This window comes from Galendromus occidentalis, unplaced genomic scaffold, assembly GCF_000255335.2.
Source record: "Galendromus occidentalis unplaced genomic scaffold, Mocc_1.1 scf7180000077475, whole genome shotgun sequence".
Classification (NCBI taxonomy): Eukaryota; Metazoa; Arthropoda; class Arachnida; order Mesostigmata; family Phytoseiidae; genus Galendromus; species Galendromus occidentalis.
The window spans coordinates 722,880-792,844 of record NW_003805463.1 but is presented as its reverse complement, the minus strand read 5'-3'; the positions used below and the strand labels follow the sequence as shown (position 1 = coordinate 792,844).

Sequence of the window (69,965 nt, the reverse complement as noted above, 5' to 3'; positions counted from 1 at the left end):
GAATGATGAGCACTCCGTCATGTGAAATGAGCTGATCCAGTGACCAATCGCGAGAAACTCAAGCAGGACACCTGGAAAGAGTAGCTCCAGTAATTGATGCCCATACATATTATATGCTTATATGGATTGTCGATTCAACCAGGCGGTACGATCCGAAAATCCGCGAGATCCGCAAGGGACACTCGTCCTTTTTGGAACGGGACGATGTGGATAAGAAATGCTCGCAAGGTAGCGGACTCATCGAAGGACCTCCCAGGAAATGATCTGCGGCAGGGAAGCGATTCTCGAAACGACTAAAAGCTCGAGAACTGAGATGTGCTGATGGTATAATTTCTCTCGGGAGGCGGCGGAAGAAAAGCGCCGAAATCTAGCTCTTTGTTCTCGACGGAGTGCGCCGCATGCTGCTCCGATCAAAAGTGACGTCATTTCTCCAGCTGGCGTTTCAGCGGAGATCCCCTGCTTCGGAATTGCAAGATCGAATCGAACTCGTTCTATGCGCGACAGCGGTGGCGATGACGACAGCGGTCGAGGCAGCAGCGATTTCCAACTCAACAGTTTGCTCCCATTGCGCCGAGGGCGTTCCCCGTTGATGAAGCTGAAATTGGCTCGGAACGATTAAAAATACCCGAACGACTAGACTCACAGCCACATGACGGCCGATCCGATCGCTGGGGCTCCGGAATCCGATTGTTCCCGACGTCTCCTCGAGCATCTTTGTATCGAAATCACATGAAATGTACGCCGGAGTATCGATTCAACGGAAAGGAAGGAGGTCGGCGCGACGGCGCTTCGTCGCGACGACGGGACGATATCCCTGGTCCTCTCTTCCTTTGGAAATGAAGGACGAGAGCCGCGAGTGCAGAGGCTGGACGAATCATGAAGAGATCGGCTTCTCCGAATGGACAGAATTCCCCGGAAGTCGATCGTGTGTAGCGGCGAACTGGCTAGACGGACCTCGCAGAATGTTGTTCCGGCATTTCGTTGACTTGTCTGCGGCGTGGTCGGCCGACTTCACTTGCGGGAACATCCCGTGCAGCTTTATGATTCCTTGTAAAGCTCGTCCGACGCTTCAGCCTGTCGGAAGGCATGCCGTCGTTGCAGCTCTTGCCGTATGTCAGAGCTTATTTCGGTGCGTGGTGCCAGCTCTCCGTCCTCCGAGCGCTGTCGACATCCCTCGCCCGTCCTTCCCTACACGAAGTCTTCTCGAACGCTCTCGTGGAGTTCTCTGCAAGTCCCATTTGTTGCTCTATATAATAGCTATCCTATTGCACGCTATCCGTCCGCTCACTCACTCCGAGCTAGACGCGAGCGTGGTTTGGTCGCTCCCCCTTTTTGCACTCATTCACCGAGTTGCGCGTTCGCTAACTCACGCCCGGTGGCAGCCAGCTGCTCGGCCATCCTGCATCGTCGTCCACTTCTCCGTCTTCGCTTCTGCTGCCGCCGCCGTCTTTTACATCAGCAGCCCCCGGATCTTTCTTTCCACTCTTACTGAGCTCTCTAGCTCTGCAAACGAAGCGGCAGCAGCAGCAACTACAAGTGCAAGTATTCCCGGAATGCGGGCGACCCCGTCGAGCCCTCTTCGCCCCGGCTTGCCACCCTTTTCTTCCTGTTTCTTACCACTCGCCCCCGCCTGCGACGCTGCCGACCAGGCCCCACACTCGCATGCAGCCCTCCTACGACGGCACCTCTTGTCACACTTCGACTTGGCTCCTCCACTTCCGATGAGTCGGCTGGGCGAATCACTACCCGCCCGCTGGTCCGATCCGCTCGGATCCTTCTCCACTCGTGTCCTTCCTGCTATCAGCAACAATTAGTCTTAGGCAACGTTGTTGCTGTTGCTGCTACTGCTGCTCCTCTCCTTCCCCAAAGCGGGGGAGACACCATAATCGGCAACAGTTGAAACCCTTCCACCCACGACTTCGGAAAGCGTCGGATCATGAATCTTGGTTGAAGGTAAAAACGAACACCCGTCACGGAGAGCAACCTGTCTCCAGGGTCACATTCCTGTCAACATTCCGCATTATCCATCTTTTGACTGCCGGGGGTCCGATGGCAAGAGCATCGCGAACGCGACTCCTCCCCCGGAAAACTCCGAGAATGGAAGCTCCGTATCTGGAATCTGGAAAATGATTCAAGCATCCTTGGGTCAGAACAGGGAACCAGGAAATCGTCGAGAAAGCCCGTCAGGCTGCCATGCGAGAGATGAGTACCTACGCCGTCTTGGCGGCATGCGTTTTTCCCGGGAAACCCTCCTTACGTATAATATGTATACCTATGTAGCTGTCTTCGCCCCCTCTGGAAACCCTTCGCTCGTCTTGCTGAGTTCGTACACAGGGACTCTGCTCGCCGCTAATGGCGCCTTTCCCGCGCTCGTCGACGTCTTCACGCCATCCTTTGAGGTGGTCGTCTTCCTTCCAGTCGTCTATTGTACGTACACATACACATACATAGAGGCGAGGGAGCACGAACGCACGGCAAAGCTGCGGACGGTCGATTTCGGGTTGAGCTTGAGAAATGGAGAGCACTCGCCTCAGTGACATGGGTCGTGTAGACCATGCGGCACGCTTTGTGATACGTGTTTATGTACGGTATTCTCAGACTCGACAGAGCGCGGAACAGAATTGGTCAGGAACCGCTTGAGGTAAGTGGCGATCAGGAGGAATGAAATTTCTCCGAGACAAAAACGCGAATGCGCTCGAATGGTATTAAAGTCACCGGATGAATCTCCACCCCTGAGATTCCCGCCGTGGATTCGTTCCATTGTCCAAATGAGCCTGATTTCCTGATAGGGAGAAAAAATAGGGGCCGATCGGATCGATGGTCAGACAAGCGGGAACACTCGGGGTGTCTACGGCGATTGTGTATATCGGCTGGCAATGCTCAATTTTTTCCTTTTGACTACACAGTCAAGAAGAAGAGGGAGCGGAAGAAGCGGGAGGAAGCCGAGCAGCGGCCTATGGAGTGTTCTTTCCCATGGTCCTCTCGTAGTTTCCTCTATTGGCGCGCCCACCCATCCGCTCGTCTTGGAGCGGCACTCGCCTCGGGCCAGCCTCGAACGGCCGCTTTTCCCGGCCTTGGTTGTGTCTTCAATACCAACTTTGCTCCCCACAGCTGTCCCGATCGCCGCTGTCCCCCTGCGGTGTTCCGATGCCGCTTCGTGTATCATTGCTTGCCGAGAAAAACACTGGATGCAATCATAAAAGTGTTTGATACTACACCTTCTTCTTCAATGCTGCTGCTGCTGCCGCACCTTCTCCGCCGCTTCTCCTACGATGCCAGCAACGACTTCGCTGTGTTAGCGGCGGCTACTGCGGCGCTTGCGGTCGTCATTTCGTCGTCGCTCGATGCCTGAAGCTCAATAGTGTACGCGGGCTAGGCCATAAAGGTGCTTTTACCTAGTATACGGTGAGAAGGCAAGAGGCGATTCCTCTGTGTTCGCTCTCTCCCGCTCGCTTCCTCGACTTCTCGTCTTCGATAAGAATGCCTGCTTTCCTGACGATGCGGCGGCGGCGGCGGGCATCGTCGTGGGTAAGATGCCCAAGGCGTCACTGATAGACGGACGAACGAACGAACACTGCGACTATTGCAGCTGCCGTACAACACCTGGTCTTAAAAACGCGTACCTTAGGGAAACGAAAAAAAAACGAAACGCGCCAAGGTATTCGATAGATGTTTCGAATAACTGACATACTCCATGGACGCGGTGGCTTGCTTCTGGGCTCGCACATTGTCGTCCTTAAGGTGGGCGAGAGCACCCGATTTCCTTTAAAGACTGAAGGCTGCGTTCGCCTCCCGCAACAATGGTATCGACGACAACCGATACGGAATATCAATGGAGGGAGCGCCGCGGGACGGGATCTGCCATTCACCCAATGAGACCATGGATCTCATTTGGCACCGATCCCCGTTCTTCGATTTCGTCACCGGTAGTCCTTCCACTGTCTTTGAATATTTCAAAATGTCTGAGCTCCATTGAGTCGGAGCCCTCCTCGGTCACAACAGAATGCAGCGGAACGATCATTGGAGAATAATGGCTTTCCCCAGGATTCTGAAACTACTGAAGGTCTGAGGCGCACAAGAACATCATACACGCCGCGGCGAACGGAGGAGAGTCCCAGCCCGAGCTCCGTTGAGCCGTAGTTGGAAAAATCGAATGCTCCAGAGGTCGAGACGCAATAGCGAAGGAACGGTATGGGGATCGAGCGAGCAACTGGCTTCGGAACGGCCTCGTCGAGCGAGCAAAGAATGAACGGGCTTACTCGCCACGCTCACTATGAGACTTATCTAAAAAGGCAAAAATTGAAAAGGAATGCGAATGAAAAGAAAGTTTTCAGACTCGACCATTGCCAATGCCCTGGCTCATGCTTCTCATTCGATGGTCAGGGATCCGCCCCGGAGCCGCGCTGCCACAGAAACGGCTGCGGAGAGATTGAGGAAAGAAGGAAACGTTGGGGACAGAATTCGATGACATGATCAAGTTTTTTGTAGGACTGACGTGACTTGAGGACCGCCGCTCGTGTGTGTGTGTGTGTCGTGTTCCTCTTTCTGTTCGGTCCGTTCTCTCACTGTCTATCAGTCTCTAATAATATTGTTATCGGTTCAAGCATGGCTGGGGGCCAAATTGAGGGCGTGGGAGGTGTAGGGAAAGAAGAGGTCGGGCGCTCGGTGGGCCACTCGCTCGCTCGCTCGGAGGGGGCAAGCGAGCAGTCAAGCGACCGGTCGCTTGATGTTGAACTGCCGCTTGTGAACTCCCTGTTTCACCCTCCAGGGAACGGACAGCGCCGCCGACGACGACGACGACCAACAACGATGAAACTTTCTCTCGTACAGATAACGAATACAGTGTTCACGCGGAGCCGATCGTCGTTGGCATAGCGCTTCCGGCTAAAATTCTATCCGAGTCTCGTTGACCATAGAAGATCAACGTGGGCGAGTTTCCTCCGCGATCCGCTCGCGAGATCCACGGCATCCTCAATCATGATTGCATCAGGAATTATGTGAGGCAAGAAATCCCTTCTCCCCTTCAAGATTCCGCCCATCCGGGTTAACTGATCTGGGCGCAGTCGCCCAAACGACGGGCTCCCGAGGGCCTTAGGTGGGGAACTTCCGGAGAGGTACCCGTAGCTCTCGATCTCTGCAATGGAGTACCTCCTGAATGATTGTTGTCGCGTTCTCTATGCAAGGTGCTCGTCGCAGTACAATGACGAGAGCAACTAATAGTTTATGCAGTGTTTCTCCTCGCCGCCTCGCCACGACCCCCTGCTGCCGCGATGGGGGCAGTCGGTGCGAACACTAAACGTTATCTCGCAGCTCCAGCAGCCGTCTCGTGCCCTCCTCAGCGGTGGCGGCGTTGATGCCGCCTGCCCCGTGTCCTGCCGCCTCCCCGTTCAGTTTTGAACCCTACGGCTCTCTTCGGTCGTCGCGCAGTTCGTCTGTTCGTTTCTTTCCTAGGCTAATCGTCTAGCATGCTCCAGCTCATAGCTCGGAAGCTCGTAGGACATGAGAAACGAAGGCAGCAAAAAAAATTTTTTTCGTTCCCCTCCGCATTAGATTCCTCGCTCCTCGGACCTACGATATGTAAACTACTGCTATACTACCTACCACTATACTCGAAGGGTCGTCCGCACGGGACAGGGCCATTGCCGCGGAACGGAACGAGCGAGCCAACTGCCTGACGGGTCTCATCGGAAAATGGGAGATTCCATGTACTTGGCATGTTGCACGAAGACACCTCGCTGTGACAGAATTACCAAGCGCTCCACTTGCGAACATAACGAGCATCGCACGAGTCGTGAAAATCCCGGAGATCTTCAGCTGAGAAACACCGAAACCGAGGTTGCGAGAAAATCGGCGCTCATGAGGAGTGGGGCGGCAAAGGCGGTGATACGCCAAGTAGAGAGGCGTGCCCCTGGAGCTCGCCCGACCGCGGGTGAAGTCCACGAGAATTTCAATGAGTGACGGGCCTGAGCTTGAACTCCAACGGCGACCCAGGCGAGGAAAAATCTCTTGAAGAATCGATGACGAGCAAGATATAGAGAGCGCGAGGCAAGATCAGGTGACGGCTGGTACTCGACGGCTCCTTCGGCGCCAACAGAGGAGAATCACCATGAGGTGAGAAGTAGCTCAGAGGCAGCAGAAGGGGAACTCGTTGAGGATAGACCAGTGAGAGGAAGGGAGAATTCGGGGGAGGGGACTCGAGGGCAGCCTGCCGTGCTTGTACCCCTCGTACCTCGGCAGGTAAGTGAGGCGGCTAGCACGCTACCACAAGCGCTCGCTTTTTCACTCGGTCGCTCACTCACTCACTCGCTCGCTCGCTGGCTCGGCCGGGATGCCCCAGCGACGAGCAGCGCTGAGGGGAGAACACATGAACGAGAAACAAAGATCGATTCTGACATTTTCCAATAATGATTTTTTCCAAGGAGCGCTAGCTCTCGTTTTTAGCCCCGTGGATTTTCTTCTCTTATTTGTCCCGTCCCTCCCTCCACGCGCCCCTGAATGCCCCTCCAGACTCTCGACGGCCCCTCAGCGGACCGGCGATATCGTCAATTTTTACCGAAGCGCCACTGCTGCCAAGAAATGAGTCTGCGAAGTACATTTCGGGAGTTTTCCTCCGGAGATCTGGATCATTTCTCGGAAAGCATTGGAACGAGGAGGACAGGGTGTCGCTATCGAAAACTTCATTTTTTCTCATCATCCAGGAACCCTCAAACAAGAGAATACCCGAAGCTCGGACCCGCAACAGCCTATCCGTGAATTCTTGACGGTCTCATTCTTTTCGGTACCTCGATTCGCCTCGTTCGTGCGCGGGCGTGCGAGCAATGCAACCCGAGCGCAGTCCATTACAGCACGCGTGGCATAACTGGCGTCGACGGAAGTTCTCCGATCGGACGTGCTCAGCGGTCTCCCATCTTCCACGCGCAGTAGCCACGCGCATTCCCGCAACCGCAGTCAGTGAGAGCAGCTGCCTGGCAGTCGAACACTTTGTCGGTCAGTCAGTCAGTCGGTCGAGCAGACAGATCGGCAGCCATCTCGCGCTCGCAGACGGTAATTGAAGAGGAAGCATCACGTTTCGGTCCTCGTACATCCTCCCTCTCCGTCTTTTTCAGTTTTATATTCGTATGTATATGTACGTTCGTATGTTTGTATGTGCGTCTGTCTGTTCACCCATCCTATGGCTGTATGCCCGACTCCGCGTTGAAGTACCGGGCGGAGGCGGTGCAAGCACCATGAGCCATCTCAGGAGAGGAGTTGAACCCTTTTTTCCTGTTCGTACCTGGCCTCTCCGCCCCCTCCCCGCACATAGCCACTCTCGGCTGGCCGAGCGACGGGAGGCCATCATAAAGTTTGATGCCGGCTCCTTCTTCTCCTCTCACACAGTCAGCCAGCTAAAAGCTGAAGGAGACCTCTAGCCGGACGGAACGAAGAAGATATTCGACAGCGCGATCCACGCATTGCCGGAGCGGTCGAACGAGCGCCCGAACCAATCGCCCGCTCCCGATGCTCTCCCGTATCCCATGTCTACTTTTCTATATTCTGGCGCTCTTTCATCGGTTCCGCCTGCGACGGACGCTAGCTGGTACCAGTCCGGGGTCCGAGAAGAGCTCAGCTTCAGGAGAAACCGTGGCAAGGAAGTTACACGAACTCTTCTGCGCGAGAGGATCTCTCTGACCGTGAGTCGTCCGAGATCTCGTTCTATGTACCTCTCTCGCGTTCTCTCTGTGATCATAAAGATAGCTGGCTCGCTCGCTCGCTCACCAGCCAGCCGCAAACTCGATTAGGCAAAGCTTCCTCATGTCCGAGTAAGCAGCCAGACGGGTGGGGGAGCGGCAGGAAAGTCGCTACTGCCGCACTTTCTACTACAGGTCTTTTGCCAGTTACACTCGCACGCACACATCGACGGTCGGTCGGAAGAGCGAACGAATCGTCAGACAAACAGACCGGCGGCAGAAGGGTAGCTCAGACCGACCGACGGACACCGATGCTACAGCAGAAACTCTCCCGCGTCGTCGTGAATCAAGTCAAGGGCTATGAATGGGGGACTGAATCCGAGAGGCGGCAATGTGGGCAGGGGAGCGGTGTGAGGGCGTTCCCCGTCGCAAGTCAAACTTTCCTCTGTTAGGCATTCATGCGAGTTACCTTTGGCTCGACGGTCCGACCGAAAATCAGGCCAAGAGCGAACTGGAGCGGATCCCACGATTGATGAACTGGTGACCCTGTGGTCTCGGAGCCGCATCTTGCCGAATCGTCCGAACTCCGAGAAGGGGGAGAGGGGCCGAACGGAGAGTCAAATACTCATCCAGCTCGATGTGCTTGAGATTATTTTCTGATCATAGTCGCCGGAAACAGATCCGTATTGAGGAAAACAAGTGTAGGGGGGGCTTGCTCCCAAGACAGCGGACGGGATTTGATCCATCCTCGTCCAATATGTACTGCATCGACATAAGCTCGAACAAAAGCAATTAACATGACGGATGGACTTCGCCGTCATCAACCCACATCCGCTGCCCAACGTTCCTTTGGAGGCTTCGAATTATGCTGTTCGGGGAGAGCCCCGTCGTCATGGTCATCATCGGGCAGCAGCAGCAGCTGGAGAGGAAAGAAGAGAACCCCTCCGCGCACGTTATGAAATGAGCTTCCAACGCGCCTCGCTCAATTTGTCGTCTTATCGAGGGAGTGATTGAGACTCGGATTCAAGAGCGCCTCCGACGGAATCTCAAGAAGATCAATCGCTCGTAGTTCATCCCCTCAAAGGGCTCCCCCTACCCGGCGCTCGAGGAGGTGAGTTCGATAGGTCAGAATCCGTCCGAAACTGAGGAAATCGGCAGAGGGAAATCTTGGAATCGTCAGTCGCCTCTTCTATTCCACAGTCGATTTCCGTGGAATGACATCGTTCTGGCAGGAAGCCAATAGAGATCCCGTACGGCGGCGCCGCGATCGGAAGGTCCTGAAGCCCACTCCGCGGGGACGGCATACGTACACTCGACAACGTCTCTTTCCGCCTGTCTTTGTTTCCTCGTCTACTGGGTTTACGTTCCGGATATGGTCAACGAAAACCCCTTGCATGAGAACGAAATCCTCATCAGACGTGCAGCACATGTCCATCCGTCAATCTATGTCCGACTGGGGACGATACCTTCTTCCCATATAATTGCATCATGAACAAGCATTTGGGAAGGTTTTAACACATGAAGTGTGTGATGGTGGAGTTAGAAAAGGAATGTCTCTCTACGCGCCCGCCTGTGTCATCCTAAGCAGCAGTAAGGGAAAAAGAGGCATTTTTCGGAGAATTCAACTTTCCGTAAATAGTCAAAACGGGAGGAAATTCTTGTAGGAGATGAATCGAAATTCAGTTCAGGGAGCTGACGTCCTCGGACCAGGAAACAAGGAAACGATGGATCGGATCTCCGGTGGTACCGCGGACTTCCTCCCGTAGACACGTGCATATGAGGAAAGAAAACAGGAAGCTCAAATTCCGGCGGACAATTCCTTGAAAGCTCGGCTTGCGGGGCGAATCCATGAGATCTACGCTCCACAGGAAAGCGAGCAGGAACGTGAGCATGAAAGCTATTGCGGTGCAGGCACATATAGAAGAGGAAAAAGGAAAAAAAAAAACCTACCCTCTCTTCGACGACGATCCTAAATCCCAAGAGAGTCCTGGGAAGACAGACTTTTCGTAAAATACGAATATTTCTACTCGCCGATCGGTACGATAAAATCAGCTACGCGAAAGTTTCCAGATACGTGCTCGACGATTCCGGAATTGAGAAAACCTCGGGATAATTTCACGACATCACGACTGAGAGATCGCTCTCTCTCAATGCCTCGGGGCGTCTTGCAAGGTCATCCTCCGGGAACTTTTACTGGGACGGGAACTCGTCCCATTCGCGCACCGGACGCAGCTAACTGGCAATAGTCGCATTGTGTATGTATATTGAGAAGCTCACTCGGATCTGCCAGCCGAATCTCCCCTGCCCGAAGAACCGAGTAATAATTGAAGAACGTTCCCCTCAGGCCCGTAATCCGGAGCATCATTCTTTCGGTCACAGGCGCATCTATATCGACAATGCCGGTACGCCGGAGAATAAACCTGATGATGGACCCTGATAGTACAGCTGTTAGCGGTGACAATTGTTGAGTGAGAGAACAGCGTGTTTGTTGCAGTCGCGAGTAGCAGGTGCCATGTAGCTGTTCAGCTGGCTAGTTGGCCGGCCTCTGCTCTCAGTCAGGGCATTTGCAGTAGAATGTATGCGCTTGCCTTCCCCATTAAAGGTGGCTGGATAGTCCTCGCAGAGCCGAGATAGCTCTCTCCGACTGGCAAACTACTGGGGTATTGATATTTATTTCGATTGCACTGTCCGTTTCTCCTACTCGTTTCCCCACTCCTGGTAAGCAACATTTAGCTTGAACATCGACGCCGCGAGCAAACGAGCGCCGCAGAGGAAGATACAAGCTCTTCCCTTGCGGATGCACTAATGGCTAGAGACGGGTTCACGGGAAGCGAATATCGACCCAGATGAACGATTCGAATGGGACCAAGCGCGATGAATTCACCCATTGACCTCCACCATCTTGCTCAACGTGCCTTGCGTGTTGGTACGGAAAAGGAGCGAGCTGAATCGAGCACCTCCCGATAGTTCCCGATCAGGTTACGACGATTTCCCGAGACCTCTATGCTACGTCTCCCATGATTTTCCGACACTCCCCCTCCCGGTACGCGAATCATCCCTGTGCCGGAGTCTCTTCCTCGCGATGTTCGATGCGAGGGAGAGACCCTGCGGTTTTCTGTTCCGGACGCGATCGAGGGTCATCAAAGGTCGATACATATTAATCTGAGCCCTGATGTCGTCAAACCCTACTCCAGAGCGTGCGGGTCGAGATAAGACCGAGGGCAGAAAGAAGCCGGAGAAAGAATCGAATGAATCAAGAATGGTGACTTTACAGGGCTAAAAACCGAATCCGAGCCCGCTATCCGATTCCAGCCCTCTGCGGATCCGTTGTGCAAATTTCATACGCGGAAGGGGCTGCCAGCCGTAAAGTCACCCCAAAAACGCACGAAATGTCATATTTCGTCCCTCATCCGAATCCCTTCTCTAATGTAAGTGATGACTCTTCTCCGGCTTCCTATCTCTCTCTCTCTCTGTGGATCCGGAAGGTCGTAATACCTCCCAGCCGCCCAGGTTGGCCCGGCCACCGGACTCGGCGATCTGAAATTGGAATAGGTTTTCGAAATCTCCACTTCGCCGGCCCGAGCTCGGAGGCGAGATGTTCGAGATTTCGCGACCCATCTTCTGAGACGGAGTCCACAGGTCTAGCGGTCGATCCAGTGCAGTTTCTCCAAGGGCGACAAACAAATCAGAAAACCTGGGAGAGATGGAAACTAATAGGCACTCCGTCAGCCGATGCCCGGTCTGCGGTTCGTCACCGAGCAGGTGTGTGCGCCACGCTAGACTGGTGACCGGTGTCTGTGAAACGAATGGAGACACATGGGCGTCCACTATGAGCATCTGATTGATAACCTCCCGGCCTCCCTGTAATGTTTGCCTCTGTTGCGGCCCTATTAGCCATATTGAAGCCTGTTTGACAAGTTGTACCTCAAACAGAGCGTGTCGCCTGTCGAGGAAAGAGAGGAGACGTCCGCGCCCCAATGAGGAGCGCCAAGACCGTCGTTTAAGAGCGGTATATGTATCCCCGGAGCGGGTTTCGTGGAAGAGAGCGAGAAACCTTAGGATTCGCATTCGCGATCTCGGGAAACTTGGGAACGGCGATTCATCTCGTAAATCGCGGTCAATCGTTCTGGGAGAAAGCCGGCTGACTGCTGCAGCGAGGGCGGAAATTTTAATGACCAGTTAAGCTCCGTGCAAAAACACAACGACCGGCACTGGGATCGTACATGTGTAAGGGAGTAAAGCATCGAGACGGGGGAAGCGCTCCCCGTCACAACTGCTCGGACGGACGGTCAGATTAGGAGGGAGGAAGCGAGAGGAGGTTTGATCAAAGAAAATGAGGGGGACGACCGGACCATACGAGAAAAGAAATAATTTGAACTTCTCTCGTGTATAATGAAGAAATCATAGCGGCAGAGCAGGGAGCGCTAGAGGAGTCGAGAGGAACGAATAAGGTGACCGTATCAGCGACTGAATAAGGTGACAGACGGGCTAGTCGGGGGGGGGGCGAGGGGAGACCCGTCGCGAAGGAAACGAGTACAACAGCTGAAAGCGGGATCTGAGCATTGAGGTAGTCACTTGCGTTACTCGTCGGTCGGTCGAGTCATGCATCCACTGGATGAAGACGCCAACGAGTACGAGGAGAAGACAAGGAGACCAACGTCCTCGAACAGTCAGCCAGCCAGGCAAAAATCCAGTCGGAAGACCGGCCTGTCGGCCAACCAACAGCTTGTCTGGCAGGCAGGCAATTATGTAAATCCGATGCCAACACGGTCATTTATTTAAGTGAGCGTCGCCGTCGTCGAGAACCAGCAGCACGAGCTGCCCTACGAGCTGCCCTACGAGCTGCCCTACGAGCTGCCCTACGAGCTGCCCTACGATCGGCCCTACGAGCGGCCCGACCAGGACGAAGCCGACGACAGCGTCATCAGTAGTAAGCGGCTTAGCGAGGAATAACGTTGGTCGAAGCTACCGATGTACTTGCACGGACGTCACCCATCTTGCCGTGAGGAATCTCGAGTTCTGCGAAGATCATTGAAGGAATGGGCGAGTAGACAGATGAGTACTCCGTATCGATGAAGTGGAGTTTCCTCCGCGCGCAGCGTCGTGATGTCGTGATCATCGGCTTTTTCCGGCTATGATCTCCGGACGATATCCTTGAGGTTCATAGTGAATCGGTGGAGGGTCTGAACGTGGTGTGTTCAGAGGACAGAGAGACATTGGCTTCTCTAGGTCCAAAGCATACCCACGACCCACGTAATGTGGAGTGATGGTAGCCCGGCAGATGACCCGTTTCGCCCAAGCGGGGGCGACCGATTCATTTGAAAGGCTTTCCTCAGACAGGAAACACATTGACGGCGGAAACCCATCCGACTTTTTGCTGCGCTGTCTCGTGGCTATATACTCACGGTTAATGGAGAATGTGTCTCGTCACTCGTCACCAGTCAGCAGTGAACATCATTATCTAATGCGTTTGAATCGTTGCTCAACACGGCATTAGGCATGAGCATGATGTCCGCTAGGAGCAGTACGCCCTCTGTACGCCCCTTGTACGCCCTTTGTACGCAAAGACCGCGCCAAGTACGCCGATCGGCCGCCGATAGTACGCCAAGTACGTCAAACTGACGCCTCGTACGCCGTCACTTCGATCTCGATCTAACATGTGGGGCGATTCAAATAATCTTCACGAAGATGGGAACCAACGTCTCCCGATCTGGGAAGATGGGACGGAATAAGATGCTCCAGGAAATTGAGGAGAATAGGCGGATTCGACCGAGGATTATTCGCGTCAATCAACCTCGGTGGCGAAACCAGAACTCAGTGAGGCTTCTGAGCGATAATTTGTTCCCGATTAACTACAAAAGCGCAAACTATAAGGACGAAAGCGCAAGCGCAAGCGCAAGCACTGAATAAGTTTTATTCAAAGAGATATGCAGCGCTTCGCTCAGCTCCGGGAGCTCCCGAAGTTCTCGGGATCCGGTTGCGGTAGCCGTTGGAGGAGACGGAGACGGACTAATCAGGCTGCGCCGATGTTTCGACCTCTCGCGCTTCAGGGGCTGTTGAGCTCTCATCCGCTTCAGGAGCAAATGGATTGTCCGATCCAGCCAGGTTCCTGACAAGCATTATCCGTCTAAATCTCTCATCACTTATTCTCTCACGAGAATAATGTCGCACGGTTCTCGCTCGCGAGAAGGCCCTCTCCGAAGGAACACTTGTCGGCTGCACTGCATTCAATATCGCCATCAAAGAATCAATATCGCGATCAATGGTGGTCTCTTGACTTTCTGTACGTAGTTCGTGGTCTGAAAGTAGACGTGCAGCCACCAAATGTGGACTTTCCGTTGAACGAGGTGCAGCTTGTCGATTGCTTGAACATGAAGGAGAACCTGCGGAAGGCCCAGCGGATCTTCGCCGCGTAGAGAGCACCATGGCTTCGAAGGTTTTTGCTGAGCTCATGGACTCTCCTGGAACTTCGGCAGATTCAAGCTCACGGCACCTCACCAATTCTGCTATAACGTCCAATCGCTCTAGAAGAACGACAGGACCTTCACTCAGTCTCGCGAGAAGATCGTCGAAGGCTGAGATCAAAGAAAGCTCCTCAAAATATCTGCTAGTCTGGGACGTTAAACCTCGGCGCTCGAGGATCCGAACACTAACGAACCGAGCAAGAATTTTGCTGAACGTTGAATCTTTCGCCTCCAGGGCTTCCAAGAGACGTCTGCAATAGAATGATGGCTTACATCTCACATTAGATGTGACTTCCTGCACATTTGATGCTAGCGTACCGTTAGAGAAAAAAATTAGGGCTAACACTAGGCCTAAGTCAAGAGTGTTGAACTGCGTACATAGAAATGGTGACTCGAACGTCAATACTTCTAAAGAAAACAAGCAGAGGACGAGAGCTTAATCGATGGATGTGAAGCTAGGGCCTACTGGTCGTTTCGTATCTAGATGTCGACAATCAATCGCTAAGAAGATGGATCTGTGGTATCTTAGATTAGTGATCTCGCCCAACTTCTCGGTCACATTCACTCGACAGCGTCTCCAGTCTCCATGCACGAACCCCTATTTCTCACCATTCATACCTGCAATATGTAATCAGCATCAAGCATTGTAGTCCCTTCCTTAGAGAGCATCCCGACGGCGTTTTCGACGTGTTGCAGGGCATCCACCATTTCCTCGATCAACCTCTTGTCGTCTTCTCCGACGGGGAATGAGCTTCGGCGTGAATTGGTCTCATGAACTTGCCTCATCTTGTCGCTCAACTCGAGGAATCTCCGCATCATCGCTAAGCTACTGTTCCACCGTGTTGTGCAATCTAGAAGGACTTTTTTACACCCGACGCTGCCGCTTAGTCTAATAAGCTGGTCGTGCTTCATGTGACTCCTCACAAAGCCAGAACACGCCGTTCGTACCCTGCTCAGGGCTTGCCCTTAGCTCCCTCTGTATGTTGTTGGCACGCTCCTCGACCGACCCGCCGTTTCTTCGTCCATATCATCGGACTCATCATCTGATTGCGAGCCATCCGACGGCATCTGGTCACTCTGAAAGTGATCGATCTCGATGCGTCTGGAGTCGAATGCGTCCAAGACCGCAAGGTGGAGGGCATGCGCGTAACATTTCTGATGATAGAAAGGCCGTGGTTCGGCAGCGCGTTTGAGGAGTTCGCCAAGTCTGAGCATGGCGGGTGCAGCATCCGTGGTTATCCCTCTGATATCTGCGATTGAGAGATGGAAATCTCGCAGACCCTCGACAATTTTATCGAAAATGTTTTCAGCAGTAGCTCTCGTCGTAATCCTCACGATGAAGAGCTCTACGCTCCTGGACTTCAAGCATGATATTTCTTGTGTCGAGTGGAAAGTGACCCCGATGAAGCGCTTCCTTTGAAACGACCACTCATCTGCAGTCAATGTGAAGATGACTCTTGGTGTCCCAACGACATGTTTCTTCAAGTTCAGAAATTCTTCGATTAGGAGTGATTGGAGTTGTCTCGATTCTGCATCGAGGATTCTCGCCGCAGCGTGCCTATTGATGATCCCATAGCCGGCGTCTTTGTACATTTCGCGAAAACCCCATCTATCACAGCAGGAGAACGGCATTCCGAAGGCAATCAGGCTCGTTACGATCTTACATCCTTTGGACTTCCGGGAGGGTGACGACGACGACGCTTTCCGTTTGTGGCTTGAAATGTGGTTTCTTAAAACGTTCACGCCGCTCCTTGGAGTCTTGAAGTTTTTGCGACATTTTAAGCAAGCGCCTGATCTTAATTTTCCCCCACTGTCGACTTCCAGCTCGAACCAATCGCCTACTGTGTGAAAAAACGTGATTATGCGACTGCAACTCTGACCTCCGCGGGATGGGTGTTTAAGTGCTCCGAAGCATCTAGATTTCTGGCTCCGGCAGGAGTATAAAAGCTGTCTGCTAAACCATTGTGGGCATCACTCCTCACACAAAGAGCAAATTGATTGAGATCGATTTTGTAAAAGGACCCTCGCGCTTCTTCCAAGCGTCCGAGCTAAAGACCTCTAGTGGCGCGGGCGCTGTCGTCGTGCCCATTGCCCATGCTGAGAGGAGACCCCAGGGATCACTCGTCATCATCAGCTGCTGTATGCGACGACTGTGTGTGTGTGGTTGTTGCCTGCTGCTGTTGGTGGTGGTGGTGATTCACCAGATATCCCGAACATTGCTCCCGATACTACCCATTGATATTTCTCCAGATCGAAAACGGGAAGTATCCCCAGTAGAGGAAATCGACTGCCGGAAGACACTCCTTCCTTTCCGAGGCGGCGAACATATGGAACATGCTCCCTGCCTCAATCAGGAACACCACCTCAACCCCACCATTCAGGAGCCGTTTGAAACAACACCTTGCGGGGTGTAATGCGGATAGACGACTCTTCTTTCGACCTCAAGAAGACCACAATGTAAAATCTCCACGCGATAAACTCACACAGCTCGAGGCTGAACTTCCAATATCTCTGACGAGAAAAGTTCTAGAGGTTTAAAGCTGCTTTCAAGTATGCTGTTATTCCTGTGAGCTGTCAGATAAAAGAATTCCCGAAAATAAATGATGTTTCGTCAAAAAAATCCCTGACGAGGCCAATCCGGGCAATGAGCTAGCTACTCCCGAGCTCTCGGGTTCCCGTCCCCCAAAACGAACGGGGAACGAAATGACTCCCCGCCTGCGGAAAACTTCTCGTGGGTCATGGAATTTGGGTGTACCACGGTTTTCCGAACTGCGGACCTTATCGACGAGCCCAGAAGCGGGTAAATTTTACGGGTTATCGCCGGATATGATCCATCTTACGGCTACGGTTGAAAAAAATTCGAAAGACCACCGCTCGAAGTCCTCGTCTCGAGGTTACAAATCTACGTGAGACGTTCATGATGCATTCAGTTCACGATTCGTGATTGCATCTCGTTCGGTAAGTCCGCGAGTCGGAATGGGTTTCACCCAGTGGGTGAGCTCTCGGTACGCACGCATCGAGCTCGAACTCATAGCCATGGGTCCATGATAAGTAGAGTTCCCATTTACCCGGACATGTCCTTGTCCGTCTTCTTGTCCGGTTTTCCGCATTTTTGTCCGGTTTTTGGTAATCGCCGATTCCGGAGGGGCTAATCTTGGAATCTTGGTCTCAATTGATCCGTGCTGGACGCTCCTTGATTCCCCTAGGTCAAGGCTTTTCCTGAGCTGCTTCTCACGTTTGCTCCTTCTCACGAAGTCACGGAGTCGAAGTCTCACTGAGATTTGCGGATTCGCTCGGGGGCGAGCACAGGCCCCATTGAAACGATTCCCACTTCTAGGGGCAGTTTACTGGTCTTGCAATCGATATCCGTTCAAGCGGCTCTATGTATCGATTATGCTCTATACTCTCTTTCTCGAGTTTTCTCCGTATACTCCGTATACTCTTCGCTTACCAATTCGACGGAATTTTCGGAAGAGATCCGAATTTCGAGTATCTATCCAGATTGTCAGGAGGAGATGCAGATGTTTTCAAATATGCTGTTGTTTCGAATGCCGATGTTGAGCGATCTTTCTCCATGTACAAGAATCTTCTCTCGGATCGTCGCCATAGATTAACGCCCATAAATCTGAGAAGGCATCTTTCCATTCAATTCAACTGCGATATCCTCTTCGATGAATAAAGTGACGAGTCGGGTTTCTTCCATTATCTAACGCTCCTGATTCCCTCCTGGTAATCAAACTTCAAGCGTCCGGTTTTTTGTCCGGTTCAGGCCTCGATGTCCGTCCGAAAAATGTCCGGTTTTTCCCGGATAAATGTCCGGGTAAATGGGAACTCTAATGATAAGTGAGCCGTGATGGGGGGCGGGATACAATTTTCTGAATCAATCGGCATGTGGACATCTCAAAGATCCTATCGATGTTCTTATCGGGGGTTCTCGCTCTTGAGCTACGTTACAGAGACAATAGTGTGGGGCTTGAAAAGTATTTCTCTCGTCCATTAGGGGCATCGAATCCGATAGAGGATGGTGGGTGTGAAGGAATCCCCTATCGGAACGACAGCTCCACTCGGATTGTCTCTTACTCGGTCTTCGCTGTCGTGTGGTGATTCATCGAAAAGCTAATGTCCGTCACGATAGGGAGATCTTGGTAAGACCTCCGTGACTTCTGAGCGATAATTTGTTCCCGATTAACTACAATAGCGCAAACTATAAGGACGAAAGCAGATGAGTGGTCGTTTCAAAGGAAGCGCTTCATCGGGGTCACTTTCCACTCGACACAAGAAATATCATGCTTGAAGTCCAGGAGCGTAGAGCTCTTCATCGTGAGGATTACGACGACAGCTACTGCTGAAAACATTTTCGATAAAATTGTCGAGGGTCTGCGAGATTTCCATCTCTCAATCGCAGATATCAGAGGGATAACCACGGATGCTGCACCCGCCATGCTCAGACTTGGCGAACTCCTCAAACGCGCTGCCGAACCACGGCCTTTCTATCATCAGAAATGTTACGCGCATGCCCTCCACCTTGCGGTCTTGGACGCATTCGACTCCAGACGCATCGAGATCGATCACTTTCAGAGTGACCAGATGCCGTCGGATGGCTCGCAATCAGATGATGAGTCCGATGATATGGACGAAGAAACGGCGGGTCGGTCGAGGAGCGTGCCAACAACATACAGAGGGAGCTAAGGGCAAGCCCTGAGCAGGGTACGAACGGCGTGTTCTGGCTTTGTGAGGAGTCACATGAAGCACGACCAGCTTATTAGACTAAGCGGCAGCGTCGGGTGTAAAAAAGTCCTTCTAGATTGCACAACACGGTGGAACAGTAGCTTAGCGATGATGCGGAGATTCCTCGAGTTGAGCGACAAGATGAGGCAAGTTCATGAGACCAATTCACGCCGAAGCTCATTCCCCGTCGGAGAAGACGACAAGAGGTTGATCGAGGAAATGGTGGATGCCCTGCAACACGTCGAAAACGCCGTCGGGATGCTCTCTAAGGAAGGGACTACAATGCTTGATGCTGATTACATATTGCAGGTATGAATGGTGAGAAATAGGGGTTCGTGCATGGAGACTGGAGACGCTGTCGAGTGAATGTGACCGAGAAGTTGGGCGAGATCACTAATCTAAGATACCACAGATCCATCTTCTTAGCGATTGATTGTCGACATCTAGATACGAAACGACCAGTAGGCCCTAGCTTCACATCCATCGATTAAGCTCTCGTCCTCTGCTTGTTTTCTTTAGAAGTATTGACGTTCGAGTCACCATTTCTATGTACGCAGTTCAACACTCTTGACTTAGGCCTAGTGTTAGCCCTAATTTTTTTCTCTAACGGTACGCTAGCATCAAATGTGCAGGAAGTCACATCTAATGTGAGATGTAAGCCATCATTCTATTGCAGACTCTCTTGGAAGCCCTGGAGGCGAAAGATTCAACGTTCAGCAAAATTCTTGCTCGGTTCGTTAGTGTTCGGATCCTCGAGCGCCGAGGTTTAACGTCCCAGACTAGCAGATATTTTGAGGAGCTTTCTTTGATCTCAGCCTTCGACGATCTTCTCGCGAGACTGAGTGAAGGTCCTGTCGTTCTTCTAGAGCGATTGGACGTTATAGCAGAATTCGGAGGTGCCGTGAGCTTGAATCTGCCGAAGTTCCAGGAGAGTCCATGAGCTCAGCAAAAACCTTCGAAGCCATGGTGCTCTCTAGGCGGCGAAGATCCGCTGGGCCTTCCGCAGGTTCTCCTTCATGTTCAAGCAATCGACAAGCTGCACCTCGTTCAACGGAAAGTCCACATTTGGTGGCTGCACGTCTACTTTCAGACCACGAACTACGTACAGAAAGTCAAGAGACGACCATTGATCACGATATTGATTCTTTGATGGCGATATTGAATGCAGTGCAGCCGACAAGTGTTCCTTCGGAGAGGGCCTTCTCGCGAGCGAGAACCGTGCGACATTATTCTCGTGAGAGAATAAGTGATGAGAGATTTAGACGGATAATGCTTGTCAGGAACCTGGCTGGATCGGACAATCCATTTGCTCCTGAAGCGGATGTGAGCTCAACAGCCCCTGAAGCGCGAGAGGTCGAAACATCGGCGCAGCCTGATTAGTCCGTCTCCGTCTCCTCCAACGGCTACCGCAACCGGATCCCTAGAACTTCGGGAGCTCCCGGAGCTGAGCGAAGCGCTGCATATCTCTTTGAATAAAACTTATTCAGTGCTTGCGCTTGCGCTTGCGCTTTCGTCCTTATAGTTTGCGCTTTTGTAGTTAATCGGGAACAAATTATCGCTCAGAAGCCTCACTGAGTTCTGGTTTCGCCACCGAGGTTGATTGACGCGAATAATCCTCGGTCGAATCCGCCTATTCTCCTCAATTTCCTGGAGCATCTTATTCCGTCCCATCTTCCCAGATCGGGAGACGTTGGTTCCCATCTTCGTGAAGATTATTTGAATCGCCCCACATGTTAGATCGAGATCGAAGTGACGGCGTACGAGGCGTCAGTTTGACGTACTTGGCGTACTATCGGCGGCCGATCGGCGTACTTGGCGCGGTCTTTGCGTACAAAGGGCGTACAAGGGGCGTACAGAGGGCGTACTGCTCCTAGCGGACATCATGCTCATGCCTACACGGCATGTTTGCATGATGCCGCTACCGCGAAATTCCGGCGCCAGAGTCATTTGTTCGCTAGGTACACAGGGCCGCCCCGCGCCGTTCCTTAAGCACATGATACCCTCCGGGGCTGAACGTGAACTTTAATTACGTGGTGGGCCCTAGCGAGAGGGAGACGAATCCTCTATGTTGGTGAGTCCACGTCGGGGATCCACCGCCGAATGGAGACCAGTCTCGGCACACGGAAACGGAAAGTTCGTATCTCATCTCGGAACTCTCATCGAGTCTCGGAACTCTCGCTCGACAGGGACAAGTTTCGTGAGAGCTTGAATTCGATACGGGGCGGGGCCGATGGTCGTAAATTCTCGGACTCGGAATAGACCTCGAGTCGCCTCAGTCGTCTTTTCCTCTTGCTCCGAGCAATCAGATATCCTGAACAGTCGTTAAACGAATAAATGCTCTCCGTCCGGTGGGCTTGCGCTCATAAAGTCGCGTATTATCAGTTTGTTGATGTCAAACACTGGAGCCCGCTCACGAAGGGAACTGTCCCTTTGCCCAAGTTGCCAGCTCGCCTCGTGGAGGGGCCGCGAGGAACCATGTGGAGAAATGGGGAAAAACATTTCGGCTCCTCACTCAGTCGAGAATGCATGAGACTTGACAGCGCTCGAGAGTGGTCGCTCGCCGAATCCGGGGGTCGGGGCCGGCATCCGGAACGATAAAAAGCAGGGGAAAAAATCAAAATGAAAGAGGAGCAAAGCTCTGAGCGCATACATGCAGGCAAGGCTATGATTTCGACAGTGGGCCCTGACCACACGGAGAGACTCCGGTCCAAGACACTCAGTCAGAGTTGCCCCGATCCCGGTCGGATCCGAGAGCCATGAAGCTCTGGCTAGGGGGCAAGTTAAGAGAAAAATAAAGGAAGCAGCGAGCGAGGGATAAGTTAGGCGTGCCTCCGACCTACTGAGGATATGAAAAGCGGGCCGACCGCCGCCGCCGTTGCGAAGACCACCGAAGGCTCTGTCGGCGGTAGCATCTGGATAAAGTAAGAGGATATGGTGTCCCGCCAATCCACAGTTGGCTTCTTCGTTCTCAGCGCCCCACCGAGAGCGACGGAGACGACCACCGACCGACGGTCGTAGTGGTAGCCCGATGGAAACGATGGAGCTTGCGGGAGATAAAATAATTGAGCTCGGCCGTTGTCGTCGCATCGTCAGTCGCCGTGATGCTGCTTCGGGTGGGGTTTTGATAAAACTACCGCGCGGTGGCCGCTGCTAACGGAGGAGGCACGCTTCATTATTTCATTTATCATCGAGCGTCCTCGACCAGCCATCCGGCAAGCAACTATTTTCGAAAGGAGACCCGCCGACAAAGTGACCGAGCCGGCCTACAAACAACAACGAAAACGCCCGTCGTCGTCGTCGACGGCGGCGGCGACCGAGGAACTAGAGAGCGAGCGACGCGCGGCGGTAGCCTGCCAGCCAAACACGTGGCCGGCGAGCGGGTGGCCGGACGGACGGACGAGCGCACCACCGACACATAACACCCTGAGTGTGCGCGTGGAGCAAGATTCCACCGAGCTCCATCATTGCACCGAGGGCATACCATTCATGCTGCGTGCATGCATCCAACTTTCACTTTCTTCCATTCATCCGCCATCGCCGCTGCTGTCAACACAATCGAAACCGCGTAAACTCTTCGTACAATCTCATTGAAGCGACAAAGTTTGGGTGACCGTTTTGTGGTTGGGCTGCTTTTTGTTGCATTTTCAAACTTTTTCCCTTTTGTCGTCCGCTAGATGCCGTATTCCCCCCATCGCCGCCACCACATCCTGTTCTGCCTGTGGTGGGCGTCATCATCGTTGACAACGTCGCGTCGTCGTCGTTCAACTCGACGGCAATGAGACTAGTGGCTCTGCGAATCCTAGTTATTCGGAGACGCCAGCTTGACGTCTGGAGTGTCAGACTGACTCAAGCATCCACTTGCGGGCGTCCTCATCGCGGGAACAATCGAACAACGACGTCAGAAAACGTTAACAGATCTCCCGGAACCGCCCGTGAGCTGTGACCTAATGATGTTGGCCAGGTTCTGTCGGTCTTCGATGTACGGCGCTCCATGTACGCGGGACGTAGGGACGAACGAACGAACGACCGAACGAACGACACACAGACCCGAGCGAGCCCATTGACAGGGCCGAACACCGAGAACGCCGAAGGAGAACTAGACGGATGGAGAATAGGGAGCAGCAAGGGAGCGGGGGAAGCACTGCTCCGAAGTCGCAAATTGATTTGTGGACTCTTGACAAAGAAGCGACAAAGACGACGACGACGACGAAGACGAAAATACGAGAATCCTCTTTTGCCGTTGTCGTCAAGCTCGCACACGCCAAACCTGCTGCTGGGTGAGATGGAGGGAAGACGAGCGAGGGACGTCAAGGATGGAGACGATGGCAGGGAAATGGCGGGATAGAGAAAGGAGTGGAGAAGACGAACGGCGACCGTGAGTAAGGAGTGAAACAGGAGTTTGGGGACAGCAAGAGCAGCAAATAAAGAGGACAACAGGAGCAGCAGCACCGCGCTTTCCCCCAGCTGCCGCAACGGTCGCTGAGCTGGGCAGCTGGCTTAAGGGCGTCATCTGGCCGCAGCGTCGTAGTACTGTCCTAATCAGCTCCTGTGAAATCCCTCCTTTCATTCGTGAGCTGTCGAAGAGCATTCGATGTGGTGGAATTCCTCCGATTGTTTCGGCGGGCGAAGACTCCCATTGTAGCGGAAGAAAAATAGGAAACCGAGCACGGAATGATGCAGAAATCCTTCGTGGTACACCTCCCGGACGCGTCGTCGGGCGACGGCCGATCTGCGGCCCCCTCTTTTCGCTGAAGCCATGGGATGTTCGATCATTCAAGATATCGTCTTCGCTTGCGAGCCGGAGCCCGATCGAAGCTCGCGAAATCTCGTGCCTGTTGGGCGAACACAATGCCTGAATGCTCTGCTTCCGTACGCGGTCGGACAATTGCTCTCTCCTCGCGGCATTTTTGGCGGTCTCTCACCGGAGAGATGGAGCTCTCCTCGAGTAGACGACGACGATTCCGACGCAATCGTCATGATGACGGCTGATGCTTGCGGTAGCGGCAGCTTCTTTTTCAGCGGTATCTCCCGTGAGCGTGGCGTGGATAGCCTGCATAAAGAGACTTATGCTCCTCCGAGTTTTTTTCCTGCCCAGATGTAGTCGGTGCATCTGCCGTCTCGCTCTCGTTGCTGTCTACGCCGCGCCGCCGACTCGAGCTATCATGAGGCTAGAGTCCATAGGGAGTATACGGGTCTCGCTCCCCCTCCCGCGATGCCTGTAATGAAGTGAAGCCATCTGGATGGTTTCGTGAAAGACCGACTGAGCGGTGAGCCGGGTCCGAGTGTGCCCGAACCAAGCCAGCCTCTACGCCAAGTGAGCCACCCCTTCCTCCTTCGACTGCAGGACACGTCTCGTCGCTCGGTGTCCGCTGACCCCAGAGCTTGTCGACCTCATCGACAGCCGGTCTCCCATTATTCGCCACCTGCTTCGTGGGACCACTGGTGGATTTGTTGACCAGCATAAATACGGAGGAAGCCTATCGCGTATATTGTCGGTCGGAGGAATTCCTATTGTGCGCTTTTCCTCACTTCGCCGGCTGGGATCTCGAGCAGCTCTCCGCGCTGAGGGCGTAGATGCTCTGATTGTCGGAAGAGCTGATTGCGAATAGAGCAAATGATTTTGATGATCCCTTAACTATGAAGCTATCGAAAGGTCTTTTTTGACTGCTCTGCTGCGACAATAATTGCAAACTCCGGGTCCACCCCTTTCCCCTGCAGCCTTGCCGCAATGGGACAAAACGCTCGATCTAACCGAGGGAGAAGCGAACACATGAATTTGTTGCTCAACTCCCGTCCGAGCCCCATCGAAGCCCAATCTTGATATTTGAGTAGGGTGTTTCCTCCTGACTCCCTCTTTTCGATCGCGAAAGACCCCATGGATCTGAGGAGAGGGTTTTGGCGACCTGCGACGAAAATCGACTGGGAATCGCGCGGACTCCCGAGTCCGGAATCAGGCCGGAGAATGAGAATCACGCGGCCTCGGTCTCTGAAGGATCTTCGCGGGGCTCCGCCAGACTTGTTTTCCGAAGGATTACCCTTGCAGTGTTCGCCCCTCTGAGGAATCAGCTACCAGATGCGAACCCGAAAACCTCCGCAACGAATAAGGTCTTCCCGGGCCTCGAACCGAAAACAGCGAAACTGCGGCAGACCGCTGTGCATGTCACGTTCGCCCGCTCGCTCAAGTGGAGCACGATTCGATGAGCGGGATATCAAATTTCAAGAAATGCGGACGCTATTCGCGGCCTACCACGAGCTTGTTGCCCATCCGGAATACGCCTTCCCGGGCTTAATTGGGCAGTAGATGAAATCGACCCAGGTGACCCTGAGCGTGGGTCCATCAATCATTTTCGTGCACGGTGCCTACTTTCGATGATCGAGAACGGAAGCTACGACACAGGAATTTCCTCTCTCGATCGAGCTCTTCGATGAGCTCATCGGATCCGGAGAAACCCTCGGTAACATTCCAACAGATCGTTCGACAGACATCGATTGCTCTCACTGAGCATTCTCCTTGAACACGGTTACGTAGATCCCAGAAAAAGATTTCATGAACATACCGTGAGAGCTGGCGGCTTCTGAAAGGCGACCCGATTCGATGCGCACCGAGGTGCCGTCGACGAATCCACTCAGCGAACGAAATGCTCTCAGAAAGAAATCCACGTTTCGACAGAATGGCTTCAATCTCGAATCCGTGTTTTGTTGTTGTTCCACGACATTGTTCCGTGCTCCGTGGCTTCAATCCAATCCGACCGAGCCGACGAGTCTCTAAACAAAGTCAGCTTTCGAATCTTTCCTTCCCTCTTTCGGTCGGTCGGATCGAGCGCGTTTCGCGTTGAGGAGATACTCGGCGGGCAAGTCGTCGTCGCCGTCGATTCCACAGCCTGAGGTACGGGCAGCAAGCGACCGTGCTCAATAAATAATTTATGACCAAAATCTCTTTTTCCTCCGACCTGACCACAGGACAACGAATGGGCAACGCTCAGGAGTTTAGAAATACCCTTCGCTCCGAAGGGGTCGGAAAGTGAATTCAACTTCTATTCGATGGGGCTCGCACGCGAGCCAGCCACCCGGCGGTCCTTCGCGCACGTCCGAACTTACCGAATCTCCAGGATACGAGCGGGCATCATGGCTCGTTCTTTGCTCCTATACCGCAAGAATCGACCCGTCGGCGCTGATGCACAAGCAAGCCAAGATCTGTTTCTCGTCTTCCCACTGCCAATGGGGAGCAGTCGAGCCAGCACTCGCCGATCCGCTCGCTTACGTGTCCATAGATTCAATATCCTCGGACCCCGCTCCAAGTTTGACGGCCGATTGCCTTCCAGCTCTTGTAGGTGATTGGGGCCGAATTCTCCGTGGAGGCTGTTCATATCACCAGCTAATCGTAGGCAGATGACCTGCGTTCCTGAGTCCGCATGGAGCACCTCCGTCCCTCATGGGCACGCATTCACCCCTTCGGATTCGTGCACGAGCATATCATGGGAAGCCTGGAGGTCCGGACCCGGATCTTTGGACCCCTGGAACCGGAAATTTGTCTTGAGTAGGGAGGAGAAAGAATCTCTACGTGTAAGAGAGAGAGAGAGGAAATAAACGCGAAGTCTAGCGAATTTCCCGCTTCGAACGCTCTGATTTATGGTGCTTTCATGAACGGATATAATATATGTACAATAGTATTCGAGATTACCCATGAGGAGTCACGCTCCACAGAGAACGATCGCGAGCTTTCGTGCGTCCGATACTTTTCGCACCCCCCTGCCTCGACTCGCCCTATGTGGCTTTTGTTGATCGCGCATCATTCCAGAAATGGGATCAGTCATGGAGTGCTACTCGACGATTCGAGCTGACCAGATCACGAGTTGAACTAATCTCGTGATTGTGTGTTCAGAAAGCAGCGCACTCGGGATGAATGATGAATGAGTATAATCGGAGTTCGGAAACTGGCTCGGATGAAGCCTTCGGCGCCCCGTGTTAGGAGGAACACATAGGGAAATAAATTGCGCCGAGTGGGGAATTATTCATCGTTTAGACCCGCCCGATTCTCCCCTTCTAAGGGATTTAATCTTGCTTGGGGACTATGGCAGAAATTCGAAGCACAGAGCTATTAACTCGTGTTACAGCTCTGACTGCGCAGCGAGGCCCTGCTGACACCACACGGGCGTTGTGCGGTGGATTTTAGCGACTTTCTGACAAGTGAATATGGATGAAGCTTTGGACGGCAGTCAAAGACTCTCCACATTGCGGCGCGGAATCCACCTCTGAGGGGCTTCGCTGACAATGGGAATGCGAATTAGCTTGACAAAACAGCAAGCGAGTGACCAACTGGCAGAAGGTCTCTTCGGTAATAATCTTCGCCTCGGCCCGCCGTGACATCGGTCGAATAGCGCGGATTTACTCCCGATCTCGAGGAGACGGCGGAGGGAGATTTTCTCGCCGAGACTTACACGGGTACAGTCTCGCTGTCTCTTCTTCTCCCCTGCTTCTGCACTCTGTTCGCTCCAGCGAGAATCGCTAGCTCACAATATAACTCTTCCAGTGAATTTCCGAAAATATCCGCTTGATTCGGAGCAGTGGCACAAATGGCTTCTCTCGGCGGGGATTCAGTGAAAAACTCGCTTCCTGATTTGGACTTTTCAGCGAGCCATCCCCGATCCTGAGGCAATTGACATCCGACGCATCTTGAGTTCTTGTGGCACCGGCTGGTGGGTTGTACGGTCGGTGAGTAGTGAGCGGAGCAGGGCAGCGAGAGCTGCAGCGACGGCGACGCGTCGTCTTTCGGGCGCTTACAGCCCTCCCCTCGGAGAAGCATGCTTCGGAGCCCCGTCGGTCGGAGAGCAGCGCTGCTTATTTTCTAGTCGACGCGATTCCGCAATCCGCCTCCTCTTTGATCGTCATCTCTTCGCTCTCCTTCGCAAAGTCTTTCGGAGTCTCCATGGGAGCCGGGGAATGGGGCGAGCCAGCTTTGCTGAGTTTGCTCAAACCCTCGATAAAGTGACTTATCATAGATGGTATACACCGCGATTCCCAGTCGATCTCCAGATTCTCGCTCTTGGAAGATTCCGTCGCGTTTCATTATGTTCTCGACTCACTCGCTCCCACTAACAGTTATGGGTCTGGGCGAATTCAACGGGGGCCAAGGATCTCGGGTGAGAATCCAGGCGCAAGCAGTTTTCTCATGAAGTTCACAGCGTTCGATGAAAGAGTCAGCTCGGATTTTTTATCCGTTACTCCAAAGGTGGCTCCTCGTTCGCTCCATTTGGGAGTTTCGGAGCAATGCGTCGCGATCCACAGAGGTTTTCGCGCCGTCCCACTCTGTTCCGCAATCGGAGCTCAGAGTGCGGAGACCAGAACACCTTGACCGAATCATCGAAAATGATTCATGAAATCCATTCTCTCATCATTGGATTTGGCTGTGGTACGGAGTGGGCAGGAACTTTCGATCCTGGTGTTCTTTCGATCTCAAAAGACATGAATTCGAGCGACAAGAGATTCCCCGAGGATTTCGTCGACGGGCCGCTGCCATTCTCCGAGGTATAGCGCCAAGGAAAAAGATTTCGGCGTTTCGAATCGTCGGGTCTCGGCACGGGTCGCGGCGAACAACCTGACGACCTCACAAGGAGATCGTTAGTTTCACTCGCTGTGCACCGCGTGGTAGACCACCACAAGTGGGGTGAAACTTTTGCCGTCATGAAAAAAAACACTATCATGATGACGACGACGCCGACGACGATTATAATCCTCCTCGGGTCTCGCCGTCCCACCGCTGTCGTCATCTCGCACGCGAGCCCAAGCATCAGGACGGCGTCAATGAGCAGAGACGTGCGAGAGGACGAAATTCAGAAGTTTCACAAAAGCCAGATGGCGACGAAGGGATCCCCGAATGGATGCGGTGCGGATCCTTCTGCCTATCAAAGGGCAGGCCCCAAGGAACGAGCAAGGAAACCAAGAACAAAGCAAGCAAGAAAACTCATCGGAAGCATTTTCCTCTGCTTTATTTCACTTTGATCCTGGATATTGGACGGAGAACGAAAATTGAATCCGCTTTCCCGTATATATTGTTATGATTCGCCTGAGATCCATCGGGGAAGATTCTCATCCCATGACCAGATCCCCCGGCTCTAAAAGCCGTACTGTGTCCAATTACGTCCTCAAACATCTATCTCTTAGCGTCCAGCTCATGCGGGTCGAACTGCATCGATTCTTCGATTACAGCTTCATCGAGTCAATCGCCAAGAGTTTTTCCCTCCTTCACCGCTGTCGTCGTTGTCTTTTCCTTCTTCCTCTTTTCCCCATGGCGCTCTTCTGCGGCCCATCTGACATTAAAGTCGCGGCGAACTATAACTAGTGATATCTCCGACAGACCCGGTTCCAGCGGATTCCGCTCATTGGCCGCCGTCGACGGCAAGCGCTCGATGGTCAGCAAAGCTGCTCATCGCTTTCACAGAATGCTCCGACCGATCGTCGTCTCTCCTCTGTGCTCAAGCCAAGGTTCCGGCTCCTCGCCAGGTCTTCCCAAATTTCCAGGGGCACACGGACGCCCCCGTGGAGCGGTACCTTCTGTGACGGCGGACGGACGGAAAAGAGTACGACGGACTCTCTCGAGGGGAGTCACACCGACTCGTGAGTCGCAACTGACAGCTTGGGACCTCTCACGGTAATTGCAGTATCGATCCTCGAAATCGAATCTTCCACAGAAGTTTCTATAAGCTGTTTCTCGAACGAATGTCTCCGTGACAAGGTCAGGCCATGTCCACGTCACCGGGAGACTCCAATTTCTTTTCACGCGGGCTCCAGACTCGAAGAGCTCCCCCCACGAGTCAGTCGACATCTGCTAAGGAAGGCCTCTCGAAGAAGAACGTGGACCAAGCTCCCGCATGAAACTTTTTGGCTCTTGTCCTCGTGTGCTCGTTCGACGCAGTACCGTTGTACATACACACACGGAGGGAACGGCGAACATTAGGCGATGCACTGACCGTCCGTGGCACAGCTTTCGGACGATCGGCGACCGGTCTGATCAGCTTGTCGACCGAAAATGATGCATCGTTGCTCCGATTCCCTCCTTTGCCCTGAGCTTATTTCCAAGAGTAGATCACGAGCTCGTTCCACAAACGAGCGTGCGATGGCCGCCGAAATGTCCACTGGCGGCCGGCGTCTGGACCGCCTCCCTATCTGACAAACAAGCGAGCAAACACTCCGTGCAGAGTCTCTCCTCCGCCTCTTTCTGCGAGGCGAGTAAAGTAGACAGATTGAAGAGTCTTTCCACTGTGAGCAAGGTAAACAGATCGAAGAGCATTTTCCGCCGCGGGTCGAGACCTGTCGAATAATTCGGAGTTCCCCGAAGTCTACTCGCCGGCAAGGAGGCTTCCCGACCCGTATTTCACTGATTGGCTTTGAAACGGGTGCAATGATCTCACAAAAGCAAAAGAACTTGCTCTGTAATGAAGAAATGTCTCTGCTTGGGTCGGCGGGAGCGGAGCCGGGGGAGCCGGGGAGATAAAGCCATTTGGATTTACAAAGGAAGCAAACCCCGCCATTGTCGACTTCCATGCCGTGTCGTCAACCTCCAATTACCAGAAACACATCGTTCGGGAGCAAGGCTTCCAAGTGCGTCTACTAATCCGAACGCTGTTGTACTGAGCTATCCGAATCGAAGCTCGATTTGGTCGATATGTATCAGATTATTTGCGAAACGGTGAATGTGTCTTGGAAACGTTGCGTTGGATTCCGCCAGATGACATCAGGCAGGGTTCGGATCGGCGGTCGCACCGAACTCCGACAGAGCATGAAGCACCGTAGAGGTGCGTGCCACAGGCTCATCAGGAAGCGGTCTCCTTTCCTCTCGTCCTCGTTGTGAGTTCCGCGACTGCACGGGAGAAACAACGCTGTATGCGCGCTGGTTCTCCATCCTCCGGTGCCACCAAACACCGCAGCCATCAACAAATCCTTCAAAAGACGGAGTAGGACCGGCAGTTCACTGATACCAGCGCTTCCGGGTTGGTCCCAACGATTCCCGGCGCGGCATATCCCTGCACGATTTCAGAGGAGACCCCGGGAGACTATCCCAAGTCCCTGTTCGGAACAGCTTGAAGATCCCAACCGATCTCGAGATATCGAAAATCACGAGTTGGAACGTGGTTTTGTTGTCGTGACACCGGAGATGAAACGCAATCCAATTGCGATTAAGAGCACCATCAAATGACTTTGCTCTGATCGTTGTGTTCATCAACGACACGAAACGGCGCTGAATATCGATCAAAGAGAAGGGTTGACTCCATTGAACCCCGTTCAATCGGTGGAGCTTGCGGCTGCTCCACATCGAGAATACATCTCAAAGGTCTTTTGGCACGGCATAAACGACTCGCCGAGCAAGCGACACGCCGTTCCGTATATTCCTGCACCCCGCTGCATGATGGCAAACAGGATACGATATATCCATCCGAAGCCAATATATACCCCAATACAAGCGGAGTCAGGAGAGAAGACCCCTCCAGGTCTCCCCCCGTTCTCCTTGTCCCGACTAGGAGGCTTGCTTCCACGTTCGCCTGCCTCCTCGCACGACGCCCCCGCCATGGAGGAGAATGACGGATTGTTCTGCGCTGGGTTCTGTGCGGACGCCGGATTGTCACCCTGGTCACGGTCTTCGCGGATAGCGTAGGACAGGGTTTCGAACGCACGCCGCTCCGACGGAGGCGATTATCATCAAGTGCGCAAGGAACTGGGACTGCGATTTTCGTGGCCACGGAGATGAACGAGATATTGAGACAGTGATGAAAATCCGCTGCGTTTTGCCCCGTTTCCCTGTCCCCGGACCGTCTGGTTCTCACTTCGTTGCCGGCTGTGACTCCGGAATTCCCGTCTCGGCCACAGTTCTTCGTCGAGCGAGACTGCTAGAGTGCTCAGTGGGAGTCGGAAGGGAACTCTCGATTCGGAGCCAGCGCAGTTCAAACCTCAAAATTCGAGAGAATCAATACGTTGATTGGGAATCGCGGCCGATACAGACCGGTACCGTAGAACAACGCAATGGTCTTCCATCATCGCCGAATCGGCTCTGTCACTATTCAGGGATCAATATGAGAACCACAACTGAACTGCGTGTGCCGAGGGCGTCCTGGTCCTCATCGTCTTTCCAGACAGGCCTAATTGACTTGGAGGAGAAAGGGCTTCCGGTCGAGCTCGAAGTCAATATCGCACACACATTACCGTCTTTATTATTAGCCTGCCTTGTCGCTATCCGATTGCGTAAGAGAACAGCTACGATCTTACTAGTGACGACAGCGGTCGGGCCTCCGTCGCGCGGTCGGCACGAGAGGCGATCAACGACGCGCTCGCAACGAAAGTCAACGGCAACGGCCCGGGGCGAAATTGGTGCGGTGCGCTAACTCGATAATAATCGGAGCCAAACAATTCTCCCGAACACAAATAGCGATTCATATGAGCCGCACAATCGCGAGAATATTTTTTTTCACGACTCGCATTCGTGATTACTCTCTCGTAAGGTTTCGGAGCTGGAACTCCGCTCCCTTCCATTCAGCGAGGAGGAACGTCAGAGTGAAGCATTCAGGATATTTCTCCCGAATTCCAGGGAGCCGGGAGGAATTCATTCATTTCGTCGGCATCGAGAGACAGTCACAAAAAACAGACTCGTGGTGTTTCGTGGAGCTCATCTGGGAGAGCTTGTCGACACTCACCCAACTCCACGGGCAATAATTCCCGAGGAGCGGGGGAGTGACCAGCTTGTTTGACGAGCGGAGACTCCTGCAATAAGGGCAAGAATTCCTCCAATTGGCAGCGGGATCGATAGCGGAAGCGGGCCCTGAATCGGTTGATTACTGACTCGCTGACATGAACACCCAAGCAAGGAAAGGCTCGAGCGGAGACCGTGCTCGAATCACGTATCTCTCCCTTATCGCAAACATTACGAACGTTACCACGCGAGATAATTAGCCATAATAGCCCGAGTGAATCTCTTTGTATTTCGTGCGGCCGCTTCTGCTATTCTCCGATGGGACGGCTGTAGCGGGAGACGTCTTTGTGTTTCCAATCTGGTCGTTTCGCGAAGAGGTTTCTCTGCTCGTCTTTGCTACTTCGGCCCCTTCCCACACGTCCTCCTGTTTCGGGACTCCCCTCTTCCTGAGCCCGAATTATCATCTCCAATTCAATTAATACCCTACCCGCACTTCACGAGGAAAGAGCGATGCGAGGTTCCTGTCTCCACGATTTCTCTCCAACGCTCGTTTCGTCTGAACCCCTCCGACCCCCCGTCTCGCTCCTTTCGGTCGAAACTACGTCGAGTAGTGCTGATGTACACCCTTCAATCTAATTGGTACGCGGCAGGGCTAGTCGCTTCTGCTGGCATGACCATCGGAAGCCGCGAATTCTCATTCGTGTGTGCATTCGCGGCGGCTGTCGACAGAGCGACAAATAAGTCTTTCGCTCCAAATGGAGACGGCTCAACAAGATTCGCGCTTCGAGAACGCCGAATCGCGGGAGAATAATCAGGTTACTCGTCGTAGAGTCGATTGTTTCCCGATGACTCTATCTTTTGATCGGGAGTGGCCCAGCGGTTGCGCTTAGCAACACAATCACGCGACGCGACATGACGATGATTTACCAAGCCGATGATAAGCTTTCCAAATCCACCTGTGAACTAAGTTTCGGTCTGATCCGGTGCCGATGGGCCCCTCATATCCCTTCCTTCGAGCGCGCTCAGGGAGAGCCCCCTCCCCCCACTGCCCCCGGAGCCCCCACCTAGATCTTGCTCGTACTCTCCAGCTCGAATTCCCCAGAGAATGGAGGAAAATCGCTGTCAACGATCGGCTGATGTCTGAAAACGAAAAAATCTGCCCCTTCAACGGGCATTTTTTGTCCCGTCATTTTTGGAAATGTCTGTAGCCGCCGGTCACAGAACTCACCGAAGTCCATCAATTTTTGTCTTCCCGTTTGTCTGACCGTCTGTCTCGTTTTTCGCGTTTCATCTGCAACATTTCGAGTGGTTTAACTCGCAGCGAATGCATGAGTTGCAATCGGGCCGTCAAATCGAGAACAGCAACATTTACTGCTCGTTTTTCTTCATCCGTGGGTCCTTTGTCCGTCCGACTGAGCGGTGCGCGAATTTTTGCTCAGGTTTCTCAACTCGCCGGAGTGAAGCTGCGGCGAACCGATGGCATCACCTGTGCCTACTCCATCGGCTTCTCTTGTGGCCCTTTCACATTCTGGATGCACTCAGCTGATCCGCACGAATGATCGACCGGCATGTTGACATGCATCCGAAACGATTATTGTCTTTCTCTGCTCCAGCTCGTCCGTGAACCCAACCTCAGAAGAACTTCTAGGTCACTCACGTTTTTTCCATTCGCTGAAGCGACCTTCGGACGAAGACTGACTCAGCTAGACTATGGGCTCGTGGTCAAAGACAGCTCAGGTATCCGAACAAGGAGATTGAATGTCGTATCGGTACATACATACATATGTATGTAGAACACTCCGATCCATGATAGGGGACCTTAGGGTGTGTTCGAACTTCGGACCCAAATTATTTTCGACTTGAAGATTTCAGTATCCTACCCACCAGCTATGCGGTTGAAAATGGTTCGCGGTGATCCGCTGTGCCGATCGGCATTATCTCGCGGCTCTGAGCTCTTCGGAAGCGTCCGAAGTTTTCTTCAGGCGTGTCCTGAGAAACTTCGACAATATCACGAGCGTGGTCGATGTAATCCGAGCCCCGAAGCCGAGTGAATTGGAGATCTATTTTTTCCTTCAGAAAGATGGACATCGATCCAAAAATACACTTCCGGCTTCCGGAGATAATACGGTGTCTGGTCCGACGGTGGGCATCGCAGTATTCTCCTCTCCTGAGCTCTATTAATGACCGTTTTCTATTTCTCTGGCGCCATACCTAAGGCTCCAAGTCTAATCCCTTGAGCGCCCGAATGCAACTCCTTTTCAGGAAAACACTGAATGTCGCCCGTTCACTCGGCCTGTTTACGAACGAGCTCCGACAAGCCCATTCCGACAATGGGTCTTGCTCATGAGCTCAAAAAAGACAACCACCGATCCGCGGAGACGTCAATACGGCCCTCACCGCGACGCTAGTTTAGCTTAAAAGAACCAATGACCAACTTCGGATCGCCAATTGTCAGTTCAGTCAAGTTGAGGCAATGGTGAGTTGGTTTAGTTTCGCTGAGCGAATTCCGGAGCCGCGCTCTCCCACTGTTCCGAGGATCGACCTATTCCACTGGGATCTATTTTCTACTGGAATCTACTATCTGGAATTTTCGGTTCCGTGAAAGTTTCAGAAGTGCCTGATAATCCCTTATGGAACACGGTGAAGTTCGCGATGAGCTTTGACTCTTTCGAAAACTACAATGTGAGATATGTTCCAGCCACTTTTGATCCGACTCGTGTCCTGCTGCATACTGGTTTCGACCTTCTTACCGGGAGGCTGTTCCGCATCGTTGGCCTCCGAGGAAGAAATGATTGACACAGATCTCGATCGGCTCTACGCGTCGTCGGAAGCTTTTGCCGCCGCAACCGCCGAGCTGATGCCGTCCAGCTCGAATAGACATTACGAAGATAGCGGGGAAAACATGAGAGCTGCATATCGCACTCCGTATGATTATCAGCCAACGTCTGGGAATAACGACGATGGATACGGCGGAGGTCCGTACGGTGCGAGCGGTGGAGATGGGGACGACGGTGGTTACGGCGACCACGAGCAACATCACAGAGCTGGTGGGGGAGGGGGCGGCAGCGGTGGGGGGAGGAGCAGAGGACAACGGTACCGGAATGATCATCACCGCGCTAACAGCGGTCACTACGCAGAACCCGTAGAACGGAGCTTCAAATACGAACGGAAAAATAAACCCCAGCACTACCACACGAGCGGAAATAGCCCGAGGTAATGGATACAGGTTCTGAGCGTGAATATCACCGAGAACTTCACTTCAGAGAATTCTCCCGCAATTCGAGTTGAGTGATGACATACGCAGAGTTTGGGTCTGAGTCGCGCGAAGTTCTCATTCAGATTAGCTAGCGCAGTCTCGCACCAAATTCATCGAGGGGTGGGAATCATGATGCCAATTATTAACCAGCACCGATTTTCCAGGAGAGAATACAACAACGAGCGAGGCTTCACGTTTGAGCGAGTCTATCCGGAAAAAGTAGTCTCACGTAGCTACAAAAAAGATTACGTTAAACCTCGACGCAATCAAGAGCCTGTCGAGTGGCAGGGCGGCCACGACCGGAGCTACAGCTTTTCCAATCGAGGCCAGAAGAACTATACGCCCAAACCAGTCGTGAAAAAGTTCGTATGAATTCAAGAATTTGGATATGAACCGAGTTGTGCGGCGCCGAGCGGTAGATGCAAAAATGTTGGGAGACGTCGCTAGTGTTTTCATCGAGTGAGCGTATGTGCTGCCTCTCAGTTACAGCTCCGGCTACGGCAAGTCGATGAACAGCTACCCTCGAGGAGGGAACGGAGGAGGGGGCACCGGATTCGGAAGTCCCTCGATCCAGACCTTCGATTACGTCGATCCCAAAGCCGGATCTCGCACGAGACTCGTCGAGATGGTCAAAGGTAAAAGTTCCCGCCACTCCCTTGCGATGAGGTTACAGTTCGGAGCTAGTCAGTTCGAGACAGACTCTACAGCGCTCAAGATGACGATTATCGGTTCGAGCACTGATAGACGCAAAATTTTTCCCCGACTTCCAGGAAAGGGTGCTCGCAGCGATGTTCACAAATATCTGAATAAGCCGGGAGGAATAGACCAATACATGAACGACTTCATGAGAGGGGGCTCTTCTCTCTGATCACCGATTACCGCAACGCACAAATGGAGCTTAGTCATTTTTCCGTCGTTCGGACCTTCGGACATATCTCGCAAAAACTCAGGAACAAATCGATTTCCGAAATCAGCCCGCGATGAGCTTCGCAGTGAACGATCCCTCCAGCCTTTCGTGGCACGGAATGGGATCTTATCTTCACATCGAAGGGTCACGACGGAGCACTACAGAGGACAGCATACATTATATTTGAAGGAGTTCGGCTACAGAATAAAGATTTCAGTTTCAAGGCATACCAGAGGCGAGTTCGAAGTCGAACTCGATGGGGACTCAAGGGAAGGCGGAGAGAGTTAGAATTTCACAACATCCGCGGATGTGTGGAATTGGGAGGGCTGCATTCCAGGAGCAGCCGCAGTTAATCAGAGCAAATATGAGCTCTCGCGAAGGCGTCGAAGGCGAGCTCCCTCTGCTTACGGTGGGAGATCACTGCGGGACTTGATTCTGTTAGGGGCTCGTAGCAGCCCCATCCGACTGATGATCCTGCACTGAGTCTTTCTCTCCTCGGGAGTTGCGAGCCCTCAGATGAGAATCTGGGCCCTGCCGTCGACCGTTCTGTGGTTGCTATCAGAAGCAGCGAATATTCGATCATCATGGGTGCAAAAGCCCGTCATCGAGATAACCTCGAGATACCGTAGAGTACGAGAGGACTTTCCTCCCGGTATCCAACGCAAGCGTGATTTTGAAATATTACCGCCGGCGAGCGCCCGTAGCGTGTAACATGAAGAGGCCGATGTGTTTGTGTGGTCTCCTGTCACCGTCAGCGAGGAAACCTTCGCTATGCCATATTGCGTGTGGGATCACGTTGCACCGATATTGAGGAGTGATCTGCTCCGAAGGAAGCGGAAGAAGCAGTGGAACGGGAAGGCCACCGGTCAAGAACACCGACTCCACCGACATCCGCAACATAAGAGAAAAAGGATCTCTGGCTCGGGAGCGAACGAACTTCTCAGCTCGTCTCACCATAAGTCTCCTAATGCGAATTAATTGCATGATAAGTTGGGTGAGCGTTGATAGTCGCGGCGCCCTGACTGGCTCACTGGTCGACTATGTCGGGAATAGAGAGGAGCCACCGATCGTTCGCCCTCACCGTTTCGGTCTGCAAGCATTGAAAGTTGACGTGCCCTGCCGCCGAGAAGCTCGAGCATATCGGCGAGATTAATTACTCATCTAATGGCACCTGTGTTGCGGGCAGTGTCTCAGGAGAGCTCCCCCTCCGTTTTCTTCAGCTGTGCTCCTAGAGGTCATGTGATACGGAGCGAAGGGCCCATGGAGGAAACTTCCTCGCCTTCCGGCCGTCTACCTCCAGACAGAACTTCCCAGAATGGCGCGGCGCATGGAAAACAGAGCCAGATCGCGGTGGAAATTCGAAAATGGAAGTCGATAACATCGCGGGGCGGAGGGACGTCCCGCCGCCTGGGACGCAGGCAAATCGAGCTGAACCCCCCTCTGCGCGGAGCTACGGGTAGGTTGAATCCTTTCGGCATGCACAGGGTGCATTTTTCCCGCGCGGAGTCAACTGAGCGGAAAAGCAGGCAGAGGTGTAAATACGTTCATATTCACACACGTTCGAGCTTATCCACCAACCCATTGGAGGGTTGTCCGATAGTCGCCTGCCAGTAGGTCGTTCGGTGAAGCGGTCACTTCCCCTCTGGGAGCTGTCATCCCGGGGCGGCGTTTCAGCCGATCCGACCCAACGCGTCCGCATCCAAACTTCCAAGTCGTTGGCGAAACTTCATTCGTAGTCCGTCCACCAATCCTACGAAGGTACAACTTCGCCCGTGGAACTCGAACTCAGTCAAGCGTCAGCAGTCACCACACCTTGACACATACGCTGCAGAGGTCGACGTTGCTCGGTGCGTCCGGCGGATTTTTTTTCCCCAGGAATCAGCGCGCAAGACCGCTCAGTGCCTGGAATCTCGTATTCTACACCTAATGGTGAATGAGAGGAAATCATAAAATTCGAAAATACCGCCTTTCCCAATGGCCCTATTTTACCAGTATGTTCGAGGGAATTCTTCTGAGAGGGTCGAGAGATATTCCTTCCTGATACTGCGTTTAGTTGGATCAGCTCCTCCCCCGTCGGCGGGCTTGGACGTCCGGAGTGCACCACGGATACCTCGAATCAGCGCTGCGTATCGAGCCCAACCATGCGGTGGGTAAAGTCGTTGACAACCGAATCAACTACTCCGTCAGTCTTCTTCGCACCCGACAGCAGCCGTTTTTAAGCACCAGTTGATCGTCGTCATCATCATCGTAGGCGCCAACATCAAGGGAGACACTTTAGAATCGGGATGCAGCATCGTAGGCTCGAGTTGCCGCACGGCAGACGTCAGACGCAGATTTTCACTGTTCCGGATGAGCGCCTCTGATCCCAGTCGAACGCTCCTGGATTGGACAGACCATGTACCCAGTACTAGTCAAAGCCAGTGAGCCTAACTAGGAGCGGGAGAGAATCGGCGACGAGCAGCCGTCGTGTGCAAACTGGTCGTCCAGTCGGACTAATTGATCTGACGAGAGTTTAGGCCAAGCGGCCCCGAGTACCCACCAATCTAAACCATTCCGCGCTCGAGCTACCACCCCGGACGACTCTGCTCCTGTGGGAAAAAAAGCAAAGGGAACAGCGAGCGAACGAGTGAAGAAAAAGAAGTGGGCCATCATTGCGGGGGATCTTTTCGTTCATATGCCTGCACCCCGAGCGAGCTCATCCGGGAACGACTGACATTGGTCTATGAGCCGACATCCGGGGAACATAGGGGTCTTTGGGGACGTCGTCCGAGGGAGCACAAGGAAAACAATCCTTGTGAGGTGTACGGACGTAGGGAGTAGCCGGGGACGCGCTGCGTCCTTGCATTCCCGTCACCGTCGGAAATCTTTGGACTGCGAGTCCGACGGCTTTATCTCTCCACCTCGATCGCCCCTGCCGCAATAATTCATCTCCCTCGAATTCGCGCGATGCGAGCCTGGAGAACTCCTCGCTGGTTCGCTTGCGACTCCAATCTCCATACGATGCAAGACTTCCGAAAGAACTCCGGACGGCGACCGGAGTACAACGGTCATCGAGGCTCAGAGAAAGTGATAACATCCTCGACGTCCTCAAAAAAGACCGGTCCGAGCACGAATTCCCTCTGACCGGTGAGGCGCGCGAAAGACGACTGAGTGGCACGTTTTTGCATGGCAGCAAGCCTAGCTGCGGGTGGCTGGCAAGGTGGTTGGTAAGCCGAACAAGGAAGGCAACGTCGACGCCGCAAAAATTCGGATCACGTTCAGCGCAAAAGGCAACAGCGCGGCCGCGTCATCCCAGGAGCGTTTCGAATACCCGCGACGACCGAACGGCACAGTCACTCACTCATACGGAGCCGAAAACCCCCCGTTTCCCTCACCCGGTCGTGAGGGTTCACCCAGCCAAAGGTGAGAGTTTATAGATCGCGACGTCGTCGTACGGACACAGCTCGGGATCGGTGGATCGAGAGCAATCGCAGAAGCCGTTCCTTTCGGAGGAGATCGATTCGTCGACTTCGGAATGGGTTGATCACCATCTACTCAGGGCGAGATAGTCTTCGAACCATCACATTATTCCGCGCGCAAGGAAAACCCACGTTCCGCTTCCAATGGCCTGCGTGGAGGTAGATTATTTAGTCTGCGGCCTCGATGCCAGGAAGGGCCGTCTGATTCACGGTGTAGCGATTCGAGTTGGGAAAAACGATATGATAGGGATGCTGCCGGGGAAATGCGCTCCCTGGAAGCTCATAGGAATATCCGACATCAGCGCGGCGCTTTACAATCGGATCACGTCAGACACGGAATCAACACGAAGACGGGGCGAGAAAAAGGAGTCAGCTCGCTCCACGCGGACGGGAGCATAACGGAGCCACGGGGTCTACGACAACGCGTCCGACGAATATCGTTCGCAGCTAATTTCCAGAAAAAATCGACCTCTATAGGGCTGTAGCATAAAACTCGACCACATGCCCTTGAATCGGCGAGGAGTTCTCGCGTATCTCCAGCGGCTCCGCAAAGGAGTATTTTCGAAAATCAGAGCTCGAGGAATCCTGCGTGGCAGGGCGCCGAGTGGGGAGATGAAGAGGACAAGGCGTCCGAAAAACCAGTCGGATGACTGTCGTGAAAGAAGGCAGCACATCCATGAGAATATCGTGATTCCTTCACGGTCCAAAACATTTCATCTCGGATCGAGAATCAGCACGGAGTTCCATCGTGAGTTCAAATAGAGCTGGACTGGTTGTGATTCCTCGTGGAACTCAAACACAGCTCGAAAAATTCGATAAGCTGAAAGCGAGCTATCTGAAAGTCGCCCTTGGAGTTCATCGCTCATCCAGAAACCGGCTTGTTTACCTGCTCACGGAGACACCGCTGTTCTCGGAGACCCTACAGAAACAGTACCGTCTGCCAATAACGGCCGCCTACCAAACGCACCTCAATACCTGGCAGGAGAAGATGTCGGACATCAACGCAGATTTCCTGAACTGCCCCGCCATGACAAAAGACACGTGGAAGCAGCCTGGATTCAAAAACCGCCACCGATGGACCCGAGGAGCAGTACATGGCTTTCACTACCAGATCTGCCATAGACCCAACGCTCACACGCCTGACGAAAACTGCCGCTGCAAGCTCTGTGGAGGGGAGTGCTCGGAATACCACTTCTACAGTTGCGAACGTCAGAGAGATCTCAAATTAATGGAATGACGAGTGATAAAATATGTACATATACTAAATCCTATACACCATTTAAATGGTAAATAAAAGCTTTATTTGGATTCCTCGTGGAACGCTGACGTCCTGGATGACACCGCAGAGGCAACTTTCAAGAAGACGAGCGTTTCCCACATGGCGATGATATCCTATTGGGGTCAGAGCGGGCACCTGGCGTTACTACTGACGGCTTGGTTTGCCTTTGGGTCATCCACCGCTCGAGAAGAGTCGCTACGACACTCAAGTTGGGCGCGGACCTCAATCAAGGCGCGTGGAGCACTCGTCGACAAGCCGAAGACCGTCTGGTCATAAGCTGTCCCTTCCGACCTAATGGTTTCGTGCAAGTGATTTCCACGTGGTCCATGTTCCGCCAGATTATCTTACTCGGTCGATTCCCAAGCTCGCTAATCCAATCGTGCCCTCATCCGATTGTACCCTCTAAGATTTTGAGTCTGCCCCTCGCAGCTGACCGCCCCCTGGACCACGCGGGAGACCGATTGCTATTCCAGTCCTCTGGCCGAGGATTTGATAGATTGAGTGAAAAATCTCGCTGGGCTTAGCAGATTGATCTGTAATCTGGGGGCTCGAAGACGTTCTCCTGTCCGAGGAAATCCCCCGTCCCTCTTGGGGAATTCGCGTGGACAGCGGAGACAAAGTTTTGATTACTGTTGCTTCGGCTTGAGGGCCCAAGCTCCATGTAGGCCAGAGCTTGTGTGGTCACCTAGGAACACTCCCTCGCACGACTGATTGTGAGATGTCACCAGGAGGCATGAAAACACACTACCTGCACGGAATACGCGATTCTTCCGAAGTCTTCATGGACCTCGGACACGCAGGACGATGCGCGGGGTAGTGAATATAGTCAGTACCGCTTATTCATTCCCGTTCCTCGCCCGAATTTGCGAAGTCGAACTTGCAATCTAGGAAGTCAATTGACCGCATGACTACCGGCAGAGAACCTCGTACTATTGCTATGCCGGGTGCATTCCGAGTCCTCGTCCTAGGTGGTTTGTCCTGGTCAGTTCTTCGAATGTAGCTTCCAGAATCAGTCTGGTCTGCTCCTGCAGAGCCGTTGATTTCTATCCGGCTTCCTATCGTGCTACCCTCATTGGGCTGTCTCTACTTGAGCAGCATAAGCCCCAGATGATGAACAGACGATTTAGGCATCACTCGTATAGGAGGACTCCGGGCTCGACTCTGATAGTGGGATCGCCAGTACCGATTCGTGATGTTTGAATTCTGGAGCTTGAGGTATGATCGGCTGGAGCTCGTATCCGCCGCCGGAGATTACTCTCACTCCGAAGAATGAGCTCTATCCGCCCGATTGCACGGCTTGAATTGCATCTTCACCTTGTTCTCCGTGCTCTCCCAGCTATTTTTCTCCTCTGCGATCGCTGGCAATGGCCGAGTGCTGGAAGTATGTACAATGTTCAGCGAAGTTCTGCGTCGTATACAGAAACCTTGATCTCTTTTCTACTGAACAGTGGAGTATGGTACCTACGGCGGGTGCATCTCACATTGTGAAATTCTAGGAATGTACCTATTGCTTTTCCGGTGACTTAAAACCAATCAGTGGTCGATGATGGCTCCGTGTCAATGATCGAAAAGGGGCCGGAGGGGCCCTAGTCTTCCAGCGACGAAGGTTGGCCACTTCGCGCGGTTGAACGCCTCCAAATTAGGCAGTCCATCGGAATACGAGATCGTTCCCTCGCTCGCTACGAGAACCTCGCTCAGCTTCGAATCGGTTCCGCGTTATGTTGAGCAAACTTTTCTCTCACAAGGGAGGTACCAGAACTGCCCCCTCGCGATTTCGACGAGATAGTGCGGGATTTGAAGGTCGACTCGAGTCTAGAAAAACGCCATATGTCCTTGCGGCAGGTGGGCCCCTTTGACCGAATAACTCGACCACCTTCATTTTGGGTTTTCCATTGGAAATAGCCTATTTTCCATAGATTCTCTCTAGAAGCTGCCTCAAAACTCAAACCACTGTCATGGAAGCTGGATGATAAGCTCGCTCGGAAGAGTGACCTAGAGCCGCGATAGGCCCCGCCATTTGAATTCGGTGCAATTTTCGTCGTTTACAGAGTTTGTTCACTCTGTGAAATTTCGCGATATCGAAAACCACGATTATGGAGACTGTACAACCTTGTAGAAGCTTTATCGCTTCCAACGAGGATTCAATTCATGTGAGGAGAGATTACAGCAATGATATAACACGAAAAAACATCGGGCGCACAGAACTTTCTCACAGTGAATGAATCGAATGAATGGAGCTGATTTGCAATCTGACGTGGAACAATCCTCGGAGAAAGCGAGCAACATTTCTGACAGAGATGGGAACCCGACCTCGGGTACTTCGAAGCCTCCAAGTCGCCAACCGCACTGCCACATTTGCCGGAAGGCCGGGTGCTGGAACTGATTGAATATTAACGAATGCAGCCGTAGAACGTCATGCCTCTGGTCGATTCTGAAGTTGAAGAGAAGGCAATGTTCAGTGAGTCTCTTGGCGAAGTCCTTCCATTGTCTGAAGCCAGACTGACCCGTATTGAATATCTCATCCGGACATTCGGATCGTATCCCCCGTGTATCTCATCGACGTGAGCCAAGATGAGAGCCAGTGCTTCGTTTTCGACCTCTTCCCGCTTCCTCTGATGCTTGTAGGTGATGAACTTGACGATCTTCCGCGATGAGACTCGATAGGTAGCTTTCCATCTTGCTATCCAACTAGTGGGAGGCTGTGAATAGGGTCAATCTGAGATCCCTGGCTTTCTGCAAAGCCCACATCCTAATCGTGCGGTCGTGAACGATGCACCCATTCGCCCGCGCGAAATCGAACTATCTCCTTGTAGTATTTCGACACCTCGAGGAAGCGTCCTCGTTGAGTTCCCATCTGCTCTTTGTACTCACTGAAAGCGTTTGACGTAAGATTTGTCGAGAAGCCTAGGTCGCGGCTCTAGGTCACACTTCTGAGCGAGCTCATTCATACAGCTTCCATGACAGCGGTTTGAGTTTTGAGGCAGCTTCTAGAGAGAATCTATGGAAGATAGGCTATTTTCAATAGAAAACCCAGAATGAAGGTGGTCGAGTTATTCGGTCAAAAAGGCCCACCTGCCGCAAGTACATATGGCGTTTTTCTAGACTCGAGTCGACCTTCAAATCCCGCACTATCCCTTCGAAATCGCGAGGGGGCAGTTCTGGTACCTCCCTTGTCAGCAACCTGTGCTCCAGTCTTGTATTTGCTTCCTTTGCCTTTTTACATAACTGATTGCTAGAGGGAGCGGCGAGACGTTACGCCTCTGCCCAAACGATCGAGCTTCCGTTAGAGACCGATTCTCATACAGGGGTCCTTTAGAAATTCGCTCGTGCGCGAGGCGGGGATCTTCCACCGCGGCCCGAGATCAGGAATCGGAAGCAGGTGCCGCGACAACCCGAGTAGATCGAGGACCACATTCAGGAAAGGAATATCGATCAGGAGGGTCCTCTCGAGAGCCAATTCCAGACCGATGATGTGCGAGAAACAAACGGAACTGGTTCGATCCTCGGTGGAAACTTAATCGCGGATCCGGGATTGGATACTCGGGAGTAGACCTATGTAATTCCATCAGAAATGAATTCCAGCCATTCGTCCATTCAGACACTGGAGTCCTGTGACTGCCTCTTTTATTGATGAGAACGATATATTCCTTCGAAGATCGTGATAGCAATCCTGATTAACGACATGAAGAGGCGAATGTATGGTTTTCGCAAGACTTACGAATTTTCGAAGTTTCGCTCATACGGCAGAGGAAGTTGGTGACGAGTCATTCCGGATGATAGGGGATATCCCGACACTTTATTCGCATAACTATTGGCTGCCATCGTCCCCTCATCACATACGCCTCTGAGCTTTCAGCGTGAGCTGCATACTGATCGTGAGCGCGAATCGCGAGGGGAGATTCGCTGGGGAAGCGTGGCTCTACGCCTATGTTTGAGATGCACGCTGCGTGAGCAGGACACATCCACTCGGGAAGTTCGACGATAGTTCTCTCATGGTCCAGAGATTATCTCACGAAGCCGAGTGAAGGCCAAGGCATCGATTCCAAGGTATCAAGCAAGTTTTCCTAGTGCTACCTCATGGGGGCATCTCGCTCTACGTCCCAGGAAAGTCTCACGATTACGGTATTAACACTAATGGATGACTCCCTCCATTTTTCTTCGACGATTTCTTAATTGCTCGGCGCAATCATAACACGTTGCGTGTACTGGGTTCTATGTTCTTTCGTGAAAGTCCTCGACTCGTCAATGGGAGAGCTCTTTCCATCCCGTTGAACCTGCGGGATTGGGGCAATGTCTTCTATTGTACGGGGCTTGCAGTCGATCCTCCACAGAAGATGTACCTACGTCGCAGGCCGGAATCATAGTCGAAGCATTCGTACGGGAGCAAGAGTCCCCCATGGTAGTGGCGTGAAGGAGGCAGTGTTCGTAGCCTTGCTATCTCGAAAGAACATTCGGCGCATATTTTGCCGAAGGCCAAATTTTTGGCGGCAAGCGAAAATACCACTGCGTCGCTCTGTGGAATAGATGGCAGTCCGACTGACTTTGGAACGAGAGCTAATAGTTCTCCCTCGCCTCGCAGATATCCCGAACATTTTTGTTTGCTCCCAAATATTTTGGTCCATCCGGCGTCGGTCATGATTTATCCAACATCCGACGAGGAATTTCCGGAGGTGCCGCCAGAGGTGAGTATCTCCGGCGATATTTTCTCCCCGCCTCGATGCTGAAGGGTATGGATCACCGCTGCTTCGTCTGTCCTTGTATTGAGAACGAGTGAACTCTCTCTTCGCCCCTCGCTGAGCAGAGACAGGCGATGAGCTCATTGACGGCCATCGGTCAGAGGGATTGGGACGACCTAGATTTGTTGGGCTTTTCTCCCGAGCGGAGCGCTGATAACGATTTGGACGAAGGGAGTCGCCAAAGCGGACATGACAAGAATCGACGTTTCCGAAGCTTGTTCGAATCATTGTCGAAAAATATTTATTTTGGGGGGGGGGGGCAGGAGGATACAGGAGGGAAGGAGGAGTGATTGCAGAGGGAATCATCGAATCATCACAAAATGTTATCTCGCGTAATTGTTCGATTGCGCTCGGTATAAGTCTCAATCGTCCTGAGATTTTCGTCACAAGGGAGTATTCCCACCAACACCCGGAGTTCAGAGGGAAGGATCGATGCGATGGGCGCTGCCATAAGCAAAACTCTGGAGTCTCCACGAGCGACTTGAAAGGCTTATTATGCAGATCAGGACACTTGTGGCGTCGATGAAGGTGATTTGAGCTCCTTCAAGAGGTTCTTCGACTTCGCTTGGATCGAGCAGTGAGGAGCAAACCGCCTCCTACTACTGATTCGTCAAAGCTATTCGCCGTATTCGCATTCGGTGACGTCGAGGGTGACGCCACCGTCGTCAAGTAGAACACTCCAAAGGTAGATTTCCCTCGGCAACTCGACTCGGAGTCTCCGAGGCAGGGACTCTCGCCGGGGAGGCGAATCAGGGTGAAGCTGCTCGCATTTACCGCTCCGGGCCGGAGCCCTGCTGTGGACTGCTGAGCGTAATGAGGCGGAAGGCCAAGGCGCTGAAAAACACGCGTGAGCTTCCAGCTGCTGCGACAGGTAAGTTGAAGGCTTGGCGGGCTACCAAGAATACGAGCGACGCTCAAAATTACTTGAACCTGTAGAGTTCAGACCTAGCCTAATGCAGTCCCGATGAATCTGGAGTTTTTCCCTCGATTGCGAATAAATTTCAGCGGCTCTGACGCCTCGCGAGCCGGGATGGTTCTCGAATTTTCCCAGGAGAGTATTTCCAAGTATTTTCCAAAAGGTTTTCCTCTACGGTTACTCTCAATCGTCAGCCACGATCGAGATCAGCCCGCTAAGCAGAAATTTCTGGCGTGAACCCAGTGGTTCGGACTTTGCGGCTAAGTTCCGCTGAGAGCGTTCGTGTCCGAGCCTCCGAGCCAAGCTCCAAATCGGTTCCAATCACGGCGCCGTTAAGTACAGAGATGCAATGAGCAGAGAAGTCGCAAGAAAGCACCGAGACGGGCTTGAGCGCGGGCGTATCAGGAGTCTCAGCCGGGGGAAGGAGGAGCAAATGTCTTTCTCATTCCGGCAAGCTGTTCAGGAGCTGGTCCGGAGCTAAATACGGAAAGCCACGCGGCGGCGAAACTTCACGCTAGAATGAACCGAGCACTGCGTCGCCCGAACCGCCATTCGCACCACGGGAGAAGCCTGTCGCCGCCGCTGCCGGGAACGACTGGCACCACTTGCTCGACGGCGGTCGGGAAGACGAGAGAATCTGGGTCGGAGTCGGGGCTAGGGGACCGAGAGTGCCGTGTTGGCAACTTCTGAGCGCCGACAGAAGCAACGATCCAAAGAGCAAACCAGAGATTCTTATATTCTTGTAGAGGTTTCACTCCTCGCCTATCGCCGAGTTACACGTAGTTATGGGCTGTCTATATAAATGAGTATGCTCAGTCCAATAAACGACGAAGTCTAATCCTTCATGACCCTTCAATTCTCAACTAGCGGCCGTCTGGGACCGATCATTTACAGGAACCTCGCGCTATTCTCTCGTTGCATGATTCTCTCCTCGTGGAGTATCAGGCAGCTGACCTGCTTCCAGATATCTGCTTCTTGCCTGAGAATTCCTCTTCGGCAGCTCCGTCGAGCGTCAGAGCCCGGGTACTTTTTTCCCTATGAATCCGTGGTCTGATCGGAGCCGAAGAGGCTGATTCCATCCGTTCGCCAGAATATATTTGACGTCGAGGCCTCAATGCCGTGGTTTGTCAAGACGAGTAGAGCGAGGCAACACGACGCCGAACAGCTGGACTCAGGTGTTCCCTTCAGGCGGCGAGGGATTTGTCGTTCTCGCCATCTGCGTCTTCAAATACGACATTGTTCTGTTGGCTCCTCTCAATGGGCTCTCGTCGGCGCTACCACGGCGGCCGACGCTGATTCACCTGGCTGCCTGTTGCAAGCAGGACTCGAACGTTGTGGATAGGAAATTCGTTCTCGTTCAGAGGAACCGCAGAACCTTGTCGATCTCCGGCCCTCCCGTGCTCCGTCGCGTTTCAATTTTCGTGGGAATCTCATTCGGTCGGCGTTGTTTATTCTCCTCCGGAGAGAGGCGAGAAATGTTTGTCTCGCTTGAAATTTCATGCAGTCGTAGCGGTTCAGATGGATGCAGCGAAGCGCAAGCTACGGTCAAGTCTCAGCCAGGGATTTCTGCGAGGCTGGAATGGATGACTGGTTTCTGCTGGTACAGTCTCAGGACGTCAGGACCGACAGGCAAACGACATAAGGATCGAAAGGAACGAATGTCCCTGGAGGGTACTTGGCGACGGCTCCCGTGGTCGGTGGTTGGTTTTTTTATGCTGAGCCCTTGCGTTCGATGGTGCGGTCGTCAGTTCGTCTGGCCGGTCATGATGGGTTGTTGGCGTGGCCGGAGCCCATCTCAAGATTTCATCATTTTTTAGTGAACTGCTCTTCAAACTTCTCCCTTCTCCGTCGCGTCCGCTATTCCCACTGAATCCATTCACTATTGCGAGCGAGTGAGGGTACCTGCTCTCTCCGAGATCCGATACTCTCGAGATGAGGAGGGAACCAGCTCTGGCAAATAATAATTGGCTGGAAAGCTCCACCGAGAAGCTGTGATCGCATTTCGTTAGGATCCTGGCAACGCTTCGTTCGCAAGAGGAAATCTAGAACTCAGGGAGAACGAAGTCTTCCGAACAATCATGAGCCGCCTCTCCCCCAGCCCGGAGTGCCCAATGTTTCCGCCGCTGGAATCGAGACGCGTAGTAGCCTCTGTGAGCACCAGAAACTGCATGGAATAAGATGAACTCACGAATGGGGTTTCATCCTTTTTATCGAATTTATAGCCAAATCAAACACGATGGGCAGGAGGTCCTGGCGGTTCCCGCTCTTTTGCCGCTGACAGCACAAATTGACACTTAAGAGCCACAGGGTTCCCGAAAGTTTGGAGAGAAATCGAAGCGGAAGGAAGGAGCAACATTAGACACGGAGCAGGTGTCCGGAATGTGCTCGAGGACGCTCTCGCCGACGACGCATACTCTATCCTGGGGCGCATTTTCTCGGCACCCGTTCCCCATCATCAATTGACGCGGAACAAAAACATCAACCGCTCGCCCCCAGCAGCGAACGGTGGCTGCACCTCCACCACTTGCATACCGCCGCCATCTGTTTCGCACACACCAACTTACGTTTTGAATGGTCCGCAACGTTTCATCTCGGAAGAGGCCGAGGACGCTCGCCGCCTTGGAGCTGTTGCTGCGCGCTTTCGCGAATGGCTGCTCCCCCATCCGAAAACTCATTGTGGGCTCTTATTTCGAAACGATGCGGCGGACATTGAGTATAATTCAACTTTTCCCCGACCTGAGCCATTCGGACGTGGAGAGAAGTATGTTCTCCCGCTTACTATGGACGCAATGCCAGGGCGGGAGTGTGTTTCGGTATCTCATGGCGAGAGGGAAGAGGGGAGAATAGAAAGAATTCGAGTCGGGAATCTATCCGCGGAGAAGAGAGTTAACTTCATCCACCCGAGAAAGGCAAGGCGAAGGAGGAGCATGAGCAGCAATCGTCCATCAGAGAATAAATGCTGTGACAATCGGAGCTAAATTCAGTCGGACGTAGCGGCGTCGCGTCACCTCCGTGGGGAATGGGGGGGAGGCTGGACAAGTGGATGGTGTTCTTCTGGTAGTATTTAGTCATTGGGTTCCGACAATAGAGAAGCGCCACGGCTCATCGTCTGGGTGATTCACAATCTCGCACAATTCGGGATAGGATAGATCATCTCCTCGCTCAGTTCGTGGCCTAGAGTCGTCTTCCGAATGAACTCATCAAATCCATGCCGATGGAATCATGGCTGTTCTGAAGAGTGTTCTCACGCAGACTTTCTCGCATCATGGCTCCGCGACCGTCTTTCCAGGTATTGGGGCCTGGGGGCTCGCTTCCTCGTAATGTCCGAACAAAAAACGCCATTTCTCATCGCTGTACAAATATATATTTATTGGATGAACGAAGTCAGCTTGAGTTTATTTCAACGTATGTATCTGAATGCGCAGATCCCCGCGATCAATCGGGAGTCCCCAACGGGGAAATCTGAACATCTTTATTGGGACTAACAACAACTTCGTGTAGCGCTTCTTGAGAGTACTCCTCGAATTGAATCGCCTTCCCTGTGTGGAGATCACTCCGCTACACTTCGAATTATACATACTACGAGCTCTTTTTATGGAGTCAACGATTACTAATCTAGCGACTCGCCTCATGATTCGCGGCAGACAGGGAAAACGACAAATGTAGTAAAGGGCAATCGGGGATGATGAAGCATGTCTTACTGGAGCGAGTTTTATCCTCATGATATTTGATTTTTCCTACTGGTTTTCGCTCTATTGGCGCTGTCGTACCGGCTCCTCGAGTGCCGGGGGCCATCGCGATAGATTCCGATCGGGAGAAATCGGCGGCTGGGAGAGAAATTTTACCTACATCGAGGACGCGATTCATCATGGCACCCGACTCCGCCTCTGATATATAAAGCGCTCCATACGACATCAAAGTCATTCAATGACGCAAAGACGAACTTCGTGGATGGGTAGTCATCGATCGGACGTCAAGACAGACCGCTCCGAGGCGAGGGGGTAGAATGCTCATCCTCCCGATGAGTGGACGTTTGCAAGACGCGTGACCACGCCGCCATCCTTCATGGCTTCATCGTCGAAACAATCCATAGGCGAATCCGAAGTCAAAGAGGGGGTCGAATATCGGGTCGTGATTCGTGATCAAGGAAAACAGAATGATGAAATTAGGGTGTGGAAGTTCATTTTATGCAATGAGGATAATGAAGTCTCCAACGTTTGTTCGTTGGCATGATAAAGAAGTCTTGGATCGGTTCATCACCAATCGGGGGAACAACTCAATAAGCATCCCACATCCGGGGGAACATAGCGCTCATTGCGACTCGATCACAGCTCCAGACAGAAGTCGGGATTCAAGTTCGTATCGGTATCGAAGATCTGAGAATAAAAAATATCGTCATCGTTTCTACGGGCCTCTAAACAGCGCGGCATCGGGGAAAAAGCCTTGTGTGGGGGGGGAATCAAATCGAGGAACTACTCACGTTCAAGAGAGTGTTGTTGTCGATGCTGAGTCCTCCGGCCGTCAGCTGCTGCTGGAGCCAGTCGAGCTCTGAGTCGACGCCTTCCAGATGATCGTTGAGAGTATCCCTAATTCCAAGATAAGAATCACTTAGCTACACCATCCCGATCGAGGCTGTACGAGGAGGAGGGATGAGCCTCTCGAGATCCCGTCCCAGCGATTGTTCCTCTCCAGACCGGAATCATAGGGATGTGTCCCCGATGAGCTCTCCGCAAGAGAATCGGACTTCGAGGAGGAATTTTCTCGAATCACGCCCTCGAGGACCAACCCGGAATTATTATATCTCGCGCTTTTCGAGCCAATCTGTATCCTTGCTGCGAGCAAGAGAGAAGCAGAGCCTTCCCCGTTCTAGAATCTCACGCCCCACCGCTATTCAAGTCTCGCATGAGAGATCGCTCGGTACAGCCCCGGTGCGAATCGAAGATCGTCTGAAGAATTACTGCATATGCAAATCAGTAGAGGAGCCCATTACGAGCGACCGACATTCAAGCGTCAGCATCATGACGGAATCGTTTATCCGCTCCGCTCCATCCTAGTAGCTCAGCAGGAAACGCAGTTTTTCTGCAGTAGTGTGGCGAAATCCCTCGACAGTCGATCGCAGCTCTGGACGATTCATGTCGAGCTACGGTTCGACGTCTTTGCGTTGCTCCTGTTCAGACCCAGGTGGGTCGAAGTCAGGTACCTGTGAGGTCGCTCACAGCTCTAGACAGGTCGGGGCAAGCGGCCGCTCCTGGTTTTGTTGATCGCGTCGAGCCCGCATACGCCCAGCGAGAAAGCACAGTGATATGGGAAGATCCTCGAAAGCAGCTCCTTCGAGCGAGACGAGAGATATTCCGCCAGAATTCTCTGGCATTCGACGATCGGGGGAAATATTTGTGGATTCGAGGCGCCAAATCAATGAGCGCTGAGGCGAATATGATCCTCAGAAACCTGACAGCGAGATGGAGAATATCGAATCCGCGGATTCTTCGAGGGGCACGAGAAGAGACCGTTATACTCTTCTTTCCCGCAAGACCATAATTCGGATTGACCATTTCAGAACGTGTCCGTTGAGATGCGCGAGGGAGGGCGGCTCCGAGAGGGGTAGGTCATTATCATAGGCTTAAGATTCTCATCGGATGAATCGACCTTTCGAGACAGGGAGTGATGCTTACTTTGCATGCTGGGACGAAGGTGTAATATCGCCGGAACCGGATTGTGACCCTTCGAGAGTGTCCCTATTCGCCGCGGATCCCGAGAAACCGGATGAGAACGTTATCGGTCTGCTGATAGACTGAGTTCTAGTGATCTCCATTGAAACATGGCCGAAAATTCAGTTCACAAGAGTGCAAGTCTTATAAAAACTGAAAGTGTCAGAATCACACGAAGCGATCACGAGGTCGCGAAAGAGACCAAGTTTAGGCGAGAGCTGCAAATTTAGCACATGGACACCCGCTTGAGGAGAAACTCAAGAACGGTGCTCGTGACCTTCCAGATTGTAGAAACGTCATGACGAGATGGCAAACTGGAGGAACGTTCGGAGATGGAAATCGAATTGAAGCCCTCTCGGAGTGTCGATAGAAAAGTGCGGACTGGTTTCCAACTTCCAGAACCCAAGCCCGGTACTCACGTGTTCTTGCCGACTTCAGCTTTGAGGACAGTGTTGTTCGAATTTTTCAGAGCAACCTGCAGCCCCGGATCAGCAGTCGTCGACGTCATCAGCTGTCCCGAGGTTTGCTTTGAGCTCGTTCCCGGAATCGGGTTCTGATCGTCCCAGTCGTGTTGGGGGGTATTCAACGTCTGCTCGAAGTCGAACTTATCGAAATCTTGAGCGTCCTGTTCCTCAGGCGTCCGGAGATGAGAGTTTGGTAACTGGAAGGAACTGCCCCGAGACGTTGCCACGGCCGATTCCACACACGGAGCTAGATCGACCTCCTCATCGAAAAGGTTCTCGCAGAGCACAACTTCGTCCGCCAAATCTGCCGCGCTAGCCGGTGAGGTGATCAAGCCGTCAACTGACGGTGAAGGCGCCGCATTCGACCGCGCTATTGAGAGGGCGTTATTTCCATCCCCGTTGGAGGTGTCAGCATCGACTCGTGGGTCGTTCAGTGCTTGCTCGTAGGTAATGTCGCTGATGATGGGCCCGCTATCGATCGCCGAAATCCGCGTCTCAGGTTCCACGGCCTAGCGGAGAAAATTCCGTCAATTTTCAGGGGAACGTCCGCAGAGAATCGTGTCTCGGAACGTATGTCCTACGAATGCTCTGCGAGAACGTAAGGAAGAGAATAACATACCGGTCTGGTCGAAGCTACGGGTCCTTTGAGAGTTTTTCGCAGTTTCAGGCCTGCGTCCAACATCAGCGAGTGCTTCCGTTTCATCGAGATGTTGTGTTCTGAGTTTCCTGAACGCGCCTGTTGAACAAGTCTGGCGAGGAACTGAATGAGTTTCTCTACGATTCGCTGCTGCTTCAAATGTTTCCGTCGCAGGACAGCCACTTCACGCCAGAGGGCTTCGTTCTCTCGTTTCATTTCATCGAGCTGAGTGTCAACCCTCTCTTGTTTCCCCTGTAAGAGCGTGTTCTCGTGAGCCTCGTTCCCTCTCGAAGCAGGGGATGAATTTCAGGTGGGAACGCAGCCCGTACTCACCTGCAGCTGATTCACGTCAGTCAAGAGTTCCCGAACGAGTTCGGTTCGCAGCTCCTGATCGTGAGGTACTGCTGAGATCGCAGCCGTTGTCGTGGTCGGAATCTGCGAAAGGCTTCAGATGAGACTCCGCGAGCGATACGATTGGATGAGGAGAGTTCCGGCGTGCCGGGTTGGGAAAAGAGGAAGTGACTTGCATTCTCACCTTCTGATGGCCTGGTGCCTTTCGCTTGATATATTCCAGGGCAGCTTCCTGTCCGCGAATGAACGAGTTGTGATAGAACTCGATGTCCTCCTTGTATCCTTTGAGACCCCCACTGTCGACGTTGACAACCTTACGGAATCCGTCTGTGGAGACAGAGCACTCAATTAGCCCCGCATCCGTTCTTCCGACGATGCATCTCATTCATTGAAAGATGCGATCAACAATCAACAGTCGTAACACGGCGGCAGAAATAGGAAGTCTTGCTTACACATGTTGAGCTGTCTGATGAAAGACGCCATATTGTTGTGCTTAAAGTACAGAGGTAGAACGTCTCTCGCAAACTGGGTCTGATCATGTATGATGAAGCTCTGTCCTGACTGCAAAATAAACGAAACCCTTTGCATGACAATCGTATTCACTGTACGTAAAAGATACACAGCTGGGAGATCAATCATGGAAATTCGGTCGGAAGAGCAAAGTAATGTCATTGCAGCTGTCGTGAGACGGGAACTTGATCCAATCCATCATTCATCGAATAAGTTATTGCGTCGAAGATTCAATCTCAAAATTATCCAACTCTGTCGACAGGCAAAATTGATGACCAATGATCGGATATTGCAATGAAAAGGTTTTGTACATTGCGCTCTCGAGCGAGCGTTTGCTCGAGGAGATCCTTCCGCCGGTCGACTCGGTATATCGGGTGGGAGATGTGATATTGAGGAGGCAGGTGTGTGTGCCATACGAGACATCTACTCCGACCCAAAGTTCAACCCAATCGTGGCTTCAGGAGAGTAAGCCCCGTGCACTAATGTGAAAAGGCATACGCAAGTTATGGCCTGATATGACATCAAAGATCCAACTCTCGCCCCTTGGAGCCTGAGCACTCGTACGGTACAGATATCGGCACAATCGTGGAAAACGTTGAGAACCGGTCTCGATGCAGCATCAGACAGGCTTCGGGGACTTCCTGCTGGAAGCGGCCCTACCGAATAGATGTATTATATCTCACTCACGTCGCTCCACGAGATAGTCTGATCGTATTTGGGATCTTCAACGAGACGCCACAATTTACTGAGGAACGCCGGGACATTATTTCCCGACGATTCCGCTGACGCTGATGTTGAGGTCGGCATGTCTCTTCCCGGCAGGATCCTGCTTCGTCTCCGCACGCAAGCTCAGTGTACGGGCCGCTAACGACAAAAGCGAACACCACAACAGGCAATACCGATATCGTCACCGGGATGTGAGCTCGTCGTGGAATGCTCTCAAGTCACCGTCGAGTTCAGAGAGCGATTCGATGACTTCTTCGACTTTTCGTTGCACTGACACTTGATAGTTCTCCGGAGGTTCGATAGGATGGCGGTGAGAAAATTTCCCTGATTCACCAAAATACACACATTAATCGACGACGACTTCCATTTGCAGATAGAAGGCTGTCTGCAAAGAGACAATTCGCGCGTTAAAGACCTCCTCGTCGGAGACTGCCGAGCGGAAAGCTTCCGCTGTTTCTCTGTTCGAGGCGGCAATCCCTAGTCCTCCTCGAGACTCTGAGTCTCCGTGACCTGCTATGCGGGCATGGCGACCGCTCCCGCAGAGATCTCTGGGGAACGCGAAAACGGAAATCGGCTCAGAAGGCGATTCCTGAAAAACCCCTTGGTCCGCTGATGACATCGTTCCTGATTTTTGAAATCATGATGCACATGTTAGGCGATCCACGTTGTTGTGACGATTCCGTCAGATCCGAAGATCTCTCGTCTCTATCGAGCCGAATATCCCCGAGATCGATCTCTGATTTCTGGTCTCCGTTCTTGCCAGTCATCCCCCTGTGTTATTCGGCGTGTCGCCGTGTACACGGCGGCATTGCATCATGTTGTTGACGAGCTGCGCACCATGGGCCAGATAGCCGGAACAACATGTCTCCCTCCTCCAGTCATAGTCATCGTTCAGTCGGTGTTACATCGGAGGGGGGGGATGTTGTACACGAGTGCTTTCGGTCGCCGCAGGCGGACTATCGGAGGAGATGAGTGAACCTGCCTCACTGAAAGGTACAGCATCCGGAGATCAAGAGCTCCGTCGGAAGAAAAGGGGCAATCAAGTGTGCCGCTTTTCTCTTCGATGAAGCTCCTGAGCTCCCGAATCTACATAACTCAGAGGTCGACAACTCTCTCCAGCACAAGAAAATCTATCGTGTCTCATGGGCGAATCCATGAGACCTATGAGGCACTACATTGAGTCGTACCAATACTTCCTGTCAAAATCTTGTATCGGCTGGCGGTTCAAGGTCGATCTTCATGCGGCTGCTCGATCCGATACCGAGCTCAATTTCCTTCGTAAAATATCAGCGATTTCTCGTATTCAGCCGATGCTCAGCAGGATAGATCAGGAAACGCAGGCTTCGCAAGATCAGTGGAGAAGACATCTCCATCCCGAAGTCCGAAGTACCGCAAACTTACAGTCAATAGAACTCTGATCTCATTCAACGAATAAAACTTCATTTCAAGGAAGTTTCGAGATTGAAATTTTTAGTCCTTCAAGTTCGAACCCTTCTTCCGTCTCGTTGTTGGAGTGGCCATATTCGGAGCCAGTTCCATCTCGGTGCTCAAGGCCATCGGCAGCTGGAGCCCCCGATGGATTTGCCCCAAAAGACCTCCAAGTGAGGCCACATCATGTGCTGTGTTTCGAAAGTATCTGTTGTCGGCTCGTCGGCTGACGACTCTCCCCTTTTTTTTCGATGACCGACTTCACATTCCGGAAAAACTCCACTGAATCCAGCGATGTACCGCTCGAGGACGACCTCTCCTAGAGGGTGGGCTTCCGCGGAGATTCTCGCAAGACTTGGGTCGCCTCCACCCCGATGCCGGCGGCCGGAGGTCTTCCTATGAATAAGCGCGGGGAAATTCAAAGTCTAGCGGCGGTCGCTCTGTGTTGTGATCAAAACACGACAGCTCGAGCGCGCCGATGAGCCAATTTGCGTGAAGCTGTTGGAGTTCGAGCCCAATCTCGCCGGATAAGCTTGCGAACTATCGACCGATCGGGGGAGCGCTTCGGGAACCTCGGGTAAGTGTTTGATAGGGTAAGCCACGGCGTGAGCATGTTACCCAACTCGAGGCTGGAGGCCGTGTCTCGGTCTATGCAGATGTCAAACATCTCCGGAGTTCATTCGTTACAGCTGCTTATCGCCGGCCATCCCATCAGACACTTCGCTCCGGTCACAGAATGCATCTGTACAATCTCACTCTGCAACATGCGACAGCCATCACTGCGTCCTGTCACGGGAATTTCTCCGGACACAAGCAGCAAGAGATCGCTGTTGCCAAAGGAAAAATCCTCGAGATCCTCAAGCCGGATTCGAACACTGGAAAAGTACACACCGTCTACGCGACAGACGTCTTCGGCGTGATACGAAGCCTGATGAGTTTCCGTCTGACCGGGGGCAGCAAGGACTACTTGATCGTTGGTGAGTTTTACCGCAAAAATCTCGACGAACGATTGAGCCTCTTAGGACCGTGGGATTCACTTCCGGGGAAGGTCGCTCTATCGTTACAATCTCGTTACAGGCTCGGATTCCGGTCGTATCTGTATCCTTGAGTTCAACCCCGCGAAGAATGTGCTGGAAAAGATACATATGGAAACCTTCGGCAAATCCGGCTGTCGACGCATCGTGCCCGGACAATATTTGGCCGTCGATCCGAAAGGTCGAGCCGTCATGATCGGTGCTGTCGAAAAACAGAAGCTTGTGTACATCCTCAATAGGGATTCGAACGCTCGACTCACGATCTCCTCGCCCCTAGAGGCGCATAAGAGCAACACTCTGGTGTACCACATGGTCGGTGTCGACGTGGGATTCGAAAACCCGGTGTTCGCATGCATCGAGTTGGACTACGAAGAAGCCGACAACGATCATACCGGCGAAGCCGCCAAGAAAGCTCAGCAGAGCCTAACTTTCTACGAGCTCGATCTCGGTCTGAATCACGTGGTCAGGAAGTATTCCGAACCTTTGGAGGAGCCGAGTAATTTCCTCATCGCGGTGCCCGGAGGCGTGGACGGGCCTTCTGGAGTGCTTGTGTGCTCAGAAAACTTCATCACGTACAAAAATCTCGGCGACCAAGCCGACATCCGGTGTCCGATACCCCGACGCAGGAACGATCTCGACGACCCCGATCGGGGCATGCTTTTCGTCTGTTCGACGCAGCACAAAACGAAGTCGATGTTCTTCTTCCTGGCTCAGACCGAACAGGGGGACATATTCAAGATCACTTTGGAATTCGACGACGATGCCGTGACCGAAATCAAACTGAAGTATTTTGATTCGCTGCCAGTCGCTCAGACGATGCATGTCTTGAAGTCGGGATTCCTGTTTGTGGCTTCCGAGTTCGGTAATCATTCGCTCTATCAGATCGCACATCTCGGTGACAACACCGACGAGCCGGAGTTTTCATCCATATTCCCCTTGGAAGAGGGCGACACATTTTTCTTCCTCCCTCGAGAACTCAAAAACTTGGTCTTGGTTGACGAAATGGACTCGTTGTCTCCTATCATGACGGCCAGAGTGGCAGATCTGACGAATGAAGATACACCCCAGCTCTACGCAGCTTGCGGTCGCGGCCCCCGCTCTACAATGCGTGTCCTACGTCACGGTCTCGAAGTGAGCGAAATGGCCGTTTCGGAGCTGCCTGGCAACCCAAGTGCCGTGTGGACGGTCAAGAAGAGAGCGGACGGTGAGTGTCCTCCAATTCATTATCGTCATTTGGCTTCTCAATATTAAATCGGCGTCCACTGAGCGGCTCCCGACGCGGCGTCATAATTCGTTCCGCTTTTCAGACGAGTACGACGCCTACATCGTCGTGTCCTTCATCAACGCAACTCTCGTACTCAGTATCGGAGAGACAGTCGAAGAAGTCACGGATTCCGGTTTCTTGGGAACCACGCCGACTCTCGCTTGTCATCAGATCGGACACGATGCTCTCGTACAGATTTATCCTGAAGGCATCCGTCACATCAGAGCGGATCGGAGAGTTAATGAATGGAGAACGTCTGGCAAAAAACTGATTGTAAAATGCGCAGTAAATCAACGACAAGTCGTCATCGCTTTGACCGGAGGGGAACTGATATATTTCGAGATGGACTCCTCTGGTCAGCTGAACGAGTATGCAGAACGCAAGGAAATGAACAGCGACGTACTCTGCATGGCCTTGGGATCGGTTCCCGCGGGCGAACAGAGGACCAAATTCCTGGCCGTTGGTTCCTCCGACGGTACGGTGCACGTTATCTCGCTGGACCCGAAATCCTGCCTCTCAATCCTTTCGGTCCAGGGCATGACGGAGTCCAATCCTGAGTCCTTGGCTATCGGTGAGTAAACGAAAACGAATGTATTTGAAATCCGGTTCCCGAAATATACACAAGGACCCGACCGTCCGCCGACTCGATTTTTCCAGTGGAGCTGAAAGCGTGTTTTTTGCCCTCAATTTCAGTTGACATGTCCGGACACGAAGAGGGATCAGGAAGCTCGGCGTTGTATCTGAATATCGGACTTCAGAACGGAATCTTGAAGAGAATGGTCCTCGACGCCGTCACCGGTGACATGTCCGACACACGCACCAGATTCCTCGGTTCGCGCAGCGTGAAACTCTTCAAAATCAAAATGCAGGGCACCGACGCCGTCCTCGCAATGTCCTCCCGATGCTGGCTCTCGTACTTGTTCCAGAATCGGTTCCATCTGACGCCGCTTTCCTACGACTCGCTCGAATACGCTTCAGGATTCTGCTCAGAGCAATGTCCTGAAGGCATTGTCGCAATCGCCGGGAACACACTCCGAATTCTCGCTCTGGAGAAACTCGGCGCTGTCTTCAATCAACTCAGCGCACCTCTCTCGTTCACTCCGAGATCTTTCGTGATTGACAAGAAATCACAGAAATTAATCGTAATCGAAACGGATCACAACGCGTATACAGACTCGGTCAAAGAGAAGCGAAAGCAACACGTCGCTGAAGAAATGATCGAAGCCGCTGGCGAAGCCGAACAGGAGATGGCCGCAGAGTTGGCGGCTGCTTTCCTCTCCGAAGACCTGCCCGAATCCCAGTTCGGAGCTCCTCGGGCTGGCAAAAAACACTGGGCTTCGGTGATTCGCATCTTGAATCCTTCGGATCTGTCGACGGTCTACAAAATTCAGCTCGAACAGAACGAAGCCGCCGTCAGTGTCGCTTTGGTCAACTTCGACAAATCCACAGATCCGATACTCCTCGTTGGCATTTCGAAGGATCTGCAGCTGAGTCCACGGGAATGCCGGAACTCTTTTATCAACGCCTATAGGGTCGTGAAGGACTGCACCGAGCTGGAGCTCGTCCACACAACAGTCATGGACGACGTTCCCCAAGCCATGTGTAACTTCGGCAATCGGGTTCTGATCGGAGTGGGCCGCTGTTTGAGAATATACGATTTCGGAAAGAAGAAGATGCTCCGAAAATGCGAGAACAAACACATTCCCAACCTGATCGTGACCATAAACGCCGTCGGTAACCGCATTGTTGTCGGAGACGTCCAGGAAAGCTTCTTCTTCATCAGGTACGTGCCGTCCCTTCCATAATAATCGATCATCATTGAGCCGATCGACGAAGTTTGCTAGTGATGCGTCTAAATGAGTGATCCGCGGCGCTCAACGCTGGAAAAAGGTCCCGTCGGTCATCGATTTTCTCCTTCCAGGTACCGAATGCTCGAGAATCAGCTGATCATTTTCGCGGACGACTTCACGCCTCGTTGGACGACAGCGGCGTGCATGGTCGACTATAGGACCGTCGTAGGCGGTGACAAGTTCGGCAACGTTTACATCTTACGTTTGCCAGGGAACACGTCGGACGACGTCGACGAAGACCCTACTGGAGTTCGCTCCTTGTGGGATCGAGGATGGCTGGGTGGAGCTGGTCAGAAAGCTGAAGTTCTGAGCATGACTCACGTTGGTGAGCTGATCGTTTCGCTCCAGAAGACCGCATTGATCCCCGGCGGACCCGAAGCTATAGTGTACACAACGATAGCCGGTGGTGTTGGCGCTCTCATACCTTTCTCATCGAAAGACGACCATGAATTTTTCCAACATCTCGAAATGTATATGAGGACGGAACATCCGCCCATATGTGGACGTGACCATCTGTCGTTCAGGAGTTACTATTTCCCCGTCAAGGTGAGCCTCGACCTCAGAGTCCCTACGCTGAGTTACGCATGTCCGAATACTACGAACGATCGCACAGTAATCATACAAATATACCCCATGATTCAACCTTGACCAGTGCTCTGTCGTTCCAGGCCGTAATCGATGGCGATCTATGTGAGCAATATAACTCACTCGATGCCAACAAGCAGAAACAGATCGCCGATGAATTGGAACGGCTTCCGCATGAGGTCGCGAAGAAGCTCGAAGACATTCGAACCAAGTTTGCCTTCTAGAATTAATCATCTGGTTGAACTCTATTCTAAGTACTGATTATGATGATTGCTCACCGACATTGATCCCCTCATACTGCTCCGAGAACAAGTGGTAACAGAAAATCATTGATCATTTCGAACAAGTCCGAGCTATAATAAAAAAAATCACCCGGACCGATTCATTTTCCATCCGACTTTTCTATCAGACAAAGCTCCCGCGCATCGCTCTTTCGACGGAGTTTTTCGGAGGATATAGGTCGGGAATGGCATGACCTCCTCATAGAACCATAAACCCAAGAAAGCTTCTCTCCGCTTTGGAAGAAGCGCCTAGCCGTTCTTTAGCTATAGCATGCTCTCATGACCCATGACTGTCCCGACAGTGAAGAAGACCTGGGCGGCTCAGCAGCGGAGCGGTGTTTCTCTGGGGGAAGGAAATACGCCAAGTTTTGAGGGATGAAAGTCTGCAAGGAAGCTCTAGCTCAGGCCCCAGTATGAGCCTTCGTCGGGTCGCTCTGCAGATCAGTTCATCAATCTCAAAGTTTCCACTTGCAGCTGTGAGCGGCCGATGAGGTCCGCGTGAGATCCAGAGGACAATGTCTCTTTGGGAATTTTCGCCGGAATCGATCCTGTATACACCAGAAGAGTAAGAGGGCCTTCGACGTTCAAAGTCAGAGACCTCGAGAATGGACTCCTCCTGATCCTATGAGATCCTATAATCGCCTCCGGAACGTTCTGTGGGGTTCCCGCCCTATCCATCAGAAATGATGCTAACCCAGGAAATCAACCATTATTTTTTTTTTTCTAATAATAACTCCTTTATTCTTAAAGGGGGGGGCGTTGGAATGAATTATATGGGTGTGACACGAGAGGCGTAAAGCGAGAAAATGGCAGGAACATCGGCTTTACGGAGATGTCTAGAGATTCTCCATGGGAACAACTGGTTAATCCTCTCCGTTTTGGCGATGAATTTGGAGGACAGAGGAGGTGGAGTTATATGAAGAGGACAGACATTGCTGATTTGGAAGCCGTTCAGTTTGGTGATTCTCGATAAATCATTCCGATGCGAGGAACCATCTTCCTGTGCCCGATCGAGGAGGCATGGGATGAACAAGCATCAAAATTTTATTCCTTCGGGCTGTATATTATTTACAAGATGTCAACGGATTTTAGTCATAGGTCATAGGCGTATCGGAATGAGGGGTGTTTTCCAAGAGGCTGTCTACCTGGATGGCTGCTTCGTTGTACTCAGAGGGAGATTCTCCGATGCGTCATCTGCAATATGATCTTGTTCGTCTGGTTTGTAATCGTTCCGCTTCACGTACTTCTCGCTCAGAATTGCACCAAAGATTCCGCGGATCTCTAAGCGCTTGCAGCATCGAGATCCGTGAGGTCGGTCCGATTGACATGACTATTTACATTCCTCTGCGAAGGATGATCGCATGGATAGGTGCTAGAAATTCCTGTCACGTCCGAACGCGAAACGAACAAGCGTCATGATGAAACTTGATCGAGTCCGAGAAAGATCAAGCATTTCGTGTGGCGAACGTCCGTATGGTCGATCAGAATCACGAGGAATGACAGAAAGCACAGTTATATTCGATCTACTCATGCTAAGAGACCGAATGAACAGAACACGAATTACGACATTGACGTGAACACTTTACTCCAATGCTAGGACCGGGACGAGGGTCCGCGCCCCAATTGATTTCAGAATCCTGAGCGGTTTCGAGAAGTTTCGATAGGTGAGCTGTGAGTCGGACTTCTTGCAGGCAGCAAACGCTCGTACCGAGGACTTGCGCCAACTATTGGTAGTCTCTTCGTTGATTATTTTCGGAGGATCTGTCAGCCTAGGAGGCGGTCAGACATATTTCTCCTCGGAGTATAAGGCATAGTGCGGATCACACGGAACACCGATCCTCGTCCCATCAGTGAGAACATTGATGAACGACGCTCATGGGGGATTTGAAATTCAAAGCAAGAAGATTCCGAGGCCAGGGACCAAGAAAATTCTAGAAGACCACATTTCGTATTCATGCACGGGAACTATCCCGCGTCGCTAATACCAGAGCATTCCATACGTGGCGGATTGCACTCCATTCACTGAGAAAGGAGTCCTGAACATCGCAGGTTTTCTTTTTCACATCCATCATGCACCGCAGCGAATGACATTCGAGCTGTAGACGGGGGTTGCGGGAGGATCCGCGACAGAGTCGGGAGCCGACGGGAAAGATTTAGCAAGTGGTGGTCAAGGCGGACCGCAAGGTACTAAGCTGAGACGCCTGCTTCACAGCTGCGATAGGTTACAGGGATATTTTCCGTCGGCATCGGAAGGTTCCCGTTACCTTGATCGGAGGTCCTGGCCATCCTATACAAATCTCTGTTCGCGATCGGCGCCACTTTGTAGAATACAGCGAAACAAATCGCTGCGCCGATCAACATTCCAGAGAGCACGTCGCTCCAATGGTGCTTGTAGTCCGATATTCTGCTCATCGACGTGTACCAAGTTATGTAGAAGAAGCCGGACTGGAGAAGCAGTTTCACAGCTTGCACGTTCACGCACGGACAAGTGAGGCGCTTCTGGAGGTAGAGCTAGGTGGAACCCGAGAAATGATTTTCTTGTTAGAAGATGGTTCTGGCTGACACCAACTGCGAACTTTGAAGGACGACCTGTTCACGCGATGCCGCAGGTGCCCGACTCACCACAATCCACAGCATGCAGAACATCGAGAAAGACGAATGGCCGGACGGGAATGACAAGCGGACCTCTTTGAGATGGCCCTCAGAGTACTTCGATTCACACTCGTAGACCTCGACGTATTTGTACGGGACTTTACAGAGCTCCTCGAGGTTCTTCGGATTGCAGACCGCAATGAAATGGGGGCGCAACCTGTGGATCAGACGAAAGTAGAAAACACCCTTTTTGCTTGGATGAGATCGAAAAACCTGATAACTATCGATGTACCTAATCAGTCTCAACATGTAAAGAAAAAAGCAGAGCCGCTCGCGCTCCGAAATACTGCACAGAAATTATTCCGGAGCGAAAATCTTACTCACCGGCCGATCGTGTATTTCGCGATATCGGTTACCATCTGTTGCACAGCAGCACCCATGAGAAACGGCCAGATATTGTGATAAATGCTCTGTACGAGATTCGGAACCTTATAGGTCAGGAAGGGTTTGTCAAATTGAGGTAGAATCCCGGTCACATCCGAGCGCGAAGTTATGGTCTCGACGAGGATGATCTGAAACACGAAAGTTGATTTGAAAAAAATCCCGTCCGTCCAGCTTTCCAGAGGATCGAACCGACAGTCATGGAGTATCGATGACACATGGTTTAAAGAGTGGCCGCGTCGGGCGATGGAGTAGAATTGAGCCTATTTTCACAAAAAAAGCCCTACGATGACGCTAGCTATGGAGATCGAAGCGAAATATGGCTCATTTTGACGGTATAGTGCTGAGAGACCGATAGAAGCAGTCTTCACACGAGAGACCGTTTAGACTAATTGTCTGAAAGTAGATGCGGTGCCCATTCCAGTTCCTCACTTAGCAAGGTTTCTGAGCCATCTCCCTGGTAGCCTTTGAAGGCTGGGATGGATTCGCTTCACGCGCAGAGGCAAGGGATCATCCCGTAACTCGGCTAGAATGACCCAAGTCCGATGGCGACCCTCAGGAGAGGAAACAGGCTCTAAATGATACCGAGACCCTCAAATCAGACATCTTGCACCCCGACTCACAGTGAAAATCGGTAAGGTGAATCCATAAGCATACAGCACAGATGACGTGACCGTGCTGTCGTGATAAGGATGACGTAAAGATTCATCATCGCAGAAGAAACCCCGCTTGTACGGTCTACCGATGAGGTAGAAGAGGAGTACTGGCAGAGCGACTGGAAGAAAAAATGAGTTTCAAAGCATTTTATTTTCGCCTCTCGCAGGCAACTCGTCTCCCATCTATCCACATAATGAAAATCAGCTTAGAGAATTGTTTGCAACATCGGAGATTCGAAGGCTCGCCTGAGCGGCCCTTCGTTTATGATTCGGATCGTTTGCGCTGAGAATAGTAGATTCGTGGGCCATGGATGAGCATGAGACGGTCCTCTGCTCAAGAGCGATCTTGGAAGGCGGGATTGGGGCCAGCTGTCCAAAGACTGACCTTCTATATTAAATTCGGACGGGACATCTCAACGCAGCAATTAATAGAACAGGGATATCACCTCTCGGCTGCCGGCCGTCTAATTCTTTTGGACCCCGTGGCTTCCGAGACTTTCAGAGCTCTGTATGAACTTGATCTCGTGAAAGCCAGTGCAGGTCCCGTCAAGGGAGCGTACCCCGCAGATTTCCCATTCAGATGATCCGCAGACCTACAACGCAATATAATCCCTACCCTTGACTCTTGGCTGGAATCTTATCTCTCCTCGGGATAGACCGAGAGTGGAGTCTCTATCTGCAAACTCGAATTGCACCATCGACTTGACGCACTTTCGGATTGGCTGCCACCGGAATTCCGGACTGTGACCGGCAAGAAGGGTCATCTATGCTCGGCTGCCAACGTACGCCATGCCATTCGCGGAGATGGCTCTCTCATTCAAGGAGAGCAGTTTGACTGGATGAGAGCATGTGACTGATTGAAAGTTTCCACCGGAGCCTTGTCTCGAGACTCTCGACTCAACAGTATCGATCCTCAGGGAGTCACCATGCTGTAAAAGATGCAAACAATTCGCGTGGGAGGTCATGGCCCTTTTCCGGTAGAAAAGAGGAATTTGCTCTAAGTAAGTCAGATGACTATGTCCGGCTCCGCAGCATTCCTTGAGCGGCAAGATGAGCAGCGGGAATGTTCTCTATGAGAAGCAATTTGAGCTTGATGAATTCACCATGCGCGTGGGGAAAGTCTCATACCCCAAGTCGCTTCCCAAATGGAAAATCTCGGATTTAGGACAAGAATTCTGTAAAATTGAAGCCCTCATGATATCCGTCCATAGAGAATCGCGGAGTTCTTCCGGGTGGTATTCTGAGACATCGACGACTTCATAGAGCTTCTGTGGAGGGCTGCCACTACTACGAACGCAGCGAATCGCAAATCGATGCGCGCCCAATAAGATCGATAGAGTAACAACGTGAGAACTTACCGAGTCCGATGCACACTAAATGTCCAATGACCATAAATAGCAAATTGTCCCGGAGTCCCATGTTAAGCACCGGTCATAAACATGTAGAAAGTAATGCGAACGGACTTCAGAACTCTGCGCTTTCCGTCACGACTAGGTCACTCTTAAAGACGATCCATTGTTCGCCCATTCAATTTTGTCCAGCGTATCCGGTAATTTTCGGGTATATATGTGTGGAGGAGGATTATTGACAACACAGAACCGGTCCGTCACACGGAGAGGGTAAATTTCCGGCGCGCTGTTTCAAATCTCGAGGACTCTCCCTTCGCCGCGCTCTGCTATATTCACTGTCGTCAGTACTCCGATGTGATTATCAGAGGAAAAATAACGATTAGGAATATCCTCGCAGCTCGGGGGACCCCAAAACGCGATCGCTTGTTCAGTCCAAGTGGAGATACTACAAAAATGCGTTCATCGGTCGCTCCACAGCTGAGAAGACGCATCATCGTCTCGTCTGGCGAGATCCTCTTCTGTTAGAACTCTCCTGGTGCGCTCACTACTGGCTGGCCGAAGCCTTGGAACCTCCGCTGTGGGCTCGGTGTACCTTTCAGCGAGCGGAGAACAAGATCGAGCAGAGTCCTCCTATTTCGACGCTTGTGAAATCTAGGACAGCTGACATGTTCCGGACTAGCCGTGCAGCCACTCATGCAGGGTCGTGGTACACGGAGAAAGAGAATGAGCTCCGAAACCAGTTGGACGGCTGGCTGCAGCTAGTTGGTAATGCTACCCATTCTCCCGCACGGGCAATCATAGCTCCGCATGCTGGGTACAGGTACTCAGGCTCGACTGCAGCGTTCGCTTACAAGCAGATCGATCCCGATCGAGTTCGGAAGATCTTCATTCTGGGACCATCTCATCATGTGTTTTTGGAAGGCTGCGCCCTGTCCCCGGCGACAACGTATAAAACACCTCTCATGGATCTCACTATCGATAAAGAAATTTACGACGAGCTTTATAAGACGGGTCTCTTCGAAGAGATGAGCTTGGGGACCGATGAAGACGAGCATTCGATAGAGATGCAGCTCCCATACATTGCCAAGGTAATTATCACGCTCCGTCAGAGAATCGCTCCTTGATCCGAGAATCGTGCAATTTTGCGTACACTCCAGAGGCTCGACTCAAGACTAACCCCGTTATTCCTCATGGCAGGTGATGGAGAGGAAAACCAATGGACCGTTCACAATCATACCAATCATGGTTGGTGCTATATCTACTGAGAAAGAGGCAATATACGGAAGAGCCCTAGCGAAATACCTCGGCAGAGAAGATGTGTGTTTCGTGGTGAGCTCAGATTTCTGCCATTGGGGGAGCAGATTCCGTTATCAGCACTACGACGAAGCCCAAGGCGACATTTGGGAGAGCATCAGCAAGTTGGATCACGACGGAATGAAGCTCATCGAAGACCTCAGCCCAACAAGTTTTGCCAGTTATTTGAAGAGCACGGGGAACACAATTTGCGGAAGACACCCTATTGGCGTCCTGCTCAATAGCATCGCTACCTTGCAACAAAGTCCCATAAGGTTCAATTGCGAGTTTCTAAGATATGCCCAAAGCAACCGTGTCACCAGTCGTCAAGACAGCTCAGTCAGCTACGCTTCTGCGGCGTTTCTCGTCGACGACAAAAACTAGGATTTCGAAAGAGTCTACGTCAGTTCTCATGGGTTCCCGTCGGCTCACTCAGAGCCATTGTGAGCTCTTCGTAGAAGAGCAGGAGTAAACTGACAGACAGAGTACTTGGCCTACAAGGATGATATCGGTAGATGAAAATATAACTCGATGAGCTAGGATTCGTTCAGCGCGCATTACCAATTCATTATGCTCTCCTGGTGTGGTTCTTCAAGTGGTTCGTGTGGTCGAGACTAGCATCGTGTCGTCGTGCTGTTTGCATGGGGTCTACTCGCCAATGAGATATACCGAAGTAAGGAAAGCCGGTGATAGCGAATTATCCAACTCTTTCCGTTCACTGCGTCTAACTCAGTTTGAGGTTTCGGAGCTGGGAAGGCAAATGCGGTAGTCGGATCTCGAGAGCATGAAATGGGAACGGATGGAATTCGACAGAGGAGTCTCATGTTGATGCTTTGGAAGGTTTGTAATTTTTCCTTAAGATATCCAGCCTACTTTGCAATGTCCGTGATAACACAACGTAGCTGATATTTCAGAAGCCCATATACAAATACACCAATAAATAAATCGTCAGATGAGCATCTGCGAATATCTCTCGTCTTCTCTGTTAGGCATCGCATGAAAGAAATAGAGAGCGAAGTCTCGAACGGTTTGATTCCAGGCCTGCAAGGCTCGAAATTCCGAGAAGGTCGGGAGACTTGAGCTCCTCATTACCATCATCGTTGCTAGCTTCGCAGCATGACTGTGGTTGGACTTGCAACCCTCTCCGGGGCAATCCTGAGAACGTCACCGCTCACGCTTGCGCCTGCTTCGATGCGAGTCGTCGTGACAACAGGCTCTTCACGCGAAGATTCCAAGTGAAACTCCGAATGAGCCTGATTAGGGGAATCCGCCCTCAAAGGATCGAGTGCAACCGGAGCTGAGCTGGAGAAAAAATCTCCCGCGACTGAGGTATCCCCAACTCCCCTCGATTCCGGAATTATTCCCCTATTTCCGAATATGATCTCATGCAGGTCAATATCCCCGAAGCGCGCGATCTTGATGGCAGCTTGTTTCCATTTCGCCCTCTGAAGTTCCGAGATCATTATCTTGCAGTGTCCACAGACTTCCGGGGGGCGAACTCCATCATCATGCAAACATTTTCTATGTCTATGGACGTAGACACGGGTTTCACCATGAAGACATTTTCTATCGCGAAGAGGATTCTTTTCTCTCCCATCAGTCGTTCTATTCGACCCTTCTCTTCACGGGGATTCGTCCTGAGGCCTCGAACATGACCTTCATCGCGAACAATCCGAAATCCTCTCAGCTTTGTAGACCTCGAATCCG

The 69,965-nt window shown here is 52.3% G+C and overlaps 4 protein-coding genes across 5 annotated transcripts; 2 read left to right on the top strand and 2 right to left on the bottom strand.

Moving 5' to 3' along the window:
* Positions 1-50,551: 50,551 nt before the first annotated feature.
* LOC100906511 (heat shock factor protein) lies at positions 50,552-55,742 on the bottom strand. The gene is made up of 9 exons (XM_029111857.1): positions 55,447-55,742; positions 54,702-54,810; positions 54,452-54,576; positions 54,232-54,333; positions 53,935-54,150; positions 53,217-53,770; positions 52,762-52,824; positions 51,570-51,675; positions 50,552-51,465 (listed from the first exon to the last, which is right to left on the bottom strand). Exons 1-9 carry the CDS (start codon positions 55,564-55,566, stop codon positions 51,415-51,417), a joined length of 1,446 nt encoding a protein of 481 aa, XP_028967690.1. The 5' UTR covers positions 55,567-55,742; the 3' UTR covers positions 50,552-51,414.
* A 1,907-nt stretch (positions 55,743-57,649) lies between these two features.
* On the top strand, positions 57,650-61,900 carry Sf3b3 (splicing factor 3b subunit 3). Its single transcript, XM_003744800.1, has 6 exons — positions 57,650-57,890; positions 57,991-59,151; positions 59,255-59,782; positions 59,905-60,994; positions 61,133-61,607; positions 61,730-61,900. The coding sequence occupies exons 1-6, from the start codon at positions 57,650-57,652 to the stop codon at positions 61,868-61,870; spliced, it is 3,636 nt and encodes a 1,211-aa protein (XP_003744848.1). The 3' UTR covers positions 61,871-61,900.
* Positions 61,901-62,651: 751 nt separating this feature from the next.
* On the bottom strand, positions 62,652-67,155 carry LOC100905539 (putative phosphatidate phosphatase). 2 transcript variants are annotated; one of them, XM_003744799.1, is made up of 6 exons: positions 66,975-67,155; positions 65,584-65,735; positions 64,904-65,091; positions 64,550-64,736; positions 64,192-64,438; positions 62,959-63,121 (listed from the first exon to the last, which is right to left on the bottom strand). In XM_003744799.1, exons 1-6 carry the CDS (start codon positions 67,033-67,035, stop codon positions 63,069-63,071), a joined length of 888 nt encoding a protein of 295 aa, XP_003744847.1. In that variant the 5' UTR covers positions 67,036-67,155; the 3' UTR covers positions 62,959-63,068. The 2 variants fall into 2 exon arrangements, with proteins under 2 accessions (XP_028967739.1, XP_003744847.1); XM_029111906.1 differs by having other exon boundaries at positions 62,652-64,438.
* A 475-nt stretch (positions 67,156-67,630) lies between these two features.
* On the top strand, positions 67,631-69,225 carry LOC100906364 (protein MEMO1). Its single transcript, XM_003744887.2, has 2 exons — positions 67,631-68,053; positions 68,163-69,225. Exons 1-2 carry the CDS (start codon positions 67,631-67,633, stop codon positions 68,640-68,642), a joined length of 903 nt encoding a protein of 300 aa, XP_003744935.1. The 3' UTR covers positions 68,643-69,225.
* Positions 69,226-69,965: the final 740 nt, after the last annotated feature.

What these genes read in the sequence shown, in the direction of transcription:
- LOC100906364 (XM_003744887.2), top strand. Translation starts at nt 67,631, where the DNA reads ATGTTCCGGACTAGCCGTGCAGCCACTCATGCAGGGTCGTGGTACACG. An exon ending in AGCTCCCATACATTGCCAAG is followed by an intron (nt 68,054 to 68,162) that starts GTAATTATCACG and finishes TCCTCATGGCAG; the next exon opens with GTGATGGAGAGGAAAACCAA.
- Sf3b3 (XM_003744800.1), top strand. Translation starts at nt 57,650, where the DNA reads ATGCATCTGTACAATCTCACTCTGCAACATGCGACAGCCATCACTGCG. An exon ending in GAAAGCTTCTTCTTCATCAG is followed by an intron (nt 60,995 to 61,132) that starts GTACGTGCCGTC and finishes TTCTCCTTCCAG; the next exon opens with GTACCGAATGCTCGAGAATC. An exon ending in GTTACTATTTCCCCGTCAAG is followed by an intron (nt 61,608 to 61,729) that starts GTGAGCCTCGAC and finishes CTGTCGTTCCAG; the next exon opens with GCCGTAATCGATGGCGATCT.
- LOC100905539 (XM_029111906.1), bottom strand. Translation starts at nt 67,035, where the DNA reads ATGGGACTCCGGGACAATTTGCTATTTATGGTCATTGGACATTTAGTG. An exon ending in TCACCTTACCGATTTTCACT is followed by an intron (nt 65,092 to 65,583) that starts GTGAGTCGGGGT and finishes TTCGTGTTTCAG; the next exon opens with ATCATCCTCGTCGAGACCAT. An exon ending in TCTGCATGCTGTGGATTGTG is followed by an intron (nt 64,439 to 64,549) that starts GTGAGTCGGGCA and finishes GGTTCCACCTAG; the next exon opens with CTCTACCTCCAGAAGCGCCT.
- LOC100906511 (XM_029111857.1), bottom strand. Translation starts at nt 55,566, where the DNA reads ATGCCGACCTCAACATCAGCGTCAGCGGAATCGTCGGGAAATAATGTC. An exon ending in CATCAGACAGCTCAACATGT is followed by an intron (nt 54,577 to 54,701) that starts GTAAGCAAGACT and finishes CTGTCTCCACAG; the next exon opens with ACGGATTCCGTAAGGTTGTC. An exon ending in CTGACGTGAATCAGCTGCAG is followed by an intron (nt 54,151 to 54,231) that starts GTGAGTACGGGC and finishes ACGCTCTTACAG; the next exon opens with GGGAAACAAGAGAGGGTTGA.